We start from the raw sequence: 71,155 nt of genomic DNA on the forward strand, positions 1-71,155 counted from the left end.
TGTATTTACATTTATTTCCTTATTTTAAAATTTGCTTTCAGATGTCTACTAATCAACTCAACGAGCATTCGAGAAAAGTTAAAAAAAGAAAAAGTGGGTTTTATAAGATATGTTATGCTGCAATAGTAATTGCTTGGGATTATCATATGAAGTATTCAATGAAGTAGGGTAATAGATTTCTTTATTCTCATAGATGTACTTGGGTTCGAGAAATTCTTAACACTCAGGTGAAAGTTATAACATGTTTAGGATGGAAACTCATACCATATTGAAACTTGAACAATTATTGGTCACCAAGGGATGGTTACATCCATCTAATGAAATCACATCATTGGAAGTACTAGATATGTTTCTTTGGAATTGTGCACATAGTGAAACTAATCGAAATGTTCAAAATAAATTTGGAAAATCAGGAGAGACTGTAAGTAGAAAGTCTGGGGAAGTTTTGGATAATTTATGTTTATTAGCATGGGAAATTGCAAGGCCTCCAAATTTTAAATTTACTGAAATTCCATCCAAAATAAAAAATGATCGTAGGTATTGACATCATTTTGAAGGATGCATTGGTGCAATCGATGGAACACATATCCCTGTCATTGTTCCCACTAAAGATCAAATCCATTATATTGGTAGAAATGGATATCCAACACAAAATGTCATGGTAGTGTGCAATTTAGACATGTCATTCACTTTTGTTGTCGTTGGTTAGCCTGGTACTGCACATGACACTCGTATTCTTTCATGCGTGATTGAAGAAATGAAAAGTGTGTTCCCTCATCCTCTTGAAGGCGTGTATAAATTTATTATACAATAAATTTTAACACACACACACATATAACTAATTTTATATACAAAATAACAATGATACTTGTATTAATATTAGGAAAGTACTATCTTGTCAATGTTGGGTATCCAAACATGAAAGGCTATCTATCACCATTCAAAGGTGAAAGATATCATATTCCTGATTTTAAGGATGAGAGTCATGTAGAAGGAATGCATGAAGTATTCAATCATGCACATTCTTCATTGAGAAATGTCATTGAAAGAACAATTGGAGTTTGGAATAAATGTTGGTATATATTATGTGATACGAGACTATTTTCACTATTAAACAGAAGTTCATAGTTGCAACAACAACACTCCATTACTTTATTCGAATATGTGGTGTTCAAGATGAAGAATTTAATAAGTATGGTGATTTCTCTAAATATATGACGGGTGGCAAAGAAGAAACAAATATAAATGAAGATGTGGGTTTATATAATCCAAAAAGAGTATAAGATGTGAGTTATTCTCTGAATATATGTTTTTTTTACAAATAGAAATGTATGAGTTTTTTTATTTTTTTATTTTTATGATTTAGGTTTATTTTTACAAATAGAGTAATATATATTTTTAGTCTTGATTTATTTGTTAACTCTTTCGATATTATTTATTTATGATATTATTCAGGTTTCTTTAAATTATTTTTATATTTAAAATGTTTTTTATTTGTTATGTTAATTGATGATTGATTTTTAAATTTTACAGAAATAGTTTACCAAACAATTTATAACTTAAAAGTGACTTTGTAAAAAAAATAAAAATAAATAAAAACTACCAAACAATTTAACTTTATTTCTAAAGCTCTTACTAATAACTTTGTTCTAAAAGCTACTTTTAAACTGAAAAAAAGTCAGGCAAAACGGAACCTTAACAAAAAGAAAATGTTTGACGGATCAGATTCCTAATCGATTAGATGGCTTCCTTAATCAGTTGTTAAGTAACTTTTACCTCGTAGTCGATTATATATGATCCATAATCAAGTATAGGTTGAATTATTGTTTTATAATCTATCATATAAGAAGAGTCTACCATTTTCTCAATCCTCAAGCACTCCACATCAGCTTCTTTCTTCTCATAATTCCACATCAGCTTCCGCCAAATTAACTTCTTCCTCCATTATAATTCGACACTTACTAACCATCCTCTTCCTCTTCTAAAACCGTTCCTCTTCTTCTTTCAAAACCGTTTCCAACTCTTTTTCTCTTTCTCTTTCACACTCGGGTCTCTCCATCGTCATTGCAAGACCTAACGGCGCCTCAGGCAGAAATCCAATATCTTCGTCTCCATTTAACTTTCTTCAATCATCATGAACTCTCCGCTCTTCCTTCACAAATTTTCATCTGTGCAACACAGTGTGACTTTGCAACGTTATGTAAATCACCTTCACGAACTCCACTGTGAATAATATTCATCTTCGTCATCAACAACCTCGACAACGCCCGCAACAATAACTCAGCGACATCAAGAACTTCTACTGCATCACGTAAATACGCGGTTTCACTTCCAGTTCACGCGTCGAAAGAAACAAACATGGATGAATCTAACTCAAGGTATGGAATTCATAAACTCTAATCCCTAATTTTTTCTGTTTCTCTTTCTCACTCGATTATTTTCTCTCATTCACTAATTTGTTGTTGGTGGTGCAGTTTCTGATGATTTGCCAGTGTTGGTGATGGCGAACAACGAACTTTCTGAAAATCTGAACAGTTATAGGTGTTTTGTTTGTTGGAATTTAAATTGTGGAACCACGGCGTATGATGGGAATAACGGAGAGATTTATGTCGGCTCTGGAAAATCAAAATCAACGTAAATATCATCCATTCTTACCATTGTTATGTGTCTTTTCTTTGTTCAGATTATGGAGCCCCCATGGAAAGCTTTAAATGTTTTGGAAAAAATGGAGTATCCATATGAGGTAATAAGTCATTATTTAAAATTTGGAAGGATCTTTTAAAGGGACAAGGTAAAAACACAAGATAGTCATATATTTAGGGAGAAAGATAGCATCAGTTAAGCAATTAGTATCATGGGGAGACAAAAATTAGACTGAATTTCACTTGAGATTTCTTTTTTGATTTATTATAACAAACGAACGTTTTTGCCAATGATTTTATTAAAGAAACTTGGTTGTTGCATTATTTTTATTCTGAAATCTTTGGTAATTGTGTAGTTTCAGGTCAGTGTGGTTCCCCCGTGGAGCTCTAGGAAGAGAACTGTTGATGAGTGCAACCTGAGGGACCTTTTGCATGTTTCAGAGTATGTTCTCCCTAATGAATATAAAGGCGGAAGCTGGATGTTTGTAGGGATGTACCATGGGAGTAAGGTGTTTTGAAATTCTGTGTTTTTTGCATCTTTTTTTCTTTTCTTTATACTTTTACATGGTATATCAATATAGAAAAATATAGTAAGTTTGATGCTTTCAGTAAAAAAAAAAATCAGATTTCAATACTGTATATCAGTATTTTAACAGTCAGTCGATTTGTTTAAATAATTTTATGAAATCTGACAGTATGTTCATTGTTCCCGAAAATGAGAGTCTCTGTCATGGTAATCGATATTGTTTCTGCAGTTGAATGAGGTTTTGGTTCCTAATCCATTCAATCTCGTGGCACACCATTCACATGACCAATTTTAGAAGTCTATTTGACACAAATCATTCTGAGGAGCTGGAGATTTGTTGTTATGTTGTTAAACAAAGTTGCGGTCATCTGAAAAGTAATTATTATTATCAATCATTTTTCTTGCTTGCTCATGTTAATATTTTAATTATATGTGATTCATTTTCTCAGATGTTTTGTTGCTTATTACAATGTCAGTAAGTCTATATATATCTAAAGAGTTTTATTTATTTGTTTTAGCTACTTTGGAGGACTGGAGTAAATTGTTTTGAATTATTAAATCAATTCATTGTGGGGCTAAACTAATTTGTAATTGGGCGTGTGTTTTAAGATGTTGAATGCTTGAATGGTGAAATGTATGATGCTTTTTTTTCCATTTTGTTAGGGTCTGTAGGTACGGTTGATGTGAGGATGCTCCTCCTCAATCGGCTTCTGAACCTCTACTTCTGAATTGTGACGGTACCAGCTATTCCTCTCGATTCTATTGTTTAAAGGTATTGTATGTTGATGTCTATTTTTTTTTTTGAAATTGCAGGGAGATAAATTTGTTGCCAGATTAGAAATTGCAGGAACTTCTCAATTCAAAACTCTTAAACCTGAAAGGGTGAAGGAAATACTTCATTCCCATTATGTGTTTATTGTGTGCACCACTACGTGTTTATTCTGTGAGTGAACTTGCCTTGATTAGAAGTGAGGCTGAAAATGGAACCCTTTTGGCAGGTGTAGCAGAAGCTAGGTTTCTTATTGGATTGGAGAATATATATATATATATATATATATATATATATATATATATATATATATATATATATATATATATATATATATATCGATCGATGAGTTGATCCTTAATTTATGTGAGTTGTCAATCAATTTTCATTTATTTACATTATAACTAAACCTTGACATTTTTCTTTTATCATGAATACTTGGAAGTGAAATTATGCAGCCACTTGACACGTAAGAAAGATAGACTTGCAAAATTATGTAGAATGAAGGAGAAATTATACTGTTACATACACAGTCACTTAGAAAGCATCTCTTGTACCGATGGTTGTGGCTTTTGATATGATATGTTTTGGATGCAGGGCTGATTGTAATGGTTTTTTCCTGTCAATGCAAGTGCAGGGGAGACATTAATTCTGAAGCTATAATGATTGGAATAGAACTTTAAGCTTGGCGCGGATTGGAAATTTGTGAGAGGTTTATGTGTCTTGTCTGCTGCCGGCTCTTGGACGAATTGTGTGATGTAAGTTGCAGAATTGGTTCTCTTCTTTTGTTGTGTGATTATTTGGTGAGCTGAATCTGATTTGTCAATGTACGTACGAGGCTGCAGCTTTCTTGGTGACGACGGTTTCGACTTATTGTGAAGGAATGTGAGTTGGATACCAAGGCAAAACACACTGATGCACAACCAGCAGGTTACCAAACTTAATACAATAGCCACCAAAAGGCATTGAAATGTTTGTCTATGGAATGTTTGCAATTGTTCGCTTATTAGATATTTACAAAAGAAAGAGATGTTTATAAAAGAATGGGGACACACCACTGACTTTAATTGTGAAGAAGAATGGTGTTCTTTTCAGATATTTTACTCACATTCTTCATCTCTTTTACTCATTACAACTGTTTACCAGGTCATCCGTATTCACGACTTCAAGAAAATTCACCATGCTCCGAAGGTATCAATTCTCTCTATTTAACTGATTTCAAATGATATAAGAGTTGTAATACTCATCACTAATCTTAGTTTAGCATCTCTGTATAGTTGAACGGTGTTGCTGTTGCTATGTGAATCTTCGATGAATAGTTTCCTTTTAAGAAATTTGCAATATCTGTTTTGGATCTAATTCGCAGAAAGTGTTAATGGATGTTGTCGACACGCTAGATCTACTAGATCTTACACGATCAACACTCTCCGAGAGTGTTTCCGCGTTTGCTTTATGAATTAATCATGGATTGTTTTGAAGTTCGTGTAAGTATTTGCTTATTCAGCTATATAACTTTTTCACTTCTGAAAGTATCATCATTTATAGCGTTTGGGGAAAATCATGTTCTTATGTATGTTTTATATCTACCTTTTCCTCACTGTTGACTCGATTACAAATACAAAGAAAATGCTAATTGCATGATTTTAATTGTGATCATCCGACATTTTATCAATCATTTCATATTGCCTTTGCAGCGAACGTTGTAATAGGGTCTGGAACTCTTTTTGGTCGTCTTTTATCTCTTCCTTCTAAAGCTCTTTACTTGCAAAATTATAGGATGTTGCCTCCACCTCTTAGCCCTGTGCAGGTAAGTACTGTTATATCTTATTTAAATTCTTATAAGTGTGTTTTGATCAAAATCAAGTATGTTTGTGGATACTGGAAAGCTACCGGTTCTCCAAGCTATGTTTACAATTCAAACAACAAAGTGATTGGGATAAAGAAAACCATGTTGTTTTACGAAGGGAAAGCTCCTTATGGTAGAAAAACTAAATGGAATATGCATGAATATAAGTAAATTGAACACTTTTATTCATCTAACACAAGTCCTCCTAAGGTATATTAGTCATTAACTTGATCATGATATTATAAAACTTTGGTTATAAATTTATATGCTATCATAAAATATATTTTGAATTGATCATTGCTTAATTTTTGTATGTTTGTATTTATGTGTATATATAGTTACAACATGAATTCAGCTTGTGTCGCATTTATGTGATATCGAGAAATTTTAGTTTATTCGATCGTCGACCATTAGAGAGATCAAAAGTGGAGTTACAATTTGAACATAGTGCTTCAACAAGTGCTCAACAAATGGTATCAGAGATTGACGAATCAAATCTGCATGCAACCTTCCATTCAGAAGGAATATGAAGAGATCATGATGGTGTTGTTATGGGAGGGTCAAGTGGTAGGTACAAATTGGAATCATGTAGCAAATAATGGGGTTGATGAATCTGAACCTCTTTGGGAGTGGGAACAATTAAATTGGATCTAACCTTATAAGTCAAACCATACATGCACAGACCTATTTATGGTTGGAAAACAAGACCAACAGAGTCATGAAAACTTAAGGCATAATGCTTCCTTCAACGGGGGCATGTAACATACTATAACACAATCATTATATTTGTTGTTTGTGATAGTGAAATGTAATACTTTGTCAATTTAATAGCAGTCCTACTTTTATTTCTAAAACGACTAAGAAAACAATGTTTTCTTTATCAACTGACAACGGTAAGGTTTGGAATTGTTATGGACTGTAACGTTTTGAGCATTATATATAAGTATCATAAACATGCACATATATGAATGGGTGTAACTTATTTTAATTAATACACAAGTCTTGGAAACGTAAGCGAAGGTGAGTTGAAACTTTAACTTTGCAATGTTTCAGAACTTCATCTCACTTTATCAAGAATATTCAAATTATTCCATCTTACACTTCAACCTTGCATAAAAATTTGGATTCTTAATTAATTTTAAATTTAATGAATATTTAATAAATTTAAGTAAAACATTAGTAAACATTAAGAATATGTAGTGAGATTTGTAAAAATAAAATAACATTTCATTGACCAGTGTTATAGGCATTGTATTCACATGACAATTTTACACATCATTTTTAGGACATTTACCTCTACAATAATATCAATATTGAACGAAATAATAAGGCCACAACGGATACCTGTGCGAACGCACAGGTATCAAAATGACGGTTGCCATGAACGGTACTGTACGGGAACAAGCTCAAACGTTGGTGCCTACGCGAAAATGGGTTTGAGTACGTGAATTTTTTAAACTGCGGATATGAGAACGGGTCTCTACTAGCATTTATCATTTGTTATGCCATTATCTTTCTTTTGTTTAAAAAAAATTAAATATATGGACTTTGAAATATTTATATAATATATGTGTGTATCACTTTAATTATATTTTAAATTTCCTAAAATATATCAATTTATCAGTTTAATTATAGTTTAATTATTTTTTTTTCTTAGTGACTTTATTTTTCAATATTCAATTTTTTTAATATTTGTAATCTCATAACTTTATCCACTTTAACCAAAATTTAGTCATTTACTAATACATTTTATTATCCTCAATCCAAATGCGCGTTTGACTTGGCTGTTACAGTAGCTATATTTTTTAATCCATAGGACACGGGACCAGGCTCAAACGTTGATGCCCACGCGGTGGGCTTCAGTACGTGAATGTTTTAAACTACATATATGGGAACGGGTACTATAGTACCCTATCCATACCCTACCAATTTATAACTTTTCCCATTTTAATCCAAATTTAATCTTTTACTAATACATTTTATTTTCTCAATTCTTTTTTATTTTCAATATTCAATTTTTTAAATATTAGTATTTTTATAAATTTTACCATTTTAACCCAAATTTAATATTTTACTAATACATTTTATTTTCCTCAATCACAATGCGCGAAAACGATGGGTACCCGTGCGAACGCACGGGTAAGACACTAGTTATTAAGTAACATTCATAATCAAATAGATATCGACCATAATCAATTTTAAAAAAGTTTAAAATATATATGAAGATTTATAAAATATGTGTGGTTGTGCATTACTTTAGTATTTATGGTGAAGGGAAATTGTGATACAAGGCGCAACGGAAAATAAATTTTTTCCCTTTAGTGATCCTTACGAGTGAGCATGATCAGTGATAGATACAATTACCTCTTGTGGCGATTAAAACTTTTGATGATGAATCGAATGAGTGATCATAAACATTGAATGAAGAACAACCCCTCTACTCAATCCACACGAACAAATGCCTTCAGTCTCAGTGCTATCGGATATGAATGAAGGTTTTGAGTGAGTGAGAAAGAAAATATGGCTAGGGTTTCACAGACCGAATTTTCATCAAGTGATAATGCTTTTGCACAAGGGTTCTATTTATAAAATCACATGTGTGGGCTACAAGCTAAAATGTCCACTTAAGTTCCCGTGTACCATACCTTATGGTGTACTGTATATCACTCAAGCGTGTGGTACCTTATGGTGTTCTACAATTCACTTAAGTGCATCTAACCTTACGGTGTTTCTTATTTACTCCATCTCTCGTCAAGTTATCCTTTTGTGTATATCCCTGTAGGTTCTCATGACGTTGGTAACTATATTAGATCACACATTTAACATGATAAACAGTGAGCGGTATCTAGCAACATATTACCGCTACCCAATTCACAAAAATATCGTGTGATATGACAAAACCTTTTTCGTGATAATACTTGTGTAAAATTACCCTTTAATCCTTATGTCTTTGCTTAACACGAGACATAGACTGTGTCACTCTTATTCAGTTAAATATTAAGCTCTTAGACATTTATCCTGTTACGCAAGATGAGTAAATTTCATCTAGGTTACTCATGTACCTCAACATACTTTGTGAAGTACCCATCAGCTATCTTTATGGTCATCCAATAACGGACAATTTAATCAACAATAAAGTATTCGACTATACATTTATGATTCATAGTGATTTCAGGTCGAATGGTGGTATACACCATTGTCACCATGAGAATAACTTATGACACTTTGCATAACATTCTGTGTAATATTCTTATAGCGGGTCAATCCAGTATAAATATTACTCCTAATATTCATACATATGTTAAGACTTGATAACTCCCTATCCATGATCCATGAGATGTGATAATCAGTTTATCTATATTATAGTCTCAATGCTTTGATGTTATCCCACTTCAAAATAAAGCTCGAGTAGAAATACTTTAATAATAATGTTCTTGTGTTTAATGGGATCTCATGATTAAGTCACACTTAACATTTCATTAATCAAACTAGCTATTATAATGACCTTATTATTTTGGAAAAATGAATATAATAAAGAAATGTATTTTATTATTAATAAATAATTTGATACAGGTGCCAAAAGTATTGGCCTCTAGGCTTACACCAACAATCTCCCACTAGCACTAGAGCCAATCAGGCATAGCCATAACACCCATGGATCTAGCATAGCCATCATGCTTCAGCTGTGCAAGAGGCTTTGTTAATGGGTCATCTACATTTTCAAGTGTAGGTACTCTGCATATCTTCACATCTCCCCTATCAAAATATCTCTTGAATGAGGTGATATCACCTAAGTATGTGTTTGGATCATTGGTGAGATCTCGACTCCTTAGCTTGTGCGATAGCATCATTGTTATCACAATAGAGATCAATGAGATCCACAATGCTAGGGAATATGTCAAGTTCACTAATTAACTTCTCGATCCAAATAACTCCATTTGATGCATTTGAGGCAGCAATGTACTCGACCTCAGTTGTAGAATCATCAATTGTATCTTACTTTGAACTTTTCCAACTGATTAAGTAGTACATATAACTAGATTGCGATCTAAAGTCATCCTTATCTGTATGGAATCTAGCATCAGTGTATCCAATTACAACAAGCTCTTCCTGACCTCCATATACTAATAATGAGTCCATAGTCTTTCTCAAGCACTTAAGGATATTATTGACAACTACGTAATGAGCATCACTGGGATCCAATTGGTACCTACTCATTGTACTTAAAGCATACAAGACATCTAGTCAAGTACACAACATGACATAAATGATAAATCCTATTGCACATGCATATGAAATCTTATTCACGTGATTCCTTTCTTCCTTAGTTGAAAGTGACTGTGTTTTTGATAGACAGATGCCATGTTGCATATGTATGAGTCATTTCTTGGAATCATGCATATTGAAGCGTCTCAACACTTTATCTATGCATGTACTCTGACTTAGGCCAATGAATTTTTATGATCTATCTCTATAGATCCTGATTCCTAATATATAGGCTACTTCACCAAGGTCCTTCATAGAAAAACATTTCCCTAGCCAAGTTTTCATTTGTTGCATGGTAGGGACGTTGTTTCCAATGAGTAATATGTCATATACATACGATAAAAAGAATGCGATCATGCTCCCAATAACATTCTTATAGACACAAGGCTCATCTTCATTATTGATGAATCCATATTATTTTACTTTTTCATCAAAACGGAGATTCCAGCTTCTGGAAACTTGCTTCAATCCATAGATTGATCAATGCAACTTACGTATATTTTGGGCTTCTTCTGGTATGTCAAATCCTTCAGGTTCTATCATGTATACATCCTCAATAATATTTCCATTAAGGAAAACAGTCTTGACATCCATCATCCATACTTCATAATCATGAAATGCAACGATAACAAGTAAAATACGAAAAGATTTAAGCATTGGAACTCGTGAAAGGTTTAATCATAGTTAACCCCATGAATTTACTTATAGATTTTAGCAACCAATCTTGCCTCATAGGTATGTACTTTACCATCCATGTCAGTCTTCTTTTTGAAGACCCACTTGCATCATATATAACTAACTCCTACAAGAGGCTGGACCAAGGTCTAAACCCGGTTTGTGTACATGGAATCCATTTCAGATTTCATGGCTTCTAGCCACTTCTCATACTCAGGACCAGCAATGGCCTTTTGGTAGATCCTCTTGATAGAACTTGTCCTTCTTGAGGTTGATATATTCGTTCTTATAATGGTCTGGCTCTTTGCACTCATAGCAAGTGTCATTTTTGTTGCCATCAGACCTCTTTTGTCCAAAAGTTATCTCGAAGCGACCGCAGATCCTTCATGCTCCTCTAAAATTGTTGCCTTGCTTCTTTTTCTAAAGTTGGTTAACCCTTATGGAAAGAAGCGATAGCTCATCTTCATCGTCGTCTGAATATTTTTCAAATTCGTCCTCCTCTTCAAATTGAAGAGTTTTAGTTTTCTCAAATTTTCTAAAAAGATTTTAGAGCCTCTAACTTACCTTTCTTTTGAGGTTTATCTTGTTTTAACTCTGTCTCATAGCTTCTCAAAGAACTAATCAGTTCCTTCAGAGAAGTGTTCTTCAGAACCTTGGCTAGTTTGAGCACAATTATCACAGGTCTCCATATTGTTGGTAAGCTTATGATAATCTTCTTTAAATGACCTGAAGTAGAATACCATTTGTTTAGAACCTTTAGCTCTGCAACAAGAGTTTAAAACCTAAATAATATGTTCTCAACCGTTTCATCATGTTTAATCTTGAAGGCTTCATATTTTTGAATCAAGGCAAACGTCTTAGTCTCCTTTACTTGAGCGTTCCCTTCACGAGTCATTCTCAAAGAATCAGATATAGACTTAGCACAATCTCTATTTGTTATCTTTTCATACTCATTATAAGAAATCGCATTCAACATAATGGTTCTTTCTGTACAATGATTATTATAATCTTTGTTTTTTTGCTTATTCATCAACCTTCTTTCCACTAGCATCCACATGATATTTGTAGCCATCTACTACCATATCCCATAGATCAACGTCGTGACCAAGAAAGAAACTCTCCATTCTATCTTTCTAGTAATCAAATTTCTCTCCATCAAAGACTAAAGGCTTAGCACTATAATGATCTCTTTCATTTATAATCGGTGCATGTGGTGGTGGAATGGACATTGTGTTTCATAGAAAACTCTGGATCTTTATCTGACATAGTTAAGTGTTTGATAAAAATCAATAGCAGAACCGGATCTCTAATGTCAATTGAAGGTGCGAGAAACATAAGAAGAGGGGGTTGAATTGAGTTTCAGGATTTAAAACCAATTCTTCCCAAGTAAAAAACAAAGAACACAAGAACAAAAGTAAATGACACGATTATTTTTATCCTAGTTCACTGATAATGAAGTTAATCATGTTCACCCGTCAAGGTGATTTTTCCTTCTTAAACATGGACTTAATCCATTATAACCGAACTGATTACAGACACACAACAAAGACCAGCTGTCAGTGTTATGACCCACAAAAACTACTCGTCAATGTCTTCTTGAGAAATTCTGACTAACACTTAGTCTCTTAAGGAACAATCAAATTACAAGTTGAAATACAAGGGTTGTGTTTACAAGGTTGCTTCTTGAAATCATATTACACAAGTTTAAATACAATCAAATAACATAACCATGTTAATAGAAATTATATGAATAAAAGCTCACTTGCTGTAAGTTTACGAACACAAGTTCACTTGCTTTTATTAAACTTTACAAAGAATATATGAGAGAGATTTGAGCAGCATTTCAACGTAAGTTTTGTTGAGAAACATTGTGATCTTCAATCTTCCTTTTATAGCCAAGAAGAAGTCTGTTGGAGGGTAAAATATGAATACTTAATTCTAGTTGTTTTGTCCACAATAGTCAACGAGGAAGTGGTAGACAACATAATACCATAGTACTGCCCTTGCGCCACCATATAAGAGTAGTGGGAACATTTGTACCTCATACTATTTCCTCACGTAAACCAATATTGATATTATCTCGTAGTCTTTAGAGGTTTCTGATGGTTATTGATGAAGCATGCTTAGATGGACCAAAACTTGAATCTTGAGAACCTAAATCATCAGAGTATTTAAAACTTGTTCATCCAAAACCTTGTCGTCAGAGTCTTTAACAATTGGTCTCTAAAATTTTTGTCTTCAGATCCTTCAAAACTCGTTCTTTTAGAACCTTGTCTTCGAAATCTTCAAAACTTGGACAACAGAATCACAAAGCTAAAGAAGTTTTCGGAAGCTCTTCCAAAAGAGTCACGATCATAAGCTATATAGTTAACATTCATCAGGACGTTCTTCTTGACTGAGTCTTTGTAAACACCACTAGTTTCTTCCAGAGTCTTAGTGTGTTGAGTCCAAAATTTGATGACGTCAGGCGTATTATCTTCAGAGTTAGAACCTGTTAGCAAAAGCTACACACTGGACAAAAACCATTAGAGTACTAAATTGTTCTCTAAAATATCATGTAATGTTATCATTAAAACTCAAGGCCAGATGTATAACCAAAATTTGTACTTTCATCTTTTCCCTTAGAAAATCCATAATATGTAAGTTATTTCAAACAAGAACGAAAAAACTCAAACTTACATTAGAGTGCATCGTCACACTTTTGGTTGTGATCCCACTGACAATGAAGTAATATTGTGGTTAGAATCTCAATAGCGTGTTTATGCTCACAATCTTTCTCTCTTGTTTGTTGGCAGTGAAACATGAATGGATCAAAGTGGCCACTAGATCGACCTAATGTTCGAAAAATAAAGATCCACCGTCATAGGTGGAACAAGAAACATTGTATATGATTTATGCTCTTACAAAGACGAGCTCATCATCTGACTGATGGATGTTTTCCCTATAAGCAGACAAAAGATTATGCAACAAGTATAAGAGATGCATTATTCGATTAGTGGACCAATTTCCAAACGACCTCAAGATGGAAGCCAGTTTCAAAGATGTTAGATCCCGAGAAAAACTTAATGTCAAACCCGACGAACATATCTCCATCGTTCCTCTTCCTCGCTCATCCAGACCAACCATATTTATCCATTTAATAATGAAAAATAAATAAAATGTGACACATTAAACTCAATTAAAAGTAAGTAATAGGCAAAAATATACCTAGGGGCCTTTGAGTTATTTTTTTTGTAACAATTCAAATTACCTAACGTGTGCATCGTTGACCTTTTTTTCAAACTCCATTCCAAAACAGCTTATGTGGCACAAACGACGCTTATGGGAGAAATTCATAAACGTTAAATGACACATTGTTAATGCCACATAAGTTTTTTTGTAACGAAAATGTCAACGATGTACACATTAGTTAACTTAAAGATTACCTTATAACCAAAAAAATACATAAAAAACCAAATTATTACAATAAAATAATTTTAAAAATTTTGATTATATTTTTACCTAAATAGTAATATCTAACCTTTTTATCCTATTCAATTATACGACAAGATATATATCAACATTCATTTTTTTCCAAATTAAATATCTACCTGAGATGTAATTTAAACAATAAAATAATTCTTTTAAAATAAACAATTATAAATTTAATTAGTAAGTAATTTTTTATTAAACGTGTAAATTTTATCCATATATATTATTTCTTCATACAAAGATCAAAACATGGAAAGATCCCATATCAAAATAAAAAAAATTAAATGAGAAATCACGAATCGATCTTTTAGGTACGAGTGACGTGTGTCCATATCGCATCTAAAATCCAAGCCGTTTATTTATTAGATCAAGATCGGGCCGTCCATTTTATTCTCAACCCGTTATATAAATCTCTTCGGTTCGCATGAGCACATCAAGAAACGATAACCACTCTTTTCAGAATAGTAAATCACAAAAATAATAATCAAAATCAGGGTTTCTCAAATTTCCCCTTTGTGAAATCTCGATTCTTCAACACGGTTTCACCCTCGCTTAATTTCTCGAAAATTTTAATCGATTCTTAATTTCACAAAACATCGATTTAGGGTTTTGAATCGGATTCGGTTTCGAATTCGCCGCCGATCGAGAGTTTCTGATCGGTGATAATTTTGTTTGTTTGTTTGTTTTCGTGACTGATTTCGTTTAAATTTCAAGAGATTGTTGTTGTTAGTTTGTTTGTAGTTAGGGTTTGTTTGTGTTTGGTTTGTTACGTTTACGATGAACGATCAATCGAAGATGATGATGAATTTGAACCAGATGAATCAGTCTCAGATGATGAAGATGAATCCGCCTCAGCCTCAGTCTCAGATGATGAAGATGAAGATGAATCCGCCTCAGATTATTAATCAGTCTCAGGAACAGTTTCTGATGAACCATAATCAAGGAATGAATCAGCAGCAGATGATGAATCCGAATCTTCCTCCGATGATGAATCGTGGAGGATATAAGGTTTGGTCTCAACAGCTTCCTTTGGATCCTAACATGAAGTTTCAGAACCCTAATTTGAAACCTAATTTCGCGAAACCGGGGCGAAGTAATAATAATAATAACAACTGGAAGGGGAAGAAGGTTGGTGGTGATAAGAGGAAAGATATTAGGAGAATGGAAAATTCGAGTGGAATTTCCAACAACAGTGTTGGTTACCAACCACCTACTCTTCAGGAGTTGCAGTCTCAGAATCGTTTGAAAGCGCGGAAGTTCTATCCTAAGAAGAAGTTTAATGCTAGATTTGCTCCTTTTGCGCCGAGGAATACCACTTCGTATATTATTCGTGCTAAGAAATCTGGTGGGATTGCATCGCTTGTGTCGCCTTGTCCTGTGACTCCGGCTGTGCTTCCTACGCCGATATTGTCTCCGTCGAGGGAGATGTTGGGAGATATGGCAAAGGAAGAGTGGGGTGTTGATGGGTATGGGTCGATGAAGGGTTTGATTAGGCTTCGGGATGTTCATGATGATGAGGATGAAGATGGTGGTGATGGGTCGAGTGAGAGTGATGTGGAGGAACATGTGGAGGTTGAGAGGAGGCTGGACCATGATTTGAGCCGGTTTGAGATGATATACCCGAATTACGGAGGTGGGGATTATAATAATGTGTTAGAAAATAGGGTTGATGATCAGGATTCTCATATTGCACAGTTGGAGGAAGAGAATTTGACTTTGAGGGAGAGACTTTTCCTAATGGAGAGGGAGTTGGGTGATTTGCGAAGGAGGATGCTGTTTCTCGAGAGGCAGAGTCAGAACCAGGTTGTGGAAGATGTCAATGAGGAAGTAGTGGAGAATGGGTCTGATAATGAAAGTGACGGGGGATCTGATGTGCCTGTTATGGGAATTGAGAACAACGCTGAAATGGTTGATTCAATGATGGAAAGTGAGAGAAATGAAAACATTGAGGCCAATGCTGCTGTTAAGTTAGAAAACGACGGAGTATCAGAAGCTGATGGTGTAGAGGATGTTTTTATGGAAGAGTCTGTTCCGAGTGAGGTGGTTTCAAATCAGGATGAGTTCAAAGGTAATGAAATGGGAGGTGGCTTTGTGTTTGATGAAGTTAAGGGAGAGAAGGAAGAGCTTAAGGTTGAATTAGCCACACAACAGTGTGTACCAGATGAAACTTTTGCCAAAGAAAACGATTATAAAGAGAGTGGCGAGAATGAAATGGTTGATAGAAGTGATGAATCGAAAACCCAAGAAGCAACAAATGAAAGTGCAAATTACTTAGCGAGTGAGAGGGATGAATGCAAGAATTCGATAGTTGGGACAAGTTAAGGGACTGCTGGAGATGATGATTTATCTGTTGCTCAGTAGCTGAAGCCGTTCCTCAAGTAGGGTTTTGAGGGGAAGGCTAGTGAACAAAATGCTACTGCAGTTTAATGCATAAATTGTTGGTATTTGCAGACCCGTAGATTAGTAGTTTACTTTTGTTCTGTCTATTTTTTGTTTCATAACTGTATGGGTTTGGTAAAATGAAAGATTAGGAGAAAGGGTGTTCTTCACAGTCATATCTGTTGGTTTGAAAGATGCGACTGTTGCTGAGTTTCGTTCTTTTGTCTTTCTTTACTTATCCCTTAGGGCTGAAGTTTGGTTGGGTAGGTCTATGTAGAGAATAGTAGGAGAGGTCCCTAAATTTGCAGGTTCTTTTGTGTAGGTAGGGGGATTAAAATGTACTATGTCAAAATATTCTACTCAGTGGCATGTAATGGACCTGCGAAATTATAAAGAGAACTGAACTAACGATTGCCATGTACTGTTTTCCTCAAATTTCAGATGATTTTGTGAACTCGATTTTCTTTACTTGATTTGATTTTGTCTGTGATATTTAAATATGCAGTATATTTATCAACTTAATTCACTTTGAGCATGAATACATATGTATATGCCATGTAAGTGCAATGCAAGTGGATGAAAGTCTTATAGGTTAACCATGAAAGGTTCAAACATGGAAGTTGCAAGACTCATTCGTTATTTAAAAAATGATTATAATAAATTAAAATATTTATATATTAATTATAAATAAATAATGGAGTAGTTAGATGAATTGACATACAATAAATAAAAATATATTTGAAGCCAAAAAAATAGGTAACACTTTATTTGTATTTTAATATGACAATAAGTTGCAATAATTTATTTTTGGAGTGTATTGTGAATTTAATCAACATTATCTTAAAGTATAAAAATATCCACATGGATATTGTTCAATGAATAACTGCCACGTATTGAATTTGATCTTGGCGCCAGCCACACAAGCACACAACAGAAAAAGAGAACTCGATCGCTCTTTCTTTCTCTGCAACTAACAACAATGGCTCTCACTCTCAGAGTTGCGAATGTAAACCTAGGGTTTGAGTCGTCATGTTCCCGTTCATCTTCTGTTTCTCTTAATTCCTCCAAATCTCGTAGCTTCGTGTTTCGGTGCTCTCAAGTTCAGCAATTGTCAACTACAGAAGAATCTGAGAACTCACTCATTGAAGCTCTTGTTGGCATCCAAGGACGAGGACGTTCTTCTTCTCCCAATCAACTCAATGTTGAATTCCCTCTCTCTTACTCTCAATTTCTCGTCATCTCATCTCAATTTGTTCCTCAATTTATCACCGTTTCATTTCTCTTTCAGGCTATTGAACAAGCTATTCAAGTTCTGGAGACTTTAGGGGGTGTATCTGATCCTGTACGTGTTCAATTTCATTTATCTTCGTTTAACTATCAAGTACGGACAAAAAAACACCGAGACGTCAACACCAATAATAAATTTAAAAAATGAATAATTAAACGTAACACATACACACTTTTTTTCACAAGTGTTCGTGCTATATAGCTTGTTTTATTCTTTTCATGAGATGAAACTCTATTATGTTCTCAGACGAACTCAAGTTTGATTGAAGGTCGCTGGCAACTCATTTTTACTACAAGACCTGGAACAGCATCGCCTATTCAGGTTTTGTTATATTTACTCAAACGCATTTTCAAACGATCTATTAACTTCAACTTATATTTTATTTATTGCCTACTTTATACCGCGGGGCTTTGAAAAATACACTAATTTGGAGATTTACTTGCAAAAGATTATTCTAATTAGGGGCACTTCCAATCACCACACCGTCATGTTTACAAATTGTTGGCCTATTAATGTATGTTTGGTATTTGGCCTACTTAGTGTATGTTCGTTTCCATTTTTGAAGGATTCAAATTTGAATCTATGACCTGTTTGGTTGCTTTCAATTTTAATTAATTTTGACTTGTTAGGTATTATGTTTCTAAATGCTATCCATTCTGTTTAACTAAAATTTCAATCTGATAATATATACCTACCAGAACAAGTGTCAGTCAAACTGTTCAACACATACCCCATAAATTGCTTACTCATATGACTCAATATGGTATTCTATATTGCTCTTTCAGAGAACATTTGTCGGGGTTGATTTTTTTAGTGTATTTCAAGAGGTTTATCTTCGAACAAATGATCCGCGCGTAAGCAATATTGTATCATTTTCTGATGCCATTGGTGAGCTCAAAGTGGAGGTAATACTATATAAGTTCAACTGACCATATCATAAAAACATGATATCATATAGCTGTTCATATATTTTGGTATTCGAAATTTTGGTTTTTGAAAGAGTGAAGTGAAATTTGATCTATATGTATGATCGAATCTAGTAGGACAAAGACTTGGTTGTTGTTCTCATTCGTGTTCTTATATTCATGTCTTTCAATCTGAACAGGCAGCAGCATCCATTAAAGACGGAAAAAGAATCCTTTTTAGGTTTGACAGAGCTGCCTTTTCTTTTAAATTTCTTCCATTCAAAGTTCCATATCCAGTTCCATTTAAGCTACTTGGAGATGAAGCAAAGGGCTGGTTAGACACCACATACTTGTCGCATTCCGGAAACCTTCGCATCTCAAGAGGAAATAAGGTAATTAGGCATTACCAATATAAACATCAAAGTATTTTTATAAAAACTTTATATTTCCAAGACTTATCAGCAGCATATATATAGTGCAGGGAACCACATTTGTGCTGCAGAAGCAAACTCAACCTAGACAAAAGTTATTAACTGCAATTTCGTCGGGGGTGCGTGTTAGAGAGGTAAGAGTGCTGTATTTTGTTCTCATTTCCAATATAAACCTAACTGGAATATTTTCACCATCACTGTTTTTCATATCCTTAACTTCAACAGGCAATAGATGAACTCATTTCCTTAAATAAGAAATCTGAGGATAAAGAACCAGAACTAGAAGAGGGTGAGTGGAAGATGATATGGAATTCACAGGTAGATTTTGAAATACAAATAGAGAGTTCCACCAACTGATAATTTTTTTACCTGCGAAGATTTTTTTTTTTTGGGAAATACTGTTTGAAGATGGTTCAAATGTAAACTATTGTGTTGCAAGGTTTTCTTTTTCTTATTTAAACAACCTATTTTCTACAGACTGTGACAGATAGTTGGTTAGAGAATGCTGCTAATGGTCTGATGGGAAAGCAGGTATCATGTTCATCTTGTACTTTTTACTTTAATTGCCAATTTGCCACAAATGTCGCGTCGCGTTTTCAGTTTTGTGCATTGCAATGATTTTTACAGATTGTTGGGAAGAATGGACGAATAAAGTATGTGGTTGATATCTTGCTTGGGCTGAAGTTCTCCATGACTGGAAATTTTGTGTAAGTTTGCTTTGTAAGTTCACTGATTTTCAGTGGAGGATCTTTACAAACACAATGAACATACGTTCCTCCAATCTCCGTTTTAAATATATATATCGATGGGATTGAATGTTTCTTACCTCTTGTTTTGCCCAAAAATTGACAGAAAAAGCGGCCCAAAAGTGTATGAGGTTACAATGGATGATGCAGCCATAATTGGTGGCCCATTTGGATATCCTCTAGAATTTGGCAAGAAGTTCATCTTGGAGATTTTGTAAGATGACATCTTCCAAGAAATCATGTTCTCTATATAGTAGATTTTGTATACTAGCTAAAGATCTTCTCTTTGTTATATCCTTTATTTACTATATAGTTGAGTCATTCTTTGCAGATTCAGTGATGAAAAGGTCAGAGTTAGCCGTGGAGACAATGGAATTATTTTTGTACATGTTCGCGCGGATGCATCGAGGTGATCGAATTAGTAATGATTTATTATGGGAGACCTCCAAAAAGATTGGACATCATTTTGTGTTGAAGATTTGACAAGTGTGTATTTAACCATTTCTTGACAAGTGTGTATTTAACCATTACTGTTAACCACCTATCATTGCTGCCTAAACACTGTACACGCAAATGACTTTTTATTTTTTATTTTTTTTATAAACTGGAGTATCCTTTGCGCGCAACTGCAGACATTAATCTCTCGAGTCGCGTAAGACCATATAAACGACAAAGCTCTCCCTCAAGAGTTTTAATATTGTTGTGTGTCCAAGACAGAGATCGAACCTAGAACCTTTGATTAAACTATAAGAGACCCCGTCATCTCATGATCACTACTTGTGAGATAATCCATTCCGGAGCTATTATATTAAGTCAAATGACTTCTTAATATAATACCCCGGATTGAGCTAACCCACAAGTAGTTATCATGAGTTTAATGTTCAATTGTATGAGCCAGTAGTCAAACTTATTTAGGAAATTTGTCCCCCACTTTTATGGTGTGCCTCACACCTCTGAAAATTTTAAATTGCTCTCAGGTGTTTTCAGAGATGCATCTCCGAACGCACCATGAATCACCTCTCCAAAATTTTTTGGAGTGTATTTGGAGATGCATCTCCGAAAACACTCTCGAACCCATTTACTAGGCGTGTTTCATTAATATGGTTTATCATTTAGTGATATTTTCGGAGATGCATCTCCGAAAATATCAAGAGGGAAATTGATTATATCACCACCTTGCATGATTATCTCTTCCACACTTCATACCTCTTGCATAACCCCAAAACCCTTAAAAAAAGTTCATTTTCAATCAACTTTTCGACTCCAAATCATCATTCTTGTGTTTTATCACATTAAAGGAAGCAAAAGAAGTTGCAATTTAAAGTATAGTTCATTCATTTTATACTTCATTGCTTGCATTAATCTTGTTTTTGAGCTGGAAAAAATGAACGTTGAGTACGGAGATGCATATCTGAATTCACGTGTTATATGTTTTGGAGATGCATGTCTGAATTTTGCTTGTTACTGTGATTTTTTTAAAACCGTTTTTCTATTTTGGTTCGTATTAGATATGGGACACTCGGATATGTTTCTCAAAGTTTTTGTAAGTAATGATGTAAAATCGGATGAAGTGAAAGATGATGTTAAACCGAATGAGGTGAATGATAATGTTAAATTGGGTGTTAGACTGATTGGCGTCGAGATAGATGTTGGTCAATAATTTAGAAATGAACAACTATTTACTGCTCATGAACATATACTTGAATAAGTCCGCATGGAGGTCAAAAAATTAGGGTTTGACATTGTAATCGGAAGGTTCTACAATGGTTCTAATAGAAGGCAAGCATTTGTAACCATGAGATACAAGAGAAGTGGCATGTATGTTCCACCGATTGGGAAGTTGAAACATGATGACATAAGATCGAGAAAACGTGAGTGTCCGTTTAAAATGCACGGATACTGTAAGGTGAATAACACATGAAAATTTAATGTGATTTCTAGTTTGCATAATCATGCCTTGCAAACCGAGCTAGCCGATCATCCCATCGTATATCGCCTAAAACTGAAGGAGACGTAAATTGTTTTGGTCATGTCTTTAATCAGGGTGACTTCGAAAAACATACTTGCAAATTTGAAACAAAAAAGATCTGAGTGTTTCAAATATCACGCAGATTTACAATGTGCGTTATCGAAATAACATGGCGATAAGAGTTCCAAGATCCTATATAGAACAACTTTTAAAGCTTTAGGAAGATAACCACTATGTTTCTAGGTACAGTGTTTGTGAGGATGAAGTTACTACTTGTGAACCAAATGTTCCAAAACTAACATAGTGAAATACAAATAATTTTTGGTTGGAGCATTACACTGTTAGAACACATATTCAAAGACAACACCCTCTATTTGCAATTGGTTGGTAATGTATCTCGGACGGGATTAAATTTCATTTTTCACGAAGCGAAGCGAGCATATAAGACAAGAGACGAGGGTTGCGAAATTAAGGGGTTATTGATTCTGCATATTGAATATTTTGAAGAGAATCAAAAGAAGCCGATGAAGCTCTAATGAAAGATAATGGTGAAGATTGTGAGAAAAGTAGTGAATAATAAAGCTATATAATCAAACTATCAAAGATGATTATGGTTTGAAATGGTGGAGCACTAAATAAACATACATGAATACCTCATAAACAAATAAATATGTCTCATCTATCTGAATAAATTTTGAGTTTTTATGACGGTTGGGGATGAAGATATGAACACAAACCCAAAATTAGGGACTAAAAAAAAGGTTATAGGGGCTAAAATAAAAAAATGTGTCAACTTATAGGGACAAAAAGATTATTTAATCCAGAATTCTGTATTTGTGTTCATATCTTCATCTCCAACCTTCATACAAATCCAAAATATTTTAAAATCAAATATTTTTTCATATCTTTATCAGTTTGCAGATTATAATATGAAGGCGAAGGTGAAAAAAATGGAGGTTGGAGATGTAGTTTAAAGATGTGAAAAAATAGAAGTTGGAGATGGATTAGGAAGATGTTTTGTAAAATTATTTTTTTTCAATTTCGTCCTCCCATGCTCTGTCACTAGTGCCATGTCACTGGATGTTTGCCACATCATCCTTTTTTCAACAGAAGTTTGACATCAGGGACCAACGCCAAAAGAAAGTCAACAGTTAGGGACTCCGTCCAACAAAAAGATTTAGGGATTAAAACAAAAAGCACACTAATTTATTGGGACCAAAAAACTATTTAAACTTATTTCTTTTTATGTGTCGACTAATCCTTTCTCATCTACTTCTAAATCCTTTATTTTTAGAATAAATTGTATTTTCATTCTCAAATCTCTTTTAGATACTCCCTCCGTCCCATAATGAGTGACCCAGCACACCATTTCACACAGATTAAGAAAAGTTGTTAAAAGTAGGAGAGATGATAGTATTTTTACTATAGTACCCTTATTATGTATTGGGAATGATGAAAGTTTTATTAATTAGAGGGTAAAATTGGTAAAAATGTATTGGAAATTGAAATGACTCATTCATTTTGGGACATCATTTTATTCCAAATAACTCATAGTGGGACGGAGGGAGTAATATTAATCTTGATGGTTAAAGACAGACTATGTATGAGGAAATGCTCTTTAACATAATTTTAACATAATGAAACTTGGGATTTGGTTTCTCTCCCTACATGTATGGAAGCTCTTAGGTGTAATTGTTTTTATAATGTCAAGATGAATTTAGATGGCTATGTGGTTTTATTAAAAACATGGCGACTGATTCCCAAAGAGTTTTTCCAAACATATGGAGTTAATAATACTGATATTCTCTATCCTATGATTAACCTCTCATGTTTTCATCAAACATCATTGACCCTTGTTTCATTTGGAAGTGAAGAATACCTTATTGCATGATGACTTATAGGAAAAAGTGTATATAGAAAAACCACTTATTTTTGTTGCTCAGAGAAGTGAGGACAAGTATGTATGTCTTGAAATAATCACCTAGGTCTTGGTTTGGGAGATTTAGTGAAAGTTGAAATATTGAACTATTTAACCGTTATTATACCTGATATTGTTGCTCATAAAAGTGATGCAAGTCAGTTTACGTCTTCCCCCATTAATACTCATTGAAAAACACTATTGTATGTTATTAATTGTATATGTTGATGGAGGCTTTTTCGAATTCAAATTGGGAAGGATGTCTAATGGGTCATAAGTCTGCCATATGATATAGTGTATTTTTAATAGGTAATTTGATATCCTAAAAAAATATAACAGACAAAATGTGATGGCAAGATTGAGTGCATAAGCAAAATACATCATTATAGCTTAAATTACATGTAAATTAATGAGTAAGACAAATATTAGATGAGATGTGATTTTAAAATAATTCTCCCATTAAATTTTGGTGTGATAACCAAATTGTCATATATATTACAACATTTCTTAAAAGAACAAAAACAAATTGAGATAGTACCACTTTATCAGATAAGGTATAAACCCACTGCCAAGTCTTCCAATATAATGTTTGTGAAAGTCAATTAAGTATGTTAGCTTGTTGTAATGGTTATGGTACCATATTTCAAGTATTAATATTAGGAAATTTTATATCCCATCGCATGAGGGTGGAAAATAACATATGAAAATTCGAAATGCTACTCAGTTTTTGGAGATGTATCGCCGAGCGTACGTTTTACATAATTCAATAATGCACAAAGTCTATGTCACCTCATTGCAAAACAAAATTTTGTTTTGGAGATGTATCTTGACCAATCAATTTAATATATTATTGCTTCAACATCCTAATGAAGATTCAGGAAATGCATTTATGGATTTTTGAAGTGGAAATTTGAAAATCTGTCACGTTTGCTTGTCTGACGTTTCTGAAGATGCATCTCTGAAAATATCGAACGTGAATTTGTTAAAAACAGTCACCTGCATGATCAGACCCCGTGCCCATTTTTTTCCTAAAAACCTATCCAAAACTTCTTTCATTCTCAATAAAAAATTTCACTCCAAAACGTTGCAATTCAAGGTAAACTTTATTTATTTTAAACTTGATTCGTTTAATTCGGAAATACATTTTCGGATTCTGTATGGATTTTTTTGGAAATGCATTTTCAGATCCTGTATGTCTTCATTTTCCAGAAATTTGTTTTCAATATTAGATGATTTTAAATATTTTATGTTATTATTTTCATTAGATATGGTGCACCCCCGATGTTTTTTGGAAAACTATTGTGTCTCCCAATGCGAAATATGTTGTTCTAAAGGAGGTAAATATTGACAATCAAGAGTTTGAATTTCGTGATCACATGCTTCAATGGATTCGTACGGAAAGATCCAAACTGGGGTTTAGTGTTGTAATTAGAAGGTCAGATAATGCAGATTTGAGTTCAGCAACTTTGAGCCAAAGACAGATGCATATTTAAGGGTTATGAAGAATATATTTTTCCGTTTAAAAACAAAACTTTAAATCGAGGTGGATGTGACGATTGTGAAACCAGTCAAAGAAAGACGTTGCAACGTCCACCTAGATATTAATATGTGATGTTTGATCTATGTTAATACCACTTTCAAAGAAAGACGTTGCAACGCCCATATGTGATGTTTGATCTATGTTAACACCACTTTCAAAGAAAGACGTTGCAACGCCCACCTAGATATTAATATGTAATGTTTGATCTATGTTAACATCACTTATATCATGCTTATTTTATGTTATCAAAGGTAATTTGGATATTAGTATGTACTTTAAAAGAAAGACGTTGCAACATCCACCAAGGATATTAGTATGTAATGTTTGATCTATGATAACATCACTTATACGCTGCTTATTTTATATTATCAAATATAACTTTATTTATAGAATGCTTATTTTATATTATCAAAGGTGATTTTATTTTGTCAACTTAGACCTTTCTAATTTTTCTGCTTCTGCTTCGGTTTAATACGAAAATGCAACTCTGTATGATATAAAGAGATGTATCTCTGAATACAAAATAAACACAAACATATGGCTTGTTTCAAAATCAGCTTTGATTATATGTTTTGGGTCTGAAAATATTATTGGTGTGCCAATAATAGATATGTCGTGCTAAGAAATATGGCCTAATACTAAGCAAGTAAATAATTACCTATTTATATATTCTTATCAAGTCTATATATATTATATATTATTTTAACAAATTCATTTTTGTTGACAATGGAACATATACTTTTTCTACTACACTTATCATATTAAAACCACTTTATCTCTCTTTCTAAGTCATTTTGTTTTACTTCTTATTGTCATTTTCCTTTAATTTTTTCATCTACTCTATATTTCCCTAATATATTTAGTAATTTCATTTTCATCTCATTTTTACATATAATAACCTGTTGAAAACACATCGAGTGTATGATCTGTATATAAAAATAAAGGTGAGATGCATCATAATAGAATAGATCTCAACCGTACAATTACTTTCCAAAACTATAATTCTATGACATTATAAAGAACAAACAATTAATGAAATATGAAAATATATGTTCACCCAGAACAAAAATTACAGACAGGGAACTTCATTTCTTGCTCCTCAGACCGTCCGGGGAAGATACTATCTTGTTTCCACCTCATCCTGTACTTTAAGACCATTGCCCTCATCCTGTACTTTAAGACCATTTCCCTCGTGCTGTACTTTAAGGCCATTGCCCTCATGTTGACTGATGGGACTGTCTCCCGCAGGTGGTTCTTCCACATTAGTAGGTTTACCCTATTCAAGTAAATAAATACAGGTTTTCAGCCACAATAATATTTATAAAAGATTGAATCCCCAATGGCTGTTGAACTTGAAACTAACCTTGTTACCCCATCCAAGTCCAAATGGACGAGAAAGTAAACTTATCCTCCTGGTAGGTAGATCTGTCGTAGGCTCTTGATTGTTTCTAGATCCTGGAGATTCTGGCTGTGAAGATCTATAAAGCAAGAAGGCATAAAGTCAAGTTTATCCATGGAGGGATCTGAGCATAAACAATATAGAGCAGTTATTGATACTTATCGAGCAACTTTTAGCATTTTCTTAATTAGAAATTGATGCTGATTTTTTAAGGGAAACTCAACCATGTTAAGGATTAGGGGACAGTTTGCTAATATTTTAAGGGAAACTCAACCATGTTAAGGTTTAGGGGACGGTTTAACCATTATTGTTGTGCTTACTAGATGTTGAATGTTAGTAGTGATTTTAACTTGGAAGAGAGAGAATAAATCTCAAGCTATAACCAAAAGAAATAGTTATGGGTCACATGCATTAAAGAATTAAATACTTTAAACACTTAAAGCATACCGCGGAGATGGTAGCAGTTTATTTTGGCCAGTCTGATACTGCAATGTAGCTTCAAGCATAGATTCTGCCATAACTGCTCTCTTCTCCATTTCTGCAAGTGTAACAGTTGCTTCTTCATATTTTTCCTGCAAAACAATAATATAAGATGGTAAGATGTCACAGTCTGGAAATTCGCCGTTATGGTGGTTAAAATTTAATTATGCAATACAAGGAAGCATTTACTGGGACATGACGTAACAAGGATATGCACATAGACTTGTAAGTAATAACTACTAGTGTATTCAAAATAAGTTCGGAACAAGGCAACACAGGTGGATGCTAATAAGATATGTAAAATGTGGCGTCCACCAACATGCTAAAGAAAAATGTGAAAGCATAATCTATTATTATCCAGCATTCAAATTATTGTTACAAAAGTGACCTCAATTTGGCTAAAACTTCACCCTTAGTACAGACTATGGCTGAATAACTGAAACTGGTGTCAGTGCCACACCATTGCAACACAAAGAAGCCCGAAGAAAGGAATGGCTTTTTAACATATAATGATGCTACAAGACATATCATCTAACAACTTTCTGAAACCTGGAAAAAATCAGAGTTTGAAGCCCGAAGAAAGGAATGTCTTTTTGACATATAATGATGCTACGAGACATATCATCTCCCAACTTTTTGAAACCTGGAAAATATCAGTTCGACAGAGATTGTAGGAAAAAGTAAAACTCAGCCACTACTGAAAACCCAAAGCAATTATCCCTCCCAACTACAGCTCAAAACTGATTTGCTATAACCTGAAAGCACCCCGTCTTATTAAGATAAGTATTGAATTGATAAGTTTGTGTTTGAGGTATATACTGATGGAATAGAAAAGGTAACCTGAAGCACTTGGGAAGCATATCTTTGTGCAGCTGCGTCTTGCTCAGCGAACCTGCGGGCATCCTCTGTTACCTTTTGTTCTTGCTCCACTCGCATCAAAACCTATAAGAAATAAAATCGGACGTTGACACAACCTATTTTACCCAAAGAAAGTATAAAACTATGAGTAAAAATGAAACCTGAAGCATTGCAGCTTCCTGTTCTTGTTTATCAGAAAGTGCTTGTCTAAGCTCAGCAACCTCTTCTTCTAATCGCTCTACCTGGAGATGATAAGAATATAAATTGTGTAAGGAACAATATTAGAATCAGACTGCTAGAGAGCTAATGTACTAATTTGGTTCATAAAGAATTATTTAACTATATAAGCACAACAATTCACTTAAACTAATATGTATACAGGATAGTACCGGACGGTGCTCTAAAGGTGGTAGGTATACGGAAAAAAAGTAGAATATGAAAAAAATGGATAAAGCAATATTATGAGTATCAATGTAGCATACAAATATAAAATAAGAAAACATCAATTTAGTATATTTGTGCATCATACAAGACAATAATTGATGATCATATTTGCCACAACCACATGTCTATCAATAATCACCTAGCGAGAATCAGGCAAGTTAAATTTACAATATCTACCTATCTATGAAGCATGGACTCCGACCCCGATAATGTCAAAAACATAGGACACCGACACCGCTACATATGAGTTTATTTGAACTTCATTGATCCATCTATTCTTAAAAGATTTAAAAATATCCTAATAAAAAATATTGTTTTTAATTCTCATTGATAACATTGCTATGTGTGTGACATTTGTCTTAAAAAAATGTATAAGGTGTGTTGAAGCAAAGGAAAATCATAATTCTTTTTTAAACACTTCTCTAAATTGTTGTTCCACACGTGTTGTATGTGTCATACGGGTGTCGGACACCGATTTAAAGAGTGTTGAAGCAAATAAAATAAATTATTTATTTGAGGACACTTGTCTAACTTTTCCGACACTTCTCTGACTTTACCGACACGTGATGTACGGGTGTCGTACAAGTATTAGATACCGACACGTGTCGGACACCGCGACACGCCAACTCCTAGAGGTGTCCGTGCTTCATAGCTACCTATTCATTACCAAGTAATAGTTGGTTTTTGTTCTTCAGATTGGGGATATATGACAATAAAATAAACCATGTTTGCAGTTTGGGCAAATGAGATGAATTCTTCCTACAAAGATGGTTTGTCGGTTGAGTTTGAAAATCCCATCAGAAAGTAAAAAAAAAATGAAGTGGGAAAGAAACGAAGTAAAGGTTCATGGTTCACCACAAATCTATCCGAGGAAGTAAGCTGACAACTCAACTGCTTACTGCAGAATTTTGAGAAGGAAATTCACCCTATTTGCAGTACAATATGAAAACAGCAAACGCATAAGGTATGCATTGCGAATAATAGATGTTGATGTAAGAAGTAAAATCCATTGTGAACTTGTGCTTTACCTTGGCGCTCAGTTCCCGCCTATTGTCCTGCTTAACCATTTCCATTAATGCTGTTTCAAGCTCATCTGCTCTGATAAAGAGAAAGAAATTTGAAGGCATAAATGCTACATGCAAAAAGTGGGGGAAAACCTATTGTAATTTAAGTAAAAAAAGAACAATAAGTATCAAAGACCAATGGACAGATACTCTTGATTATAAAGGAGAATACATCAACCACATTAATCTTATTATTATGGATACAGCATGAGTGGTTAATGAGTTTGATCATCCACTGGACTTTCAAATACAAATTCCTTAAAGAAACAAGAATCCTACACCAATAGCCATGCCCAAGCTCTTCGAATGTAAAAAGCACAATAATTTGTATTACTAAAATTACAGATTTTAACTTCTCTCCTGACCATTAAATTGACATGTGTTGCATTAGATAAGACCAAAAGACTCTGAGATTTGTCCATTCACCATTCTTTAGTCAGGGACCTCTCAGTTATGTTGCTTATTTTAGAAATAAAAAGGAAAGAAGGTGATTATGGGACCTCTCAGTTTTAGATTGTATTTTGGGACCAGCTTCCGTCGATACACTGTATTTGGAGCTTGCTACTAGTTGTTCCCCTCTTTAGTGTAATTAAAAAAGTCAATTCTTACCAAAGAGCCAATATCATATTTAAATACCTCAGAATAGCTGATCGCTTCTCTTCTAATAATCTGCAAAGTTCAACTTTCAGCCATGCAATCTGCATAGTGAGAAACATAAGATCAATACTATGGCGTGGTTAGTGGCTTTCTTTTTCTAGATTGATGAGTGAGAAGGTTGGAATAAGAAAAAATTATTCAAGTGAGCATAGCTTTAACCAAGATACAAATTAAACAAGGTAGAGAGTCATTTATGGATTTTTACAAGTATAATTGAAAATTCAGTGACTAATGCATTAAGTGTAATTTGTCCTCTATTTTTCTTTGGTCTAGTAGCCTAATGGCCAGAATTTCTATTTTAAGTTAGTGACTTCATGTTACTAGTAAAGATTTCACATGGTAAAAAAATCATTCTCATTCCCATAATGTTTAAGAAGTATATCTATAACCAGGCAAACCTAAATAACAGCATTGTGTATTGAATTTGAAATCCCCTTTATTAAGAATGACACATTCATGTAAAAGTCAAATTCCAAACCTTATTAATAGTTCTCTGGTATGCATTTTCTGTACAATGCTTCTCATATCAGCTTAGAATTGGACCTAACTCAACCTTACAAATCGACTTTTAAAGCGAAGATTGTTTCCACTTATAAACGTATGTTCTTTTAATGGTGGTTTAGAGTTTTAATATAAAACCAATCATTGGTAACTTTTTGTCTTGGTAATTTGAGAATGTCACTAATTAACAACAGGGGGGTGGGGATAGAAGAAAAAACAGAAGTAACCTGCTCTGGAAGATCTGGAGCTGAATCTATCTCACCCTCTCCAGTCAGACTGATCAATATTTCATCTGCATTAGTAGAACCAGATTCTGAACGAGATAAATTCCCAAGTACTTGCACAGTATTCGATTTCTCAAATAGCTTTGATGCCAGACCCTTGGCATCCCTCAACGCTTTAAGCCCTTTTGATCTTTCTTCAATTGCAGCTATTACAGCTGGCCTATGTTTATTCCTCAGCTGCTGCAATCGAACTTCATTTATATTTTGGTAACCCATGCAAGCTGTCAATACAAGCTGGCTGCTATCAAAAGTGGAGCCGGCTAATGACTGAAGTAAAGTTACTGCATCTCCAGCATCCTTTGTTGTTACCAATGCTGGACCTATGGGACACAGTGCAAGTAAGTCTCGTGAAATATTGACTACTTAAGCATCTAGTTTACTTTATCCCGATATACGACAAACAATTTCAACCAGTACCATATAGCTCCATTAAAGCAACTGCAGTTCTAAATAGCATGACTCGGTTTCCTTCAAATAGAAGCACATCCCACACTCGAAGAACTGAAGCACAAATAGTTTAAAATAAATCATGAGGAAGCTTAGGCTTCAGAATATAAATGCTCATATGAAATAAGACTAAGCTACAGTATTCAATAGATAAAACATAAAACCTGACCACTTTCCCAAGGAAGCATGTTCACAAAAATGGAAAGAAACCATGGTCCAGTAACCCATGCAACTTGCACTCCCAGATAATCTAGATGATTGGCTGCAAAAGAAGCACATGCAAAAAATTAACAATCAAGGATGGTACTCTAGAAACAAACTTCACTTGGTGAGTTCAAAGACATGAAAATTATTTAGAACGCTATACAAACCCAATTTGGGAAACCTCTCCCGTACCAACTCTTCAAAAACAAGTTGATCCACCTGATAAAATGAATATGCATTTGAATATGTCAAAAATTTAAACAGTAGTTAGAATTTACTCAAATATCTTTATAAGAATAAATACCTGAGACTCTATCATATCCTCTGAAAAATAGCCATCAAAATAATCATCTAAAATGCCCATTAAGGTCCTGACAAAAAATTAAAGATAGCGACGATACATAAAATTGGTTCAAATTTGCAATATGAAAAGATAATGCGTAAGTTCGGTGCCATTCTGATAGACTTCTTATTAAGGGCAGTTATGGGTTATGTGTGTTTCTGTTAAAGAATAATAGAGAAAGGAAAAGAGAAACAGATTATGGGATGGTTTTTGAATGATTTTCGGAGGGAGAGACCAAGCTCTCAAATTTCTTGGATAGGAATTGCTTTATAAATTTTCTCTAATGTACTAGTGTGTAAATTCTATATTAATAATATAAACTGCTGTTTTAGACAAATTCTGCAGAGAATTGTAATATCATTTCTGTTTTCTTTTCTTTAATTCACTCCCAATAAGTGGTACCAGTTTCTATCACATTCCTTCATGACAGCAAAGCACAACAAATACAACATTTTAAATTATGAAGCTACATTGAAGAAGTGCAAATAATGAGTATAAACTCTAGAAATCTAAGGAAGCTTTTATCAGGACCTACCAAAAGGCATTTTCTTCAGGCATCAAAAGCAGCAATAAGCCAGCAAAAAAATTCATGGCCTGAAATTTGAATTATCCCAACATGTTAAGTCAGTGGATTATAGAAGTCACGAACATATATGACTGACCGTGAGATAAGGCATAAAATAAATTCTGGCTTAAACTATTTCAGTATTCATGTTGCGGTACAGATCATTAATATTCATGAATCAAAAATATGAAAGGTGTCCGTGAGGCATTAATTATGGCCCTTTGCACCTTCAGTCAGGCATGCAGGAGTAAGACTATCTTAAACATATGAACCATTCCTATCATGCTTTGTACACATTTCAAGCTCAGGGGTCTGTCGCATAAGAAGGTCGATATAGATATAAAATATAAACAATGATAGTGTTATGCCATAGTGATACAGATCGTCTTCAACTAATTATAATATCAACTTGGGAAACAATGGTAGTCCAAAGTCCAAACTACCTCAACAAAGATCGATAATTTATTTTGTACCCGTGATTTGATACATTGTTAATGTTTACTCACAAATAGAAAATTCAGGTCAAGAAGGCTTTTAAAACTCTTTTTGTCAACTATTTTTGGATTCCTTGGCCTATAATGTGGAGGTAACAAAATTCTAGTCCCCAATTTTTTAAAGAAAAAAATATTATAACAAATTTATATGTGAACAAATTTTATGAGTGATCAGCTCACTAATATGTACATTTTTTTATCTACACGCCTTATTAGAACCATAGTGAAAGATCTTTCAGTTTCAAGCAAAATTCATCAGAACCATAATGAAAAATACTGGGAAAACTTCTTTTGCGAAAATATGAAATTATTTTCAGAATCAATGACCTGGCAATAACCAACAGAGGGATTGTGTCGAGCATATGCAGTAAGTAATCGTCTCAAAGCATTTCTACCATCCTCATCCAAAGCAGGATGACCAGGAAATGTCCGCGGCAGATCCTGCAGATACAAGCATCAATTGGACACATTAGACAAGATTTTATTCTAGTGTCGTAAAGATGATATCACAGCATCATAAGTAACGAGGTGAAGTGTCAAAAGTAAGGACCTTCTCAATCTGTCCTTTCCATTTTTCTGGTACAAGTATGAGTTCTGCATTTATTTTACCATCGTTGTCATCTAATTGCAAGTTTTGATGATTACTTTTAATTTCAGAATCACCATTGGAGGCAAGTAGATTCTGATAATACTTCTCTACCCGCCTTGCTTTGACACCCACAAAAGCTTGCCAGAGCTGAAGCACAAGAACAAATAAGGGTAGCTCACCAAAAATAACAACACTTCACAAGAAATGAATGTCTCACATGTATATATAGGTTACCTCTCCCCTAAGTGCCATTGGCACTCCCCCACGAACAAGAACTTCCAACTCTTCTATCCAAGGACACGGAACCTCTAGTGGTGCAGCGTCAACAGCAATCCCATTTGCAGAGGTACTCAAGCCATCAACACGAGGAGAATCTGGACTAGGATCAGACTTTTCAACATCATAGAACTCGTCCTCAGAGTCTTCCTCAAATGCTCCTTTTGTTGATTTAGCATCATCGGTATGAGATAGTGTTTTCTCAGTTTCAGCTACCTGCTCGTCTTTTGACACGCCATTCTTGCTTCTTTCATCTTTTACTGACGCAGTTTTCTTCTTTACACGTGTGCTCATCATATCCTCAACAATATGAAGAGATGACCTAATGGTTGACCATAACTGGACTTTATGAATCCTTGTCACCTCAGATTCCGGTAACACCTCTTTTTGACTTCCATTTTCAAGTGTTTGAAGTCCATCAACACCCTTTTCTAAACTCGGACCAACTTCTTCCCCAACAACCTCGTCTCCAGAAACTTTCTCATCTTCTCCCAAGGCTGACCTGTTTGAGGCCAATTCAAAAGACTCCGCCTCTGCCTGCCTATCTAAAAATGACTTCCACCGCTCTGACCTTTCTTCCTCTTCCTCCTGAAATCATTATAGAGTAAATTTTAAACGGTCAGATTAGAAAAAAACTAAAAAAAGTCAAAAAACCAACATTGTGTGAAATTTCCTTCACATTAAACCGAAAGAACAATCAACCGAAAGCAGCACTACAAAACCTTGTATATATTCGAATATTCACGATATCTTTGCAGATGCTGAGGCCTCACCGTAAACCCATAAGCATCCCTATTCACACCAAAACACAAAATCAATTTCCAATAATCCAATTATAAACAGTTAAACCCCAACAAACAACTACCTAATGCAAATTAATTAACACATAACCATAACTAAATAATTCAAATCCATCAAAACAAAAACTAAAAACACTAAACAAATTTAACACAAAACACACTCATTCACTCAGCATTGACTCGTTTTCAGTAATTTGACTATCACAATTCACAACACAAAACCAAAAACGGAAAGTTCAATTTCAATAGCACAAATAAACTAAATCATTAACCCTAAAAAAACGAAAACAAAAAAAAAAACGATGGTGAAATTGAAGTAGAATTGAGCGGATCTAGTAGAGAATGAAGTGAAAATACCTCTTGTGATCGAAAGTAATAACAGGATTCGAAGTTTTGTTAGTTTTCATTTCGGATCAGAATCAGAAGAAATAGGGTTGAAAAAACGAAGATCTCGTTTTACTTGATTTTCTGCAACTGTATTTTGTAAGCAGCTAGTAGTAAGAAGAAGAGTGAGAAAGTTAGAGAGAGAAAGTAGAAGAGAGAGAAAGTGAGAGAGGGCACATGCAGAGTAAGCGGTGTTAGAGAGAGAGAGCGAAAATGGCGTCACGTTAGTAAAAACATGTGCTGCGTGATAATAGCTTCACGGAAATCCAAAAGTTGGTTTCGGTTTTTTCTAAATTTCCACTTTTTTTTTCCCTTTGTTTACCACTTCAGCAACCGTCAACATGCCCATCATTTTTTTTCTTTTCCTTTTTTTTTTTAATGATTTTTCTTTTTTGGTTTACTCTTGATTTAGTGTTTTAGTTAATTATAATTTCTTTGTTTAGTGTAAATGTGTAATGAGAATGACATTTAATGAAATTGGAAATATCTTGTGTCATAAAGTAATTACTGTTATGATGTATTCAGAATTTTTTTTTGAATTTTTAAATTATTATTAATTCAGTTAAGTTGATAATTGTATAAGAACATAAATACAGACCAAGTTACACCTTAAAATTTGCAACATTTTAGTTAATTATTTTAAAAATAAATTTCCGCCAATAAACTATTAAAAAGATATATACTGATAGTGTAAAATAATTTTACACTGTCAACCAATCACAATTATATTTATTTTTAAAAAAATTATGTGATATGACTGAATGATGAATATCAATTGAATGATAGTGTAGAATTCAGTACACTACATTTAACCTCTTTTTTGAGCTTTGATCCCCTATTTTAAAATCCTGATCCCCTGTTTTAAAATCCTGAATTGTAGTCCCTTTATTTTAGTTTTTTGAGAATTCTGGTTCCACAGATCCGAAATCAATTTTTAATGAAATGAAACTCATATTGATGAAATGTTCAACATAAATTTTAAATAAAATTAGTTTTTTTTAATATTTCACTGTTGAACTGCACTGACACATTATCAATGAGTCTCATTTCATTTAAAATTGTCTTTGAATTTACAAGGGGATCAAAATTCTCCAAAAATTAAAATATTAGAACTAAAATTCCGAATTTTAAAATAGGAAGACTAAAACTAAAAAAATGATAACAATGAAACCAAAATTGCAATTAAGAAAAAAACAATTTAGTGGGATGAGTTAAATTTAAGAAATTACTCCCTCCGTCTCATAATAAGTGTCTCATTTGTATTTTTTCCTTGTCTCAAATTAATTGTCCATTTACAATTCCAATGCATCAATCATTATTATTTTTATACTATTATACCCCTATTTATTAACTTTCACGTTATTCAACTACTATTAATAGGGGTATTATAGTAAATGACATTAACTTTTTTACTAAAACCAACACATCCAATCATTTTCTTAAAAACTGCGCATTGCTCAAATAGGACATTTATTATGAGACGGAGGAAGTATATTTTAAGACAAAATAAATGCTTGTAGTACACTTTATTAGTGCCTTTTAGTAACCTAAAAGTGTGGTTGATTCAGATTCATGTGGGCCAGCCAATTAGATTGTTACAACACCGACACTATGTTATTTGTAATAAATTCTAGATATACTTTTGATTCTTATGTAGTTCATGAAATTTATTGAGGGAAGATTGCAAGTGGACTTGAATTTGAGCCTTATTGTCGGTTTGGAAAATTTTGCACTCGGTAATACTACTAGTACTTCTTCCATGGTTTTCACTTTTCTTTAAGTTCGTGAATTTAATGTAATTATTTTGTAGTATATCCATTTTTCCAAAAATATTCTTTGATTTTCCACACAAAAAAAAATTCTTTGATTTTGTTGGATATAAATAATTGATCCTTTTTTTTAACTAATAAAGACTTTGATTAATTTAAAAAATACGATATACACAATGCAATTGTAATTATAAAGAATCTAGTCCTAAAGCACCAAAAGACAAAACAAACTAATAATAATATTTTTGTATGCCTAAGCAGTGACTCTTCCATGTCAAATAATCTTCCAGTTGAGATTCGAGTTATATGACTTCTAATCTTAGTATACTTACAACCCCTATAAATAATGGTGTCTATAATTCTTTTATTTATATATATATATATATATATATATATATATATATATATATATATATATATATATATATATATATATATATATATATATATATATATATATATATATATTTGTACTGCTTACAAGCTTTCAGTAATTTCTATCCTTTCTATATCTCCAGCTTTCAGTAATTTCTATCCTTTCTATATCTCCATATCTCGTATATAGTTTCACCTGTCGTACACTTGAGGAGCATAACTTTCCACTATTTTAAATTATCCAAGCTAACTTGTTTTTTCAATCCTTTGGCACATGCTTAACTTGAAGTCAAAGTAACATCTTCTTTTAAATGGTTCTTAGCTCAATACATTTAAAAAAGTAGATGTTGTATAGATTCCATTTGCTGGCAAAAGCAACACTGCATATTTGCCATCAAACTCAACCTACGAAGTCTCTTTTTAGTTGTCAGTCTCTCATGGCAAGCTAGCCATGTCACAAACAATGCTTTGGGTCGAGCAATATTGTCATATAACATTTTCTTCTATTGAACCTCTTGAAAATTATTTTTCACAACCATATACATTTTCCTCATATTATATCTTGTTTCCTGCTGCATCTCATGCCGATCTTGCATCTAGTTCATTTTGTCTCTATTTTTCATAATAGTTTTTAAGATCTAGGAACAACTACTATTAATCTTTGTTGCCATTAGATGAGCATGTTTGAAGTAGTACGTGTGGATCCATTTGATCCAATGATTGTCAGCTTTCCCGTTCAGATTCCACAACATCTTTATCAAGTTTCAATCGAGATAATGTTTAAACCACCCTGATTCTTAGGATTGCAAACCTGCTTCCAAGCAATAGGAGACTTTATGCTCACATTCTTTCCACAACTCCACATAAAACTCTTGCAAATTGCATTAATCTTCTAGACTGTTTTTTTAGGCAATGGAAGACATTGCATCCAAAAGTTTGTTATAGCAAAGTTCACACTTCGAATGAACTGCACTTTAGCTGCATAACTCAGAAGCTTAGCACTCCAATGAGTTACCCTACTAACAATTCTCAATCAGAGGCATGTAATACTTAATGGATAGCTTTTTACTAGTTAATGGCACCCCAAGATACCTAAAGGGCAACACTCCTTTACTGAAACAAGTTAATTACTTGATGTCCTCTTTAGTTTTTTTCATCCACCACACCAAAGTATATTTTAAACTTATCAGGGTTAATCTCCAGGCCGATTGACTTAGAAAAGCTACAAAAATTCTCCATCATAAGCTCAATGGATTTAATATCTCCTATAGCAAACAACAACAAATCATCAGTAAATATCAAACAAGTGATGTTCAACTTTTCACATTTTGAATGGTAATTGAATTCAAGATTGTTCTTCAGATGATTCATTGACCTGCTAAGATACTCCATGACAATTACAAATAAAAAGGGGGATATATGGTATCCTTGCCTTAGGCCTCGACTAGCTTGTCTAATACTAGTGTATTCTCCATTTACATTGAATCTACAAGATATTGTTGTAACAACTAGCATTATCCATCTCAAAGATTTACTAGGAATACTTGTTTCTTTCAATATACTCTTCAAGGTCGGATATTGGTATCTAAGGCGCATAATACCACTCCAAATCACATTCTTTTCAATCAAAATTTACCAATTCCATTTGCTTAACAAAGCCGCATTGAAAAGTTCAAGGTTCTTAATACCTAGACCTCCATCCTCCTTGAGTTTGCAAACATTTTTCCAACTTATCCAATGAACTGTCCTCTTTGAATTCGAACCTCCCCACAATAAATTAGCTTGAATCCTTTTGATTTCTTTTAGAACTTTAATTGGAGCTTTATAAAAGGATAAAGAGTAAATAGAAATTGAGTTCAACACATAGTTGATCAAAACTACCTTGCCACCCAAGGACAAAAGTTTATTGTTCCAAGGAGCTAGTCTATTTGCCACATTATTGACCACATCCTTCCACATATGAAATTTCCCCGGGCTGTCACAAATTCTCACACCCATAAATTTAAACGGAACAGTGTCAATACAACAATATAGAAAGGAGGCAGTCATGAACAAACTCCTATCACTTAGATTAATATCAAATATCTTACTCTTAAAGAAATTGATTTTTAACCCCGAAACCATTTCCTAACCTCTCAAAATAGCTTTCAAACCCCATAAGTTCTCCATTATTCCATCTCCCAAAATGATAGTGTCGTCGGAAAATTGTAACATATCAAACGAGATATCATCATTAATACGAAAACCTGAAAATTCCCCCACATCCACTGCCTTGTTCATTGGATGGTCAGCCCCTCTATAGCTATCACAAGAAGAAAAGGCGATAAAGGGACCTTCTTTAAGCAAACCCCTTTCAACACAATAGTCCTTTGTTGCTCTTCCATTAACTAAAACCGACATTGAGTTGCTAAACACACACGCCTCCATCCACATCGTCCATTTGGATCCAAACCCCATCATGTCCATGCAAAATCTCAAGTAATTCCAACTCACGAAATCGTACGCTTTCTCATAATTGACCTTTAAGAACCATACAACTCCTCTTCTCTCTATTTTCCAAATTTAGAATCTCATTAACCACCAAAACACCATCTAAAATATTTCTGCTCGAAACGAAAGCTATCTGTTTAACAAAGATCAGTTTTCCAATAACCTTCTTCAATCTTGCAGCCAATAATTTTGCCAAGATTTTATATATACAACCTACCAAACATATAGGCCTATATTCCCAAAGAGATTGCGGATTGGAGACTTTAGGTATCAACGTGTGAAATGATGCATTATAACCTTTCGTAAGCTTTACCTTCACATGAAAATCATTCACAAATAAGTAGATATCTTCCTTAATAAGATCCCAACTCCTCTTCAAAAAATTAAAAGAAAATTCATTCGGACCCACACTCTTGTTGCCATCACTAATCCAAACCGGTTCCTTGATGTCCCCTTCACTAAAAATTGCTCCCAAAATACCGTTGTCATCCTCTAATAAACTTTGGAATGTCACATCTTCAGGCACAGGTCTTGAACGATAACTTTCTTTGAAAAAAACCGCAAAATGGCTCCTAACCACCTCCTCTACATCTTACACTCCTTCCGCCTTACCATGAGGAGTTTCCAAAACAAAAAAGTGGTTCTTCCTATGTATATGTCCTTAACAAAATTATGAAAGAGCCTAGAGTTTTGATCTCCTTCTGCCAACCACAAGTATCTCGACTTTCGTCTTAATAGACCTTCTTTTATATTCAAGTTTTTCCACATAACTTCTAACCCTTAGCTCTCTCTTCAACTAAACCGGTACCATACCCTCCTTGTTGTAAAACAAGTAAAGCATCACAATCGTTCAATTCCTTAACCGCCTTGCCAACATTACGATCGACCTAACCAAAAACCACTTTATTTCATCACTTCACCTTATCCTTCAACAACTTTAACTTCTCTTTAAATCTGAAGTCACCTCTCCCCACCAACTTAAGCATCTTCCACTCTTTCTCAACGAACTTACCAAAATCTTTATGCTTGAGCCAACAATTATTAAATCTAAATAGTTTCGACCCCTAATCCTTAACACACGGGTTCAACCAAATGGGATAGTGATAAAAAATACCTCGTTTTCCCACCCATTGCCCCAAAATCTTCCCTCTAATAATGATGTTCTCCATAAGTAAAAATCCGTCAAATTTGCTCATATCGTTACTTGGACCTTTAAACCAAGTGAATCTGCCCCTAACATTAGGCACGTCATTAAGCTCCATACCTATTATAAAGGATTTGAAATCCTTACAATATTTATGTTTGTACCTTCAGTTATACCAATACGCTCCCCCTTCTCACAAACTGCGTTAAAGTCATCCCCTAAACACCAATCATCTTCTCCAAACTTCCTTCTGAAATTCAACAAATGATTCCACATATTTCTCTTACGAACATAATTGTAAGATACATATTATAAGTTTTTCCTTGCCAATCAGCATTAAGACTCACAAATTGAAGTTAAACACATCATAAATTAAAATGTCAAGTATATAATTCTAAAGGAGATAAAAGAAAGACAAAATACCCTTTTTGGTCCCTTATGTTAACCTCGGGGTTCATTTTAGTCCTTTAATTTCAAAAAGTGTCATATTGGTCCCTTAATTCTTTAAAGTGTGTCATTTTAGTTCTTTTTGTCATATTAGCAACCAATTTTTGAGTTTTTTCGTCGCTAATGTGACAAAAAGGACTAAAATGACACCTTTTAAAGAGTTAAGGGACCAATGTAATACTTTTTAAAATTAAGGGACTAAAATGAAGCTCGAGGTTAACATAAGGACAAAAAAAATATATATTTTGTCTAAAAAAAACTAAGACTTAAAAGCGATTTTAAAAAAAAAAATCAAAAAATAAAAATAAGAAACTAAAAAACCGTATTTAAGCCCAACAGGTTTAGTTTTAAATTTTTCACAAATTTTGTTGGGAGAAAAAAAGTGATTTCAAGTGGGTGCCAAATTTCCATTTTCCTATAGTCTGATTATTGTTATTAGTGATCGACGATGTCGGCTCTTAAACTGAGCGCAACCGCTTCTATCTACGTCCGTTCACCCACAACCACCGCCACCGCCGCCGCAAAACCCCTCTTCCTCTCATTCTCAAACTCCATCACTTCCAGAAACTTCCACCAACACAAACGCTTCCGATACACCCCCTCCGCAACCAAATTCCCAATTTCCAACAAAACCCCCTCTTTCTCCGCCAATTTTGGGGTTTCCGGAAAAGCCCTAGTTTCAACCGTTCCACCACAACCAGAACCAGAACAACCGGAATCTTCCAAATTGCTCACTCTGCCCACCATTCTGACTCTCGGCCGTGTCGCCGCCGTGCCGCTTCTTGTTGCCAGTAAGTGTTTCCCCTATTCCGCTCAGTTCAACGCTTTTTCATTTTTCATTCATTTTTGTGTATAATTGTATTGTGTGTAGCTTTCTATATGGATGGTTGGCGAGGAACAGTGGCTACTACCACAATCTTCATTGCTGCATCAGTTACTGATTGGCTTGATGGTTATATTGCTCGCAAGGTTATTTTCAGTTCAATTCATTTCAAATACCATTTACTAACCCTACATTTTATTTTTTATCACTTTTTTCTTTTACTAAATTTGTTGTTTTCAATGTAGATGAATTTAAAATCTTCATTTGGTGCATTCTTAGATCCTGTAGCTGATAAGGTAATTTCTCCATTCTTTGACTTTTGATGCATTGCAATTGCTTGAACCTAAAGGCACGTGTTATTAAGGAATCGAAAAGTAGAAAATTTGTATTGAAATTGATAATGTTTAAACATGCATGTGTTCTACTCAATGCAGCTTATGGTTGCTGCCACATTGGTTTTATTATGTACTAGACCTTTGGAGGTTGGTTTGTTTGCACAAGCACCCTGGTTACTACCTATACCTGCGATTGCCATCATTGGTAGAGAGGTAATGAATACTTATCTGATTTCTAATGCACGCTTTTTTGATAAGCTCTTCTTTACATCTCCGGGAAGTTGGGAACCGTGTGAAGGTCATTCTTCACGTATCACTAAATTCACGCATCTTAATTATTTTGTATTATTACTTTTCTTTATCTCTGCCATTTTCATATTTTGTACTTTGATCATATGTTTTGTTTATAATTAAGAAAGATCTTGTGATTAACGATTTGAATAGAAGCATGGTCCTGGATAAAACATTATGTCGAAAATTGATCATGTAGCCGACCCCGCTTAGTGGGATAAGACTTGGTTGTTGTTGTTGTTGATGATGTTTTGTCTGTAATGTGTCTATGTGTACAAATCAATGAACTCTTATTGCACCAACTTACCATGATAGTGAAACTGGTGTTCGGTTTAACAGTCGAAGAATAAGAATTACTAAAGATGTTATTTTTCACACTATTAAATGAACTGGGCCAAAGTAAAGGTGGGTTAGGTAATCAGTTTTCTTGTGTGGGATATGAGAATTCATATTTTCCTTGTTTGGATCTCAAATAGTTGTTTTTCAAGCATTTGATGATCTATTGTTTTAATCTACGGTGCTCTGGGAGTGAAATCTGCGATAGATTAATTAGGAATGACATTTTGTTTGCATCTTGTGTATATACCTGTAATTGTATTTTGCTTTGGCATGTCTATTATGCTTAACTAGTAGATAATAATTATCCAAAAGCTTAATTGTTTGACTCACTGAGATCCATATTTATATGGTAAATTACCCATACTCATGTATTTTCCTTATGCTTTTGAGACATCATACTTTGTTCTGATATATTCATTTTGCATTAGTGACCAAATCAGATACCTTATAATATTTTTCCCATGACTTGTCATATAGATTACCATGTCTGCTGTCAGGGAATGGGCCGCTTCCCAGGATAGTAAGCTTTTAGAGGTCTGTTTCATCATCTGTAGACTTGAAATTGAATAAATTAGATGGTATTAGCACAAAGCTATGAGCTTACATCATGAAACTTGGTATATTAGGCTGTTGCTGTAAATAACTTGGGGAAGTGGAAAACAGCCACGCAGATGACTGCGTTAGCCATCCTCCTCGCCACCCGGGACTCAAGGTATAAGCTTACTTTGTATTTTGAGGATACTCTAACTATTAATTAGTTTAGCGATTCTATGAAAAGAAATTTATGTGAAAAACTCATTCCCTAAATGAGCATGAGCTTATAGGATTTTCTGTTTTTTTTTTTTTCAGTCATGGAGAAACTGCTTTTGTAGTGGGGTCTGGTGTTGCTTTGCTTTATACTTCAGCAGGGCTTGCTTTATGGTCATTGGTTGTATATATGAGGAAAATTTGGAAAGTGTTGTTGAGGTAGCATGCTTGACGCTCCATATATTTCACATATATATCCAATTTTTGCGGCTCCAATTCTCCTTTAGGTTACCATACTACCGACGTCACGAAAGGGAGCTGCATTTTTGGTGGCATGTAAATGTAATATTTATTCTGCACAACGTCTAACTAGATGGCGGCACCATTTCTCCTATTCCTGAAAATCATCCGCTCACATTTTTTGTCTTGTCATTCTAAGTCATAAAATGAAAGAAAGAAAGAAAGGAAGAAGGCAACTAGATTTTGGAGTTTCTGAAACTTGCCACCTGAGAAAAATTCTAAACAGGATTTATTATACGACCCTAGTTTACTTTTCAGTTACCTTTCTTCTGTTATTTTTTTTATTCATTATGTACAAGTATAACCACAACACCAGTTAAATTTCAATGTATACTTATGGTTAGTATGTATGTCTGTTTTACATGCGCTCTTGCAGCTACAGTATGCATAGAGCAGTGTTGTTCGAATGAGTAGATAAGTTTTATTTGAACAAACTATAATTCGAAAACTTTCTGATATCAAGCATACTAGATAATGTGGAAATAAGGAAGTTGTACTTGTTTCTTTTCATTTAGGTTATGTTTGGATAATTAGTTTGACTTAGTATTTACAACATAAAACGCGTGTGAACTATTTCTCACAAGCGTGAATGATAGTAGATAAACTCAAATAAGTAATCCAAATAGACCTTCATTTATTCAGGGAAATGCCTCGGGAAAGTAACCCGGTATATAAATCCGGGTTCATTATGTGGCATTTTTTGGATGACATAATAAGTCAAAATCTCTAGTGATGGGCACTTGGAGCATGATTCATAGTGCATTTGACACTGGTTTTCTGATCAATCTTGGTACTCTTGACTCACTCTGTGATGCCAAACATTGGATTCATGGATTGGCCTGCAGATAAGAATGGATCAAGGATCACAGATTCATAGCAGCAATTATAAGTGGCATTGTGAATTCAAACAATGTACTCCATTTAGTTAAGTAAAGTAAGTAGAGTTCAGCCTTATGATACCTCGAAGCGCTTCCTGTAGCTTTCAATAAGCTCCTTGGGATCAGAACGAGTTATTTTGTAGCCTTCAATGTTGTTTATCCCCTGTAGCACAATTTTTATTCTTTATTTCACATTCTTATGAGGAGTCCATCAAATATTTTACATCATGCATAAATAAATAAGATTTTACTGTATGATCTACCTCAATCCATGCTGCCAGTTTAGGCCTGCCCAATGTAATGTCATAGTTTTTCACATCCATTAGAAAAGGTTGAAATCTTTCCATAAAAGGTGCATATGCTATATCCACCTGAAATATTAGAAACTCTTGACAATTTCAATTCAATCTGAAAATACACCAGCAATGTACAATATGCATTTCCATTGCTACAAATCAAGCAGGTAAGTATACTCACCAAACTGAATTGACCAAGGAAGAAAGGTCCATTATCATACTTGGAGAGAACATTCTCAATGTGATCAAAAGCAGTGCCTAATGAAGCAAGCAACATCAAATTCAAATTTTCACATTCATTTTACTATTTCTCTATTTATATGTCAACATTGAAGAAAGAAAGTGTCAATTTTACCAGCCTCAGTTACATCTCCTTTAAAAGAAGAAACAACTGTCTTGTAAAAGGTATCTGTGTAAGATAGAATTTCTTCAGCAAATTCCTTATCAGGAGAATCCTATTTATCAGAGAAAGTAAACCTTTTTAGTTTACATTTTGAACCTCAAATAAACATCAAAAGTGAAGATAAAAAATGTATCTTACATTAGGAAATAGGGAGGGTCCTTCAAAGCGAGTATCAATATATTTAATCAGATCAAGACTCTCTCCTCTAACTTCATTGTTGTGTTCAAGAGATGGAACCTAAACTTGAAAATACATAAAAAAAAACACTATTTAGAATATGGTTATATTTGATTTTTCACAAGAAATATATAAGAAAGAAGGATAAATATTGTATGGACCTTGTTTGGTGGGTAGAGTTTGTCCTTATACCAAGAAGGTCTGTCTTGTAAATCAATGGGAACTAACTGTATCTTGTCCTGCAATCCCTGCTTCCAAAATATAAAAATCTTGTCAACATTGACACTGACACACTTTTTCCAGAAGAGTCGGTGCTACATATAGGAGAATTAACCTTAGTGTTACGGGTGATCCATACACGCTGTGCATAGGGACATTTGTAGGAGATATACAATCTTGAGTTCAATCATAGCCACAAGAATTAATTAATGGTTCAAAACACGACATTAATTTGATTTGTATATGTTTGATAGGTGAAAAAGAAGATAAGAAAGAAACCTGGTAGTTCCATCAAATAAGGAAGGTGGAGGTGAAGTTGAAGTAAGTGGTGGTGGAAGATCTTGTTGAACCCTAACCAGTAACCATAATAAACATATAAAACAAAGATAACAATAACAAGAACAAAACAAGTTTGGTTAGGAACAAACAAGTATATGAAAAAACATTTACCATTCAGTTGTTGTCATGGCTATTGTTGTTGGCAATTTTGTAACAGAATTAAACCGTCGTCGTCGAAGGTGGAGCTTATTAATACGTGGATGGTTATGGAAATGGATGAAAGTTGATGTGGAAATGAAAGGAAGAGAAAAAGAAGAAGGAACAAGAAAGTGTGGCCTTGTTGAAACTGAGAAAATGCTTTTATTATTTGTTGGCAAAGATGATGATATAGTCATGATTCCTATATGATGATGAATGTTCATCACTCTCTTCCTTACTCTATTTCACTATTTCAGGTTTCACACTCTCTTTTATGTTCACATCCTTTTTTTATAAACGTGTGGCCATGACACTGTCTCTAGATTTCTATTTTTACTTTTTTTACATTGTGAGATATTTCCGAAATAAAGCTACCTAAGAGATTTCGAAAATGTACTTAAGGTCTGGCAGAAAAAAAAACAGTTTTAACACCTTTTTTCTATTTTTGCATATGTTAGATATGGTGCATTCATTGTCGCCGATGACTCACAAGTTCCGGAAGGGATGGACGTCGATAAAGAGGCGGTTAATGATGTTAAATCGAAGATTGTTGCGTTGAATGTTCGGCAAAAATTTACGAATGATACGAGCTTCGCTTTTCGGGAACAATTGCCTGATTGGGTTCGAAGTCCCGCAACTAAATCACAGAAGAGAACAGTAATATAAAAGAAAATAAATAATTTTGAAATATTAAAATAAAACTGAGGATATTATAGTAATTATAATAAGTTTTAAAATATCAATGTTCAGATTATCTCCCCTCCCCTCCAAATCCCCCCGATTTGGGGGGACGCAAAAAATGTGTTTTGGAGGGGTTTTGCTCCCCTCCCCTTCCCTCATAAAATTTGAACCAAACACATTTAATTAGAAATATTCCCTCCCCTCCCTTCCCCTCCATCTACCTCGAACCAAACACACCCTTAGGGTTTTGGCTACGGGGATTTGGGTTTTATAGGAAAATTTTTTACTTTTTATTTTAGGTTGCCGGGATTTGGTACGCCGTATTTAATTTTGTTGTATGTTAGTTGCTAATTTTCTAATAAACTAGTAACAAACCCTTGGTTTGTATCGTATGGGTTCAGCTACGACACGCACATTTATTTGATAAATGTATATTTTTTAATAAAAAATATTTGATTACTTATGAAAAAAATAATAATTAAAGGTATAATTAATAAAAATTATTTTGATCAATAATTTTATATCCCGTTTATAATTAATATTTTGATCAATAACTTCATGTCCCGTTAATAATCAAAATATTAAGAATGTAAAAAAAATAAAATTATTTAACCAAAGAATTTATTGAAAAACATATTTTAATTTATTTATGAATTAAAAAATAAAATTAATTGAATTAAAAAAACTTGATATATATTACAATTTATTCATTAATTTAAAAATAACACTTTCCATTAATAATATACTCCCTGTCTCAAAATAATTGTCCATTTAAATTAATTTATAAGAAAAATATTTTTTTCTATTTGAATAAGTAATACACTTTTTCTTTTATATATATATATATATATATATATATATATATATATATATATATATATATATATATATATATATATATATATATATATATATATATATATATATATATATATATGACGACTCAAGTGAGAATAATTGGTTATTATAAAAAATGAGAATAATTAATCATGGCTATTAAATTTTGTTTTAGTATAATTAATGGATTAGATTGAAATTTTATTCTATTATCCTCTTTAATAGTCATCACCAAATTCAGTTCACATTATATTTTAAGAAACAAAATATTTGATACTTTTTTAAAATTACAATAACCAATTACAAATAATTTATATATATCATATTTGTAATTTAATTAATAAAAATTACATATTAAGGTCTGTAATTTATATATATCCCTGTCTCTTCTGTGATTTGGATTTGACGTTGTCATTTTAAGGTCTGACCATGGAACTAATAGGCGCAAAGCTTTTGTCGTATTGAATTGCGAAAGGGGTGGAAAGTATGTGCCAACCAACCGTGTGTTAAATCACGACGACACGGGATCGAGAAAGTATGGTTGTCCGTTTAAGTAGCACGTGACGCGAAACATTGATGATTTGTGGCGTTTTACCGTCATTTGTAGAATTCACAATCACGCATTGGAAAGCAAGAATTGTATCTCAGTGGTCAGAAATTGGGGTGCAACACTTCCGAAACACCATTTTTTCTGGAAAATAACTTTATTTCAGAAATATATCTCTAAAGTCAATTTTTTTCAAAAAAAAAAAAGGTGTTTCGGAAGTGAATCTCTGAAACTAATTAATATGTAATTTTTATTAATTAAATTACAAATATGATATATATAAATTATTTGTAATTGGTTATTGTAATTTTAAAAAAGTATCAAATATTTTGTTTCTTAAAATATAATGTGAACTGAATTTGGTGATGACTATTAAAGAGGATAATAGAATAAAATTTCAATCTAATCCATTAATTATACTAAAACAAAATTTAATAGCCATGATTAATTATTCTCATTTTTTATAATAACCAATTATTCTCACTTGAGTCGTCATATATATATATATATATATATATATATATATATATATATATATATATATATATATATATATATATATATATATATATATATATATATATATATATATATATATATATATATATATATATATATATATATATATATATATATATATATATATATATATATATATATATATAAAAGAAAAAGTGTATTACTTATTCAAATAGAAAAAAATATTTTTCTTATAAATTAATTTAAATGGACAATTATTTTGAGACAGGGAGTATATTATTAATGGAAAGTGTTATTTTTAAATTAATGAATAAATTGTAATATATATCAAGTTTTTTTAATTCAATTATTTTTTAATTCATAAATAAATTAAAATATGTTTTTCAATAAATTCTTTGGTTAAATAATTTTATTTTTTTTACATTCTTAATATTTTGATTATTAACGGGACATGAAGTTATTGATCAAAATATTAATTATAAACGAGATATAAAATTATTGATCAAAATAATTTTTATTAATTATACCTTTAATTATTATTTTTTTCATAAGTAATCAAATATTTTTTATTAAAAAATATACATTTATCAAATAAATGTGCGTCTCGTAGCTGAACCCATACGATACAAACCAAGGGTTTGTTACTAGTTTATTAGAAAATCAGCAACTAACATACAACAAAATTAAATACGGCGTACCAAATCCCGGCAACCTAAAATAAAAAGTAAAAAATTTTCCTATAAAACCCAAATCCCCGTAGCCAAAACCCTAAGGGTGTGTTTGGTTCGAGGTAGATGGAGGGGAGGGGAGGGGAGGGGAGGGGAGGGAATATTTCTAATTAAATGTGTTTGGTTCAAATTTTATGAGGGAAGGGGAGGGGAGCAAAACCCCTCCAAAACACATTTTTTGCGTCCCCCCAAATCGGGGGGATTTGGAGGGGAGGGGAGATAATCTGAACATTGATATTTTAAAACTTATTATAATTACTATAATATCCTTAGTTTTATTTTAATATTTCAAAATTATTTATTTTCTTTTATATTACTGTTCTCTTCTGTGATTTTTTCCGATTGCTTCTGTCATTTTAAATAGGGTTTCTTTTTTATTTTTTTCTTATTATTTTAACAAAAATTCACTATATAATTTATTTTTATTTTAATCTAAAATAAAATAATTATGTATTAAATATTTTCATGTTATTTTATATTTATAAGTTAATTGAACCGCTAATTTTACCAAACAGTTTAATAAGCTTATCAACTATCAATCTCAATCATCTTCTATAAACTATCTATAAATTATAAATTATTCGTCATCGACTATAAACTATAAGCTAACTTATCGGTCAACCACTATATTTATCAAACAAACCCTAAATGCCTTTTAATTTATTAATTAATTAAACTCCTAATTTTACCAACACTTTAATTAACTTATATAAATTATAAGTCATCAATTATCAACTATAAGATATAATCTATAAGCTAACTTAGCCAACCGCTACTTTTAGCAAAGAATAACTTAACTTGATATTTTCATTTCAACAAGTTCAGGTTAGCAAAGTTACTAATCTTGTTTCACAAGTAAGATTATAAAATTGAAATAATTTTAGCCCATTCTCTTAGAACAATATTATCTGTCAAAATTGCAAAGAAAACAGTTTTATAATAAAATTTCTTACTGCAAAAATAAATAAATGAAAGCAGTGTAAAAGATGATTCTACCATTTTCTATCATAATCACAAGATTGATAAGGGGAATTGAAATACTAATGCAATAGTTTTTTGTAACTCATGAAAAGTCTTACTTCCTTCACAAGTCTCATTGAAATGTCTTAATATTATAATAAAGAACAACCGTGATGTAAGTACTAAATTTCTCATATAAAACTTGGGAAAAACATCATGTATCTGTTCTTCTGTGAGGCCCAGTCTAAAGAGTAATAATAATAATATTTTCTATGGAATTAATAATGAATGGTAAAAAGAATCCAAACACTGCATAAAATGCTTGATGGAAAAGGAAAATAAAGAAAATAAGCCAAAGAGAGAAAGGGAGAGGGAATTTGTTCTTGAAAGTTAAAGCTATTATCCCAGCCTTGGGACTATGAGAAGAGAAAAATTTACATTTGAAATACAAATATAAGAGATGGTGAGGAACTTCAATTGATATATATTGTGTAGAAAAACTCTCAATCTAGCCATTTACAATACCAGTACCAAAATCACCACCACCTCCTTTAACTGAAACGGTGGGAGCTCGCGAGTTATGCGAATCAAGATACACAACTATCACCGTGATGTCATCATGGAAATGTCTCCGTACACCACGGTCAATCTTTTTCAAGTCTGAGTATCTCATTTCTCTTTTCTTTGCAGCTTCACAAAGCGCCGATTTGATAAGTTTCTTCGCCACTCCCTGTATAATACACAACATTGAATATAGCAGATTAGAAGAGACTTTTCGGAGAACTGGAAAAAAAATCTACTGAATTAGAACGTACATTGCGTGCACCGCTTTGGACAATGTCAACTGCTTCTTGATTGCTCATGTGCTCCCATAATCCATCTGATGCAAATATAAGAAATTGATCACTAGGTTCTAGTTTCTGTACTTGTATTGTTGGTTCAGCTTTAAGGATTGGCGTTTCAAAGGGTTCCGAGAGCCGGAATTTTGACAACAGTGGTGCTTGGTTAAACTCTTTCTTCTTTAGATAAGCGTCGCCAATGGATCTTGAAATCTACAATATCAATAAACAGTTTGGTCGATACAACTCTATGATTTTCAGAAGACATCCATGAACACAGACCTCAAACATGTGTATAGACTTAGACTAACGAATCATAATTTTCCGAATACACTAACACAGGCATTCAATGTGAGCATATATGTCTCTTTACATAAGAGAAAATATCGTTACCTGAATGAGACCCTTCACGCGCCAGACCGTGTGTTTCATCATTACGATCTGTGGATCATCGGGATGTAATGAGCGTAGCTCTTCTCTGACAGATTCCAGGCTAGCATTATGCTCATAAGATAGTTGAACTGCTTTAATCTCTTTTGTAGCCTCATCGAATCTACCTAACACTGCTCGAGAATCTCCTGCATTTGCAGTATAGAGCTCCCCGTTATATATTACGCCTACCAAACAGCAAGCTCCAACGGACGCTATCTGTGGCTTGAGTTGCCACTGCTTCTTCACCAGAGCGAGAAATTCTTCTTCCGTTGCCAAAAATGCTTTTGTGATAACATCAGCCGACATTCCCTGATTTTCTGCAGTGAACTCTGCATTTAGATCAGCAAGAATTCACAAATCATATCAACCAGGTAAAGGAATAAAAAATAATCTGAAATTTATCAATCCTTTACGCCACTTTACTCGGACTTCATTTTGAGCAAGTTTAATAGATAAAAAGAGTTCTGTAAAGTCTTAGTCTATTGGCTTCGACAAGCAAGCAAATGCTACTTAGTGACAGGTTTAACGCAAGTCAGTGTTTTCAAATATCGGCCATGGCAGCATTATGGTGATTTTTCGACTACCCGCATTGCCAAAATTTTAAGAGGTGGCGGCACCATGGATTATATGGTGTCTTAAAATGGCTGATTTTTGGCTTTCCGTCACCAACAATTGATAACAATGAAACAAATTGTATAACCAATGATCAAATTATTTGATAAAAAAATCAGTTCATCACCGTTGAAATCAGTGTTGTCGATGACGGAGAGCCAAAATCCCGCCATACTGGCCGCTTTACCGGCACTATTATAGCAGATTATGGCGAAAAAACACGCAATATCGGCCAATATTAACCATTGCGGCCGAGCCCAAAAACTGCCATATATATCCGCCATAGCGACAATGGCGCCGCTATTTGATAACACTGGTTGAAATTAGTTACCATCCATCTTCCATTTGATGCCAAAAACAATCATACATTGAAACAAATTGTGCTTTTAGAAACATGTGGACAAAAGAGGACAAAACCCCTCTATAGCTAAAGATCACAGTCATACCGCAAAATAATAAGAAAGCAGAGGAAAAAATGGCAAAGATGAGATATTAACTTTTTCCAATTAAGAATATCTATCTATTAAAGCAAAATTATGTTGCAAGGAGAAGACGGGAAGAAAAACGTACTCTTGATATATTTAAATAGGCGATCATTGACAAACCGAGCAGTTTCCGGACCTCCATGGCCATCATAAACACCAACAAAAGTACCATGAGGACTTCCTTCAGTTAAGCTCATGGGTCCTGATTCAACCTGGCTATGATCCTCCAACAAATTGTTTGCTTGAACAACCGCCATTGAGAATTCACCGCTTGCATGTCTTCCAGAATCTTTATACCACAACAAACCATCGGAACGTCCACTCCCATCGCCATACCTACTAGAATCGCCCTCACTAGATGGCCTCCAACAAGGTGACACGATACGCCTAATTGTAGCCGATACCATGCCTTACATAACCTCACCCACACCACAACTGAGCAACAAATATATCATCAAATAAAAGTCAATTACAATATTACAATACAAAAAAAAATTACCTAGTTTTTTTTTTTCTATCTTATATCTACACCATCTACGTTACTGATCCCAAGTCACTATCAAAAGCTCCAGAAATCAAATGCCTACTAATCAATACTGACACCATAATAACATGTAAAAGTGGAAACCATCAAACACCTTGTTGTTATTTCCAACAATGTCCAAAACCTGCACAAGGTTTCAGATCAAAATCAATACAAATACACCCCATCATAATCAATTCAAGAATGAGGGTTTCATTCACTTTCACAAATCAACAAACAGGTGGCATGCATCAACATTTATCAACAAAAACATGTAAAAACAAAAACAACCCATGTATTGTAGATTGAAAAAGATTGATTTTTTTCCATAGTACCTTAGATAGAAGATATGATGGGAATTGATTTTAAGGTTTGGACATGAAAAGGAGTTGAGAAAGATGAAAACTTGATTTGTAGATTTGAAAGGGTATGTGGTATATGGTTTTTTTTTTCTTTTTCTCTTTCCTAATTGTTTGTCATAAAAAGGAATTAAACACAAGAAAAACAAAAAAAATTGACTCGGTTTGGTTTGGTGGTAGGGGAATTTTCCAAGGGCTTTTGGATTTTGAGGTTGATTTGTTTTTGTTTTTCTATTTTTTTAATGTTTTGGTGGGGTTTTGACTTTGACCTCTAACTAACCAATTTTTAAGGCTATTTTTTCTCCTCTTTCTATTCTTTTCTTGAATTAGTAATATTTGATAATTGAAAATTGAAAATTTCTATTATTCATACAAATGTAACTAACCTTTTCTTCTTTTATTTTGAGTTTCTATTTTTGAGAATAGGTTGGACCATATATCACTTCATGAGATTGTGTTTATTGAGTCATAATCTTCTTGTGTTTATGTCAATTGACTCATGACTTTTTGTTTTTTTAAGGTATAAATTGACCTATGAATTTATTATGGTAATTATTAATGTTTGTTTTTTTATACTTTATTTGGTTGATAAGATGGAAAAAAGAAAAAAAGGAAAAAGAAAATAAAGTAAAATGATTATTTATTAGTTTTTTTTTTGTTTTAAATTATAAATCGTATTGTATGCCAAAAAATAAAACTATTTTAAATTAGGAATTGCTTTATATTTATTATGAATACATCATTAATGATTTTTTTAATATTTATTTTCCTAATTACTTTTAATTCTTTTTTATGTGTCATTAATAAAGAAAATTTTCATAAGATTATATATATAATCTTTTTTTACAAAAAATTAATTTTATTCCTTATATAATATGATGAATTGGTCAAAACATTGTATAATTTGGAAAAGAGAGAATAGTTTAACCTGAGAGAAATAAAAGAGAACAATGATAAGTTTTGTTGGTAGTCTAGGTAGATCTAGAATTAGGGATAGAAATTGGCAGAGTTTGGGCAGGATAATATAGTACTCGTTCTTATATTCGTAGTTTGAAAAAATTCTCGTACTCGAATTCATATTTATGTGGGCACTAATATTCATATTCGTTTATATATTCTATGGGCACCTCAATACTCATATCTATATTCATTCATCCACATTTATAGTAAAATAAAATCGATTAATAACAAAATATTATATGATTTTAAGTTTTTCAACAATATTAAAAAATATTGTGGATGTTATTTTGAGTTGAAAAAAAAATAAACACTTCTACTAAAACGTGGAATAGTTTAATAGCGATATATTTTTAAAAAAAATAGATAAACATGCATTTTTATATAATATAAATGATATTATATAAATATGTAGTGTGGATATGAGGTGGGGTGGGTAGTAAGATACTCGTACTTCCATTTATATCAATTTATTTTAATGGGTAATTATCCGTATCCGTATTTATTTTGCGGATTTTCACCCTATCCATTGTGGACATTTTTACGGATATCTATAAGGTATGGGCCAAATTGCCATCCCTATCCAGAATATGTTAATTGAGTTAAATTAGTGTAAATTATTGATTTATATTTAAAGTGAAGATTAATTTTGTTTCATCACAAAAATTACATAATCTCAATTTAATCCCCATAAAAAATCATATTTAACTTTTACAAAATTTAAATCGGCTTTATAAGTTCTTCTCTTATTATTTTTCTTAAATAATTTTTTTTAAAACTTTTAAACTGGGACTGAACTGTCATGAGAATTATATATACTACATTTTTTAATAATTTTTATTTTTTTAAATTACATCAAATTTTATTTTTTATTTAAAATACTAAATTGATTTTTTAAATTTTATTTTTAAATCATTCAGATTTAAAATATAAAAAATACCAAAATTTATAGTAATATTAAACAATTCTAAATTTAAATTAAAAAAATATTAAATTTGTATTTATGGAGTGTTGAACCCAAATACCATCCGTTTAAATAGAAATCAATTTATCATTAGACCAATTATTTTTGTTTTTAATATTCTTAATAAAGAATACTTAATATTTCAGAATAAATATGTATATATTTATTTATTTTAAATATTTCACAAATAAAATTTATTTATTTCAAATTAATTATTAAAATATTTAATCAATTAAAATTAAATTATTAATTAATATTTTTAATTATTTAATTCATTAAAATTAAATGATAATCAATAAATTTTGAAAGTAGTTAAATTAAATATTAATAAATTATTTTATTTGATTAATTTTATTTTTAAATTTATATTTTATTTAAAACAAATAAATATTTATTTGTGAGTTATTTAAAATAATTAAATAAGTAAATATTTATTCTAAATTATTTTATTAAGTTAAGTATTATTCATCAGAAATATCAAAAATATAAATTTATTGGTCTAAATGATAAACTGACTATCATTTAACTGAAATAGACTTGAGTTTGAGACCTCTTGGATATATTTTTTTAATTCATACTTGTTTAATATTATTACAAATGATAAGAATTATTTGTTACTAGTGTACATAGACATTAAACCTACGGTAAAGGCATAAGATTAAGGGTGGAAATAAGGCAGATTGACTAACAGTGGCCTACGACCTAGTCTACAGAGACTCAAGTCAGAATTTTTTTAAAATCGAAAAAAGTCTAAACTTTTTTATAAGTCTATTTAATGAAAAAGGCTAAGCCATAAACCATAAAAAAAATATTTTAAACCTATCACATCGACTTATTTAAATAAGTATGAATAACTTTTTTTATTATCATTATTTTATGTTTTGTACTTTAAATTAAAATACATAAATAAAACTTGGTTATTTTAGAGAACATATGAAAATAAGATGAAAAAATCTTAAGAACAATCATAAGTTATTTTTATAAGTTCTCTTAAAACAAATAGTCTCACAAAACTTATGCTAATAAGTAAGTCAAAATAAGTCAATCCAAACAAATTTTTAGTCGCATTGATTTATAGTTTGTTAGTCTATTTAAACATTATTTAAATTATTTATTTACATATGTATAAAATAAATATGTTTTATGTAGGCTAACAGACTAACCAAGGTTTCGAAAATGCTAGGCTCAAACCTAAATATAAGTCTATGACAGCCTACAAACTAAGTTTAGGCTTCGATTTTTTCGACAGGCTAGAATTAGGTTAGGCAAAGCCTAACTCGACCCTACCTATTTCCACCCCTACATAAGATGTGGCTTAAAGATCTCCGAGTTTGATTGAAGGAACAAATTTTGTTTCTTTTATATATTCAAATCTGAATTGTTTAAAAATAAAATTGAAATTAAAAATAAAACTAAATTTAGCATTTAAAAATTAAAAATAAATAATAAATTTAACGTGATTATCCACGTAATTATTAAAAAATGCATGTGGCATAATATTAATAGAAGGAAAATTAGGAAAAAAATATGTTTTAAAAAATATTAACATAGAGACTAATATATCTCGATTAAATTTTGTAAGAGATTAAAAAAAAATATCTAGGAGATTAATTTGAAATTTGTAATTTATATGGAGGATCAAAATAGATCTGAACTCTTATGTGTAATATCTGATTAATATATATATATATATATATATATATATATATATATATATATATATAATATATCTCGATTAAATTTTGTAAGAGATTAAATAAAAAAAAATATCTAGGAGATTAATTTGAAATTTGTAATTTATATGGAGGATCAAAATAGATCTGAACTCTTATGTGTAATATCTGATTATATATATATATATATATATATATATATATATATATATATATATATATATATATATATATATATATATATATATATATATATATATATATGTAAAATACATAATGCAACAATAAAAAAAATAATTTAATTTATTATAAAAGAGAAAACTTAGATACAAATCTTTAGATGTGATTTATACTATTATCTAATAATAATATGACAAGTGTATAATTTTCTCATGTACATATGCAATTTACGTTTGTCATATTTTCATTGAAAAAATAGTATAAATCATACCTAAGGTATTGTGTCTAAGTTTTTTCCAATTTTAAGTAATCATAAATAATTGTTTTAGATTAATAAATTATAAATAAAAATAAAGTTTTAAATTATCTATAGACATTTACACACTAGGACTAAAGAATTAATGCTCTCTCTTTTTTGTAATGGGGAGAAATCGCATTAAATGCTCTCCCATTATTGAAACATTTCGCTGACTTATTTAGGTGTGTGGATGTAGGTTAGCTTTTAGCAGGTAAGGGTATGATGGTTCCTCAAAGGTTATTCGAGTGTACTTGAATTTGTTTGTATTTCTTAGGCGAAATCTAGTCGTTGATTTGCAATTTCCCATTTCTAGTGAATTGATATGTTTCTCGTCTCCCTCTATAAATAAGGTCTTTTGACTTTTGGGAGAACTTTCTCCATTCTTAAAAGTCAGTTGCGATTTACAAGAGTGATTCTTTCTTTTCCCAATAGTGTTTCTTTTAATAATTTTCTTTCCCATAACGAAGCTTTCCTTCCGCATTTATATTCACATTCTTCATCAGACTCGGGTAACTCTACACTTACATCATCTGAAGAAACAAGAGGTGATAGTGTGGTTAACTCTACACTCTTCATCAGACTCGGGTAACTCTACACTTACATCATCTGAAGAAACAAGAGGTGATAGTGTGGTTAACTCTACACTTACATCATCTGAAGTTGCAAGAGCTTCAGTTTCTCCTTCTTTGCTGACTCTGAAGATGGAGGTTTCTATTTTAAATAGGTAGGATGCCAAAAACTTTATCAAAGCTTAACAAAATGCGTATGGTTGCGAGTCAAGTGATGCCAAAATTAAAGATCATATAGCACGTGAAGCTCAGCCAGATGGTGTCATTTGGCTCAATCCCTTCGAAATCTTCAAAACAAATGAGATACCTTTGAAAGAAGTCACATTAGTGGAGACGAAACTTACTAATATCACGATATTAGTAAGAAATATAGAGGGTACCTTTCATTTATATGATCAGTACTATATATGCATCAATCGTATCTCCTAATGATTCTCATACAATAATGAGCAACCATTTACATTAAACTCTAATAATATTCTTACTTAATTTTTCTACATTTACATAATATAATCTAATAATATCATGTTTGAAGTAAAACGAAATTCCTTGTTAGAAATTAGCAATCATATTGATAATTAATAGAGATGCTAGTTTTCATGTCAATGTTAGGCTAGTTTTCACGTTTATATTATGCTAGCTTTCAATCTCTTAATTCTATTAACTCACCAAGCGAGCTTTACTTGTAAAAAACTAAGAATAATTTCTAAACAAATCTATCAAAAAATTCACTTAAAAAAAGTAGCCAAAGTTCACCATGAAAAATAAGAACAATCAAGCAATGACAGCATTCATGAGCCTGCTGCCACCAAACTCTTTGCTTTTTAGTTATATCTCAAATCTGTATTCCCACAATGGAAGGACTCAGAGCCCAGATGTTCTAACATCTTCAACAAAAGTATACAGAACCAAAGAACCTGGAAAGCATGGTTGCTTTTTGTTCAAACTTTCACTTGCAAAACATTTTTCACTAGATGCTAAACAATATATATCATATATGACACTCAATTAGGTGCTTATTTATTTGGCAAACATGGGCTAAGATTATCAACACTAAGATAGAATCCTCAGATAGAGCCAAAAGGGAAATTTGAGAGGAAAAAACTCACTTAAAACACTAAATCATATCACAATATATAATCTTACATAAAATTGGGCTCATTGAATCATCATCACCGAAGGAAGAAAATTCAGAATACACAGTAAAATACAGGAACAGAATATGGTTATACAATACAAGCAATAATTGTCCCTAAGCATGGTCAGACCTGCTATCGTCCTCACTGGTTTCATCAGCTGCGTGTCTGCAACATACAATCACAGAAAGATTATTGTTAATGCTTTGAATTCCTGCCAAACCAACTACTGAGATGGTGATAAAAATATGAATGCTTTAAGAGTATGAGCAAAAGAATGACATTAGAAACGAATCAAAACGAACCGCCAAGATGATGTTAGATTCCTAGCTTTTCTGTCCAATTGAAGATTTTCCAAAGCATTTGATGCTTGAATTACATCTTCGGGAAGTTCTTCATTGTCATATCGCCAATTGTACTCATCCTTCCTGTATCCAGATCCAGAGGATCCTCCTCTTCTATCTGAATCCTTAGAGTGAAAATTAGAGGAAATTTCCATGCATACAAGTAAATTACTAAAAAAGTTAATCACAGGAAATACCCACCGGATGATTGAGATGAAGGAACAGCCCTGCAACAAAACAAATAGGTTAGTTGAAAATTTTCTACTGAGAAAGAAATAGTGAAGTTGTAATAACAGAAATAAATAAATTTAAATAACAATATGGTAATATTAGACCAACTTGCAGAGAAATAAGAGCACACTTGCAACAACAGTTTTTACGAAAACAGCAATTTTTAAGGAAAAAACACTTTTAAGCTTCTGGAAATAATCATAGTCTGAAGAAACAAAAGGATTTCTGGTTATTATGAAAAACTACCGAGTAGAATTGAAAAATAAAATCTATAAACTACTTTTTGAACTAGTGTTTTCTAGAATATAAACAAAACAAAAAATAGCTTCTAGTTAACTTAAAATATCTAAAGAAAATATATATAATTATTTTATACAACTTTAAAAACATTTTTTAAGCTTAACTAAATGATACTGAGTATAGCTATGCACCTTCCTAGTGGAGGTAAGCCACCAGCAACAGATGATGAAGAATGTCTTCGTGTGTTCCGTGATTCTGAGTTTGGCAAAGGCTCAGTTTCTGAAGTAGTAAACCTCCTACCACTAGCCCTTGCTTGGGATAAGTTCTATCAAATCATATCACCATGGAATCAATCAATAGTCAGCACACATTTGCAAATATTCTAATAATTGTGGTTTCAATTTTCAAATCATTTATTTAACTTTATTGCCCTGGTCAAATGACAAAATCCCAAATGTACTATAATCAGCATAAAGTAGCAACTCATGTACCGTTCTAAGCAAACAACTGATTTCTTATGTCTTTTTTTATTGTTTTGTAGTCACATGGGGTGAGTATACACATTCAGTGCCACACAGTCAAGGATCCCTGAATCACCAGATATTCAGGCTGTGGCGGATAGGCCATATAATCAAGGCACCCCTAATTTCATGTCATCAATGCTTCAAAATTTCAAGACCATTTTCACATTTACAAAAAATATAACCTCATCTGGTTCTTTATATCGCTGCCTCAATAATAGTTAATAATTTCCCTTCCTAAATCTCAAAATATAAAGTTTCAAAAGTCTCAATTACAACATCTCACCTCTACGATTCTTAAACTCATTATTAACCCAACCTAACCTAAGGACCCTACAACATTTTGACATAATCCCTGTTGTAATAGGATTTCAAGCTAGCCAAACTTGAGTTATCATACTAAATGCAACACAAGACATAGATGCAAGGAGACCAGCTCACACGATATGAAATTAAACATGGCAAGTGCTTTCTAGCTTGATCAGAAGAGCATTGAAATGTCAACAAAATGTTTCCCTCCACTAAAGGATCCAAAATGCATTCCTTGATTCCATTACTAAAGGATCCAAAACCCATCATAATCACAGTGCAGAACAGACTAAAAAACCCGCATAAAAAACAGCGCAGTAACAAATAATTAAAGGATAGCATAACGAGTGCAACTAAATGAAAAACCTCAAATTTCAAGAATCCTTCAAGCACGTCCAAGAGCACAGGGCTGTCTCCATTTCTGTTAAGATCATATCCATTTTTGCTACTAAATTCTTTCAACTCAGACTTCCAAAAATCTTTCTCCTGCAAGAAAGAAAGTACGTCAAGTCAAAAGCAACACAACAACAAAAAGCAACGAGATAATAAACACAATGATAAAACACAAAATCGATCGATTACCAAATTACATTCTGGTAGATAAACTTTTAGCGAGTGAGTGAGCTGTGCCCAGTCAAGGTATTCACATACCAGTGCAGTAAGAAGTCTACCTGCATCGTAAATACCAAAAACCAAAAAAGAAACGATAATAGTAAGTAACGAAGCACATTTCATACTAAATCGAAATCGAGCATTACAAAAACACGCCCATCTCCAAACATAAATCCACAAAACTCGTAATTAGGCAGAATAGAATACACGAATCAAAATGTGAATCAAAATGCAGCGGTCGGATCGGATACAACAAAGGTATAGGAATATATAGTAATAAATAACTGAATTCAAGCAATTCAAGCAATTCAAGTAATTCAAGTAATTCAAGCTCAATTTACGTTCTAATTAGGTGAAAATAACAATTATACAAAGCAAAATAACAAAATCATAGAGCATATATACAAAAATGAGTATGAAAACGGTGAATTAAGAATAAAAAAAGGGGGTTACCAGAAGGAGAAGCGTGAAGCTGTTTAGCACGATCGTTACAGCTACCTAACAATGCAGGAGGCAAAGCTTGATCTTTTTCGATGACACGATCTTCTTCTTCGATAGCTTCGAAGACACTAGCTCTTAATTCAGCCTGAAAAAACAAGAAGAATTGAATTGAAGAACCCTAAATTGAAAATTGTGGATCTAAATAAGAAAACCCTAGAAATGAAAACATACTCGGATCCTAGCGAGAACGCCTTTCTTCTCGAGAGTGCGAGTGACGAGGGTTTTGAGGTCCATCATCTCTCTTGTGTAATCGTCCATTGCTTTCGATTTTCAAACTCTTTGCTCTCTTCTTCTTCTTTTTCTCTTCTCTTCGTGCGCCAAATCCCCAATTATTATTTATTCCATTTTTTATCTTATTTTTTTATTTATATTTTTTTGTTATTATTATTTTTGAATAAACTATAAAGTGTTATTCTTTTTTTTCTTTCTTTTTATAAGTAACTCTCTATTATTACTCTTCTTTTCTAGAATATATTTACGGTTACTCTCTTTATCACTAATGAGAGAAACTCAATTACAAAACAAGTTAGGTTAGGTGAGACAAATGTGTAATGTTCATATCAACTTCTAATTAATTAATACAACTTGTGTCATTTTCATATCAATATATTTTACTTTATTTTTATGTGGTAGTGAATATATTGATAAAATTATTTTTGAAATATTTTTAAAAATAATAAATAAATTATTAAAAGTAATGTTATAGTTGTTTTATAATTTAATTGTATTTTTTGTTGTACAATTTTAAATTTTGTATAGTAATTATGGCTATTCATATTTACTTCTTTCTAATTCCGTAGTTGATAATAGATAATTTGTAAAAATATATTTTGTCTTGTTTTAGTTAATTTAATTATTATTGTTATTATGATAAGTATAGATGAATTCAATAGGAGTCAATATTAATCCGGAGGTTAAATCGTTCACAAGGCTCAACGGACGCGATCAATACAACTGATTTAATATGGTGGAGAGATCTCCTTCTGGTGGATACTTCGATCGGGGTCAATTTTTCTTCATTCTCTTCTCTTATTTCTTGCAGGATTTCCAACGGTAAAAACACTTCCTTTTGGTTCAGCCGTTGGGCGAGAGTTCAAAATTTGAAAGAGGCTTTTCCAGAAATCTTTGTTCTCGCAAGATTTCCTCTTGGCATCGTGGCGGACAACAGGTCGTGGTATGGGGAGAACTGGCAGTGAGAGGTTTTTGGCGAGGAAGATACTATGGATATCGCGCTTCAGCCTCTTTTGGGAGAATACAACCGATGGTCTATTCTCGGTAAAGTCTTGTTACAATTTCGTTTCTAAGGAAGATTCTCGTCACTTTTGGCCCAACGATACTAGAGCGACGCTTGTTTTCTTGTGGAAGATTAAGGCTCCAGCAAGAATTCTCATTTTTAGATGGTGTTTACTCATCGACAGTCTGCCTACCTAGGACCAGTTAGCAAAGAGAGGAGTCATCATGTCGGCATCTGACAAGTGCTGCGTCTTTTGTTTCACGGATGATGAATCGTTTTTTCACTTATTCGACCTTTACTTCATCTCTTCTTGAATGTGGAAAGCATTAACAAGTTGGATTAGAAATAAGGTTTCCTTACATATTCACCATCTTTTTATTTTCCTGTTGCATCCTTTTTCTGTGAATAATGTTGGCTACCAAGCCGATGTTCGTTTAATTTGGCTCGCAACGATTTGGAACCTATGGCTCTTCAGGAACTCCATTTTATTTCAAGGGAGAGTCTTTAGTTTTGAGGAGTGTTTTAACTCTATCAAACTTATGTCGTGGAGATGGTTATCCTTTTATAATAACAACTCCTTTTGTACTTTTTTTGAGTGGTTTTCTTCCCCTCTTGATTGTATGTAGGATGTTCCTTATTATAATCGGGTTCGAGTATCCCTAATTCTCGGTTAGTAAATTTTGTTGCCTATTAAAAAAACAATCAATCAATTAATTTTATAATTTGTATTATTTGTTATTGTTAATAAGATAAATTCTTGTACATTTGATAAAAAATAAAGACAAATTCTTACACTTGATAAAAAATAAAGACAAATTCTTAATTGTGTTGTTTACATTAGCGAAACAAAATTGCAAAAAATTAATGACAAACAAACAAATAATGAGTGATCATAAGAAAGTTAAAATAATATTAAAAAAAAGTAAATTTATGCCTAAGAACTACACTCTAGCACGTGAATTTGTAGTCCACAATGTCTTATGCCTTACAATGAAGATAATATATTGGTGCATAATTTTATGTGACAGATGTAATAATTATGTTTCATTGCGGAACCAAAAATGGAGTAAGGATGGGTGATTAAGGAGAATTACGGTGGATCAGAGCTTTCAATGCAGCGGAGAGGGGCTGGCTTGTAAGGTTAACATTCCAACACTCAAGTCACAATATGAGAGAGAAGAGTGAATGAAATTGAATTTGAAATTGAATACTTGTAGTTGACTCGCTTTTTTATTTATAAGGGATAGGTTATAACAATATGTTATTTGTTAGACGTGCAATGTATGGAGCTGTTAGATGTATGTTAGACTTGGATCAGCTATATTCATATGCAGGATATATCTCGCATGCTGAGAATGTTCTAGATAACATGCATCCCTCTTCAAATGGTCGGTCGGGACCTTTTGATCGGCCTGGAGTAGTCGTCCCACAAGTAAGCATGGCAACAGGGTGGGTCGGGTATGATTTTTACCTCCCCCAAACCCAAATATAAATCCCTAAACCATCTATATTCCCCGCCTCAATCCTCAACGGGGATGGAGAGTATACCTCACTATTTCCAAATTTGGGCCACTCATCACGCGTACACATAATATTACTAATTAGCCCACTTAATTCAATTAATAAACTCTCATTTTACTGTGTCTCCTATTTTCCGATCTAATCTGAATTACTCAGAAAATTCCCAAAACGCTCAATATTAACTTATTAATATTTATAATACTAAAAATATTAAAATTCTTGACTAACTATAGCTCTGCTATTCCGAACTAATACCGACTAAATCGTTCAAAATGTGAAAAATTTAATAAATATCACAAATGACTAAATTAAGCAAATAATTGTTTTCCCCGACGTTACACACAACACCTATGCCCCACCAAAATTCATCAAAACATCACATAAAATCACTAAAACATCGTATGATCATCATTAAAACATCAGAACTTCACAAAGATTCATATAATAATGAAAAATTAATTAAATAACTAATTAAATAGTTAATCTAGATTTTCGGGGTGTTACAATAATAGAAAGATCGGATAATGGTACGACAAGAAGAAACGCTTTTGTAACAATGTTGTGCGAAAGAAGCGGAAAATACCATACTCCTCTAAGGAATTTTAAAAGAGACGACATGGATACTAGAAAATGCGAGTGTCCATTTAAAATATGTGGTTATATGTTGGCTAGCAATAAGTGAAAATTTAGTGTTATTTGTGGGTTTCATAACCATAAATTGTGCTCAAAGTTACAGGGTCATCCTAGTGTACCCCGGCTCAAACCGGAAGAGAAGACATGTATTAGTGACATGTCATTGAATCTTGTCCAACCGAAAAATGTACTTGCCACATTGAAACGGAAGGAACCCGACAATGTATCAAATACAAGGCAAGTGTATGACATCCAGTACCGCAACAATAAGGCAAATAGGGGAGATAGAAGTGATATGCAACAATTGTTGAAATTGTTGGATGATAACAAATACGTGTCACGATACCGAACTTGCGACGACGGAGTTATAGTCCGAGATATTTTTTGGACTCATCTAAATTCGATAAAGTTGTTCGATACGTTTTCGATAGTGCTCATTCTCGACTCTAGCTACAAGACCAACAAGTATAGACTTCCGTTATTTGAGATGGTCGGTGTTACATCCATCGAGAAAACATACGCGGTTGGTTTTGCACAAGTCGAGATGCCTAAGACATTTATTACGGACCACAATATCGCGTTGATGAATGCGGTGGAAGAGGTATTTCCTTATTTTAACACATTACTTTGTCGATATCACACTGATCGGCGTTACATCCATCAAGAAGACATATGCGGTTGGTTTTGCTTTTTTGGAGTGCGAAAAAGAGGATAATTTTACATGAGCATTAGAGGTGTGTTGATCATTTTTGAAGGAACAAGTCGAGATGCCTGAGGCATTTATTACTTACCACAATATCACATTGATGAATATGGTGGCAAAGGTATTTCCTTATTCTAACACATTACTTTGTCGATATCACGTAACATGTAATGTGAGAAGTAAGGTTAAACCCACAGTAGGGACGAAACAAGTAAAGACCGAAGGTAGAAAATTGGTGAAGCCCGATGTGATTGTTGAGCAAATAATGGATGCATGTAGTCGTATTGTAAATTCTTCGACAAAATAATTATATGCCGATTCCGTCAAGCAGTTAAAGTGTGTGAAAAGTATCATGATTTATTAAAATATGTTGAAAGCACCATTCTTGATAGGGTGAAGGAGAAGGTTGTTTGTCCGTTGACTGATAATGTCCGACATCTTGGAAATATAACCACCAACAGAGTTGAGTCGGCACATGCTATTTTGAAAAATTGGTTGGTTAATAGCAAGGGTGACTTATGTCAAGATTGAGACTGCGTAAATCTCATGATTAAAAACCAACACAATAAGATACAAACCACATTTGGTCGGAGGATTACGGTGTTGGAACATCGATTCAAGGACAACATACTTTATTCTCATTTGATCACCAATGTGTCTCGGGTCGAGTTGAACTATATTTTTCACGAGGCCAAAAAAAGGTGAAGTTGTAGGTTCCGATAGTGCAAAGTGCGGTTGTACTATTCCTAAAACATATGGTCTCTCGTGTACGTGTGTTATTGCTAAAAATATCAAACTAAGTGAGGAAATAAGAATGAATGAAGTTATCCCTCATTGGAAAAGACTTAGTTTTGATGATAATGGTTGCATAGAAGGAGAGAAAGTCAAATATCTCTATTACTTCCGAATTGGAAGCAATATAAGAGAGGTTTTTGAAGGCCGATGACAATATTAAACTCTACATTAAAGAACAGTTGCGGAAGATTGGATATCTCGAAATAACCAACATGAAACCACCTTCTTAACCGGTTAAGACAAAGGGTGCTCCAAAGAAATTGAAGCCTACACCGAATGACAACTCGACTACACGGTCTCCTTCTTATTGTGAGCACGTCAATAAACTTTTTCCCGACTCACCGACTCCTAAATCTCAAAAATCTCAAACAAGTTCAAACAAAGGAGCTCGCGTAAGAAAACCGCCTCTAACACCTATTCCATCAAAAATTTCAATCATCGAAGAGATGCCTATTCCACCGAAAATTCTATTCATCGAAGAGATGCCGGTTTTTATGCACAAATACATAGAGCGGATCATCAATATTTCAGGGGATGGTAAATGCGATTACCAGGCCATCTTGGGGTTGCTTGGTAGCTCTTTTGATGTGTTTTATAGTTTCAAAGTGTAATATATGCACTCTTTAACATTTCAATATAATCATTTTGTTTGTTAATTATAAATTCTAATGGAAGGTTTAATATGTGTTTATGTATTTTTAAATTTTGGACTGCATTATAGTCCTGTTCTACTTAATAAACTAACATTGTAGGTTCCGTATATGTATCTATGGAAGGTTTAAAATTTGCAAATTATGAGTTTTTTTTCGTATGTACACCTACGAAAACAAAATATCTAGGATACTTTTGTGGATATACCTACAAAACATTCTGTAACAGAAAATGGATGGTCAATATTCACATAGGTGTTCTATAAATTTAGGGTTTCTAATGTTTTATTTCACACAAACACATATATGTCTCAATATGAGTACAACGTTCATTGGTATGTCGCAAGTGTCTCCTACTCTGATTGTAGAACACCTGACGGGCGTTCAAACTTAACGAGTACACCTCACTCGATGTTATCATTGACGAAATCCATTACTGCCAATCATTCGGTGGCAAACGAAAGGTTGTGAAGCTCGAGTATGGTTCACCTTCATTTGACAATGGAGGGAACTTCGTTTACAACAACTTTGAGCTCAAAAACCAAACAGATATTTTGGCGAATTGGCGAACGTATTTTGATTTCGAAGAGAAAATCCCGCTGGAGTTTGTAGCGGCGGTGCAAAGAACGGTAGAGCAAATCTTAGAGATGTGCAAGCGTCCACCGGGTTATTGAAATGTAATGTTTAATTTGCTGTTGAAATTATCAATGTAATGTCAATTTTAATCTATGAATGTTGTTTTTATCGTTGCAAATGTTATTTTTTTGGTATTCTGTATCTGATGTATTTCATAAATATACTTAAGAAAGTTTTTTGTATATGCATCTACGAAAGGTTTTCACGCAGATACATCTACGAAAGTAGATGGAGAATTTTGGTAGCACGCATAGTGCATAAGAACCCTAAGGAGTGTGATACGAGTTTTCCTTTTTTTAGTACAGTGTTACTCTTTTTTTTTATAAGTAATTATCTTTTTTTATTATTCTATTTTTAGAATATTTTATTTTATATTTATTTTTACTCTCTTTATTGCTAATGAGAGAAACTTATTTATAAGAAAAAAGAAATATATTTAAAATATATATTATTGGTCAGTTTTTAATATAATATCTTTTGTTTCTTATATATTATTTTGATATAATACGAAGTTAAGTTAGGTACGGTAAATTTGCAATTTGTGTCATTTTTATTTTAATATTTTTTATTTTTATGTGAAAGTAATATATTGAGAAATTGGCTAAACTGAATAATATCTTGACGTAGTCAATGAGTTATTTATTTCAATATTATACTTAGACATTTGTATTACAATAAAAAGATGGAAGAACAATTGGCAGCAAGAGGGTTTTCAAGATCGATAATCAGCCTATAATTAGAACACTCTTATGTAAGCCTAAGCACCGAAATGGAGTTGCGAGGGGATAACCTTCAAATAACTCAACGCTTCCACTTGAAACTCAAACAAGGACAAACGTAAGTTTACTTGAGTAAACGAACATTCATAGAAAGGAATGGAACACTCCTCAAAGTTGCTACATATCCTTTTACATAATTCCACATGGAGAGTCGACGAGTCAGATGGACGATCGACTTCGATATTAGCAACGATGTCAGTCACAAGACAACTTAAAACATAAATGGTTTCCAATATCTCATACTACACCCCAACTATATTTGTTTGCATCAGCCACCTCCAATAGTGTGATACCTTTTAGAGGTATCTCGTTAACCTGGAACATCTCGAAGGACTCGAGTCAATTGATACCCTCGTGTTGAGTTTCATGAGTCAGGTGATCCTTAATCGCGACATTATTTGGATCCCGACCATAAATAATATGATAAGCCTTGACAAACTTTTAGGCTTATTCCCTATTTAAAGAAGTGACATCTATCTCGGAGTAATCACAACACGAGAGGCTAAATCCCCTACATTTACAGATAGAGTGAACATATAGTTAATTGCGTGATCGCATCCCATTATTAAAAGAAAAACATTGAAGGAAGACTCATTTGAAGACTAATCGTCTCAAGAGGAGGATGACTCCCAACACTATATAGAGTTTAGAGTTGCTTGTTCAGAGTCTAAAATTTCACTGGTCCAGAGTCCAAAACTTGCTAGTTTAGAGTATACATTTCAAAATTTGCCCACTTAACAAACCATTAGAATACAAAATTGTTCTCTATACAATATATACTTTGTTATTATAAAAACTCAAGAAATAGTTGCAGAAATAAACTTGTTCCAAAAACTCCGACTCAGATTCTAACATAGTGTTCAGAATCTGATAAGTCATTATAAAGAGTAAAAAAAAAAAAGTTAACACAATTCAACCTCGCTTCTTATATTTTTCTCACATTCAATAAAGTGGCTTATGAGACCAGAACTAAATTAGAAGTTGTGTGATTGAGAGATTTATGTTTTGAGAGCTTTATGTCTTTCAACATATTTAATAGTATTATCTAAATACAGTACTAGAATATAAACCATCATTTGTCCCTTGCTCTTCCATTAAGAAAAGAATCAAACCATCCTTATCTTCAACCTAAACCATCTTTATTAACAATAAACAACACACTTCACCTCTTCATCTTCTTCTCCACCGTTCTCCAACAATGGCTCCAATCGATCCTCACTCTTACACAGACTCAACTCACTCACCAACCACACACATTTCCCTATCTCTCTACCTCGACTTCCCATCTTCAACCATTCACTCTTCCGCACTCTTCACTCTCCAAAACCCTCACTCCGGTCCTTTCTTCCTCGACACTCGCTCTCTCTCCATCAACTCCGTCACCGACTCCCAATCCAATCCAATCCCGTTCTCTCTCTCTCCAACCGTTGATCCAATCAAAGGCTCCAAACTCACCCTCACTCTTACTAACCACACCTCCTTTTTCATCCATTACTCCACCTCACCTTCTTCCTCC

At 32.9% G+C, this 71,155-nt stretch overlaps 8 protein-coding genes across 13 annotated transcripts in view; 4 read left to right on the forward strand and 4 right to left on the reverse strand.

Annotated features, from left to right (window-relative positions):
• The first annotated feature begins 14,617 nt into the window (after positions 1-14,617).
• Positions 14,618-17,028, forward strand: LOC131648981 (uncharacterized). The gene has a single exon (XM_058918721.1). The coding sequence runs from the start codon at positions 14,973-14,975 to the stop codon at positions 16,515-16,517; it is 1,545 nt and encodes a 514-aa protein (XP_058774704.1). The 5' UTR covers positions 14,618-14,972; the 3' UTR covers positions 16,518-17,028.
• Positions 17,029-17,180: 152 nt separating this feature from the next.
• LOC131648982 (probable plastid-lipid-associated protein 12, chloroplastic) lies at positions 17,181-20,542 on the forward strand. 2 transcript variants are annotated; one of them, XM_058918722.1, is made up of 11 exons: positions 17,181-17,775; positions 17,863-17,916; positions 18,109-18,183; positions 18,648-18,767; positions 18,968-19,159; positions 19,249-19,332; positions 19,424-19,516; positions 19,676-19,729; positions 19,826-19,905; positions 20,051-20,158; positions 20,276-20,542. In XM_058918722.1, exons 1-11 carry the CDS (start codon positions 17,554-17,556, stop codon positions 20,355-20,357), a joined length of 1,164 nt encoding a protein of 387 aa, XP_058774705.1. In that variant the 5' UTR covers positions 17,181-17,553; the 3' UTR covers positions 20,358-20,542. The 2 variants fall into 2 exon arrangements, with proteins under 2 accessions (XP_058774705.1, XP_058774706.1); XM_058918723.1 differs by lacking the exon at positions 18,648-18,767.
• Positions 20,543-26,271: 5,729 nt separating this feature from the next.
• Positions 26,272-35,436, reverse strand: LOC131648984 (uncharacterized). The gene is made up of 18 exons (XM_058918725.1): positions 35,134-35,436; positions 34,699-34,768; positions 33,935-34,564; positions 33,662-33,847; positions 33,439-33,552; positions 32,588-32,646; positions 32,014-32,080; positions 31,877-31,928; positions 31,675-31,767; positions 31,476-31,559; positions 31,002-31,378; positions 30,253-30,314; positions 29,581-29,650; positions 28,270-28,350; positions 28,091-28,192; positions 27,218-27,342; positions 26,735-26,849; positions 26,272-26,647 (listed from the first exon to the last, which is right to left on the reverse strand). Exons 1-18 carry the CDS (start codon positions 35,181-35,183, stop codon positions 26,492-26,494), a joined length of 2,493 nt encoding a protein of 830 aa, XP_058774708.1. The 5' UTR covers positions 35,184-35,436; the 3' UTR covers positions 26,272-26,491.
• A 6,324-nt stretch (positions 35,437-41,760) lies between these two features.
• Positions 41,761-44,638, forward strand: LOC131648986 (CDP-diacylglycerol--glycerol-3-phosphate 3-phosphatidyltransferase 2-like). The gene is made up of 7 exons (XM_058918727.1): positions 41,761-42,176; positions 42,257-42,354; positions 42,454-42,504; positions 42,643-42,756; positions 43,651-43,707; positions 43,800-43,885; positions 44,023-44,638. The coding sequence occupies exons 1-7, from the start codon at positions 41,834-41,836 to the stop codon at positions 44,141-44,143; spliced, it is 870 nt and encodes a 289-aa protein (XP_058774710.1). The 5' UTR covers positions 41,761-41,833; the 3' UTR covers positions 44,144-44,638.
• A 59-nt stretch (positions 44,639-44,697) lies between these two features.
• Positions 44,698-46,949, reverse strand: LOC131648985 (glutathione S-transferase L3-like). The gene is made up of 10 exons (XM_058918726.1): positions 46,644-46,949; positions 46,473-46,544; positions 46,309-46,369; positions 46,136-46,222; positions 45,936-46,034; positions 45,750-45,849; positions 45,576-45,652; positions 45,362-45,469; positions 45,181-45,261; positions 44,698-45,059 (listed from the first exon to the last, which is right to left on the reverse strand). The coding sequence occupies exons 1-10, from the start codon at positions 46,892-46,894 to the stop codon at positions 45,048-45,050; spliced, it is 948 nt and encodes a 315-aa protein (XP_058774709.1). The 5' UTR covers positions 46,895-46,949; the 3' UTR covers positions 44,698-45,047.
• A 4,252-nt stretch (positions 46,950-51,201) lies between these two features.
• LOC131648988 (probable protein phosphatase 2C 38) lies at positions 51,202-54,350 on the reverse strand. Of its 5 annotated transcripts, none has more exons than XM_058918730.1 (6): positions 54,130-54,348; positions 53,910-53,939; positions 53,357-53,706; positions 52,136-52,503; positions 51,719-51,955; positions 51,202-51,633 (listed from the first exon to the last, which is right to left on the reverse strand). In XM_058918730.1, exons 3-6 carry the CDS (start codon positions 53,676-53,678, stop codon positions 51,412-51,414), a joined length of 1,149 nt encoding a protein of 382 aa, XP_058774713.1. In that variant the 5' UTR covers positions 53,679-53,706; positions 53,910-53,939; positions 54,130-54,348; the 3' UTR covers positions 51,202-51,411. The 5 variants fall into 5 exon arrangements, with proteins under 5 accessions (XP_058774713.1, XP_058774712.1, XP_058774716.1 ...); XM_058918729.1 differs by having other exon boundaries at positions 53,771-53,939; XM_058918733.1 differs by having other exon boundaries at positions 52,136-52,491; positions 53,357-53,939; positions 54,130-54,350.
• A 5,533-nt stretch (positions 54,351-59,883) lies between these two features.
• Positions 59,884-63,019, reverse strand: LOC131645806 (protein TONNEAU 1b-like). The gene is made up of 8 exons (XM_058916013.1): positions 62,860-63,019; positions 62,641-62,773; positions 62,158-62,246; positions 61,942-62,061; positions 60,937-61,070; positions 60,476-60,501; positions 60,236-60,392; positions 59,884-60,098 (listed from the first exon to the last, which is right to left on the reverse strand). The coding sequence occupies exons 1-8, from the start codon at positions 62,944-62,946 to the stop codon at positions 60,047-60,049; spliced, it is 798 nt and encodes a 265-aa protein (XP_058771996.1). The 5' UTR covers positions 62,947-63,019; the 3' UTR covers positions 59,884-60,046.
• Positions 63,020-70,710: 7,691 nt separating this feature from the next.
• LOC131645807 (leucine aminopeptidase-like) overlaps positions 70,711-71,155 on the forward strand; it is a 2,450-nt gene continuing 2,005 nt past the window's right edge. The window contains exon 1 of the mRNA XM_058916014.1: positions 70,711-71,155. This exon is cut by the window's right edge and continues 645 nt beyond it. Within this exon, the coding sequence (XP_058771997.1) occupies positions 70,838-71,155 (318 nt within the window). The 5' untranslated portion in view covers positions 70,711-70,837.

Source organism: Vicia villosa, linkage group LG2 (assembly GCF_029867415.1).
Source record: "Vicia villosa cultivar HV-30 ecotype Madison, WI linkage group LG2, Vvil1.0, whole genome shotgun sequence".
Classification (NCBI taxonomy): domain Eukaryota; kingdom Viridiplantae; phylum Streptophyta; class Magnoliopsida; order Fabales; family Fabaceae; genus Vicia; species Vicia villosa.

Coding starts and splice junctions, on each gene's coding strand:
- LOC131648984 (XM_058918725.1), bottom strand. CDS start 35,183: ATGAAAACTAACAAAACTTCGAATCCTGTTATTACTTTCGATCACAAG. Junction 34,769..35,133: donor ATTACTTTCGATCACAAGAG/GTATTTTCACTT, acceptor TGGTGTGAATAG/GGATGCTTATGGGTTTACGG. Junction 29,651..30,252: donor AAGCGATCAGCTATTCTGAG/GTATTTAAATAT, acceptor TCTCTTTATCAG/AGCAGATGAGCTTGAAACAG.
- LOC131648981 (XM_058918721.1), top strand. CDS start 14,973: ATGAACGATCAATCGAAGATGATGATGAATTTGAACCAGATGAATCAG.
- LOC131648982 (XM_058918722.1), top strand. CDS start 17,554: ATGGCTCTCACTCTCAGAGTTGCGAATGTAAACCTAGGGTTTGAGTCG. Junction 17,776..17,862: donor CTTCTCCCAATCAACTCAAT/GTTGAATTCCCT, acceptor TTTCTCTTTCAG/GCTATTGAACAAGCTATTCA. Junction 18,184..18,647: donor GAACAGCATCGCCTATTCAG/GTTTTGTTATAT, acceptor TTGCTCTTTCAG/AGAACATTTGTCGGGGTTGA.
- LOC131648988 (XM_058918732.1), bottom strand. CDS start 53,678: ATGGTATCGGCTACAATTAGGCGTATCGTGTCACCTTGTTGGAGGCCA. Junction 52,504..53,356: donor CCTATTTAAATATATCAAGA/GTACGTTTTTCT, acceptor ATCTAAATGCAG/AGTTCACTGCAGAAAATCAG. Junction 51,956..52,135: donor GCGTGAAGGGTCTCATTCAG/GTAACGATATTT, acceptor TTGATATTGTAG/ATTTCAAGATCCATTGGCGA.
- LOC131648985 (XM_058918726.1), bottom strand. CDS start 46,894: ATGAACATTCATCATCATATAGGAATCATGACTATATCATCATCTTTG. Junction 46,035..46,135: donor AACTCTACCCACCAAACAAG/GTCCATACAATA, acceptor TTTCAAGTTTAG/GTTCCATCTCTTGAACACAA. Junction 45,850..45,935: donor GACCCTCCCTATTTCCTAAT/GTAAGATACATT, acceptor TCTGATAAATAG/GATTCTCCTGATAAGGAATT.
- LOC131648986 (XM_058918727.1), top strand. CDS start 41,834: ATGTCGGCTCTTAAACTGAGCGCAACCGCTTCTATCTACGTCCGTTCA. Junction 42,757..43,650: donor TTGCCATCATTGGTAGAGAG/GTAATGAATACT, acceptor CTTGTCATATAG/ATTACCATGTCTGCTGTCAG. Junction 43,708..43,799: donor AGGATAGTAAGCTTTTAGAG/GTCTGTTTCATC, acceptor TTGGTATATTAG/GCTGTTGCTGTAAATAACTT.
- LOC131645806 (XM_058916013.1), bottom strand. CDS start 62,946: ATGGACGATTACACAAGAGAGATGATGGACCTCAAAACCCTCGTCACT. Junction 62,247..62,640: donor GCTTCACGCTTCTCCTTCTG/GTAACCCCCTTT, acceptor TTTACGATGCAG/GTAGACTTCTTACTGCACTG. Junction 60,099..60,235: donor AATCTAACATCATCTTGGCG/GTTCGTTTTGAT, acceptor TGTATGTTGCAG/ACACGCAGCTGATGAAACCA.